A 61,915-nucleotide genomic window follows, 5' to 3' on the forward strand; every position below is an offset into this window, starting at 1 on the left:
CAAAGTGAAAAAATGTGTGTCCCCCCCCCCTGTAACTTCTTAAATAACAGAATGAAAAATCTAAAAAAAATATATGATATACATTGCCATGCAAACTTCCACCGAAAATTGGTTCGAACGAGATCTAGTAAGTAGTTTTTTTTTAATACGTCATAAAAATTAAAAAAAAAAATTTTTTTCATCAAACCCATACGTGTGGGGTATCTATGGATAGGTCTTCAAAAATGATATTTAGGTTTCTAATATCATTTTTTTCTAAACTGAATAGTTTGCGCGAGAGACACTTCCAAAGTGAAAAAATGTGTGTCCCCCCCCCTGTAACTTCTAAAATAACAGAATGAAAAATCTAAAAAAAATATATGATATACATTACCATGCAAACTTCCACCGAAAATTGGTTTGAACGAGATCTAGTGAATAGTTTTTTTTTAATACGTCAATAAATTAAAAAAAATTTTTTTTCATCAAACCCATACGTGTGGGGTATCTATGGATAGGTCTTCAAAAATGATATTTAGGTTCCTAACATATTTTTTTTCTAAACTGAATAGTTTGCGCGAGAGACAGTTCCAAAGTGGTAAAATGTGTGTCCAAAGTGGTAAAATGTTGAACAAGATCTAGCAAGTAGATTTTTTTTTAATACGTCTTAAATGGTACGGAACCCTTCATGCGCGAGTCCGACTCGCACTTGGCCGCTTTTTTTTTTTGAGCAGGGTCTATAGGTAATTAGACCTACGGATTTTATTGTCGATCCAGTATGTTTTTTTTTTTCAAAATAGCAAAGCCATGATGGTTACCGAAGTAGGTACACTCGTACCTGACCTACAGTCCTACATCCTTACAAAGCCACTGTAATGTTAATCCTACAAACGAAAACTATTCTGTCTTCTTATCAAAAATCAATATAACCACAATGCCACAATCCAAAGTTAAATGTAAATGCCGTGCTGCGGTTTAGTTGCCAAGCCGAGACGATTTACGACGACTTAACTAGTCCAGAGACCTGACACAAGTTTCGGATACCTAGCAACTGGATCGCGATCCCGGCTTTACGTAGAAGGGGCGGGTACGTTCCAAAACCAACGCACAGGTTAAGGCAATATTGAGCAATGTGTAGTTACAGTGACAAGTAAAGTAGCCAAATTTATTGCAACACACCTTTGTTACTATAGGGATAAGGACTGTGTTGCGATTCCGGCCACTGCACTGTGGAGATCACAATACTCACAATCTATCTAATGCTGACTGTATATAGATATTGAAATTAGGTTAATCCTCTCTTGTTACTTCGAAAACGGATAAGAAAGTTGCATTTTATCCATATATGTGTGGCAAAAAACGGATAAGAAAGTTGCATTTTATCCACATATGTGTGGCAAAGTAATTTATTGCAAATTATGCATTGTTTACTTATGTTGGTTTATGGAATTGACTTTTAATGATGATTTTGAATGATAAAATTGATAAATATTCACTAACGTTCATTTGGATTTGATTTGGTTTGAAGTTTGTTTTACAGTAAGTTTTTTCCTTGCGTTGGTGTGGTAAACCCTCTGGGTTGGAAGGTCAGATGGCAATCGCTTTTGTAAAAACTAGTACCTACGCCAATTATGGTGATTAGTTGCCAAGTGGACCCCGGGCTCCCATGAGCCGTGGCAAAATGCCGAGACAACGCGAGGAAGAAGAAGTTTGATTGATTGATTGATTGATTTATAACAAAGAAAAAAATTGTCTTCAAAAATTTACTTTTATTTTACATTTCATCTTATTTTTCGAAAACAAGGTCGTTGACCTGTACTTTTTTTATTATAAAATGATAGTACAAGATATCAGCTAAAAGTTGACATCAAAATGATAGACCTAGTTAAAACATTTCACAAGTTACACGAGTCCAAACAAGACCTTCTGTAATGTGCGTCGAACAAAGTTGCTTTAGTTTTAAATTCGGGCGGCGGGCAATTGTTCTTTAGAACTAAGTAGATGCATATTAGAGATCGTTTTCGAAAAAAGAAGATAAAATGTGAAAAATAAGTAAATTTTTTAATACAATTTTTATTTTCGTTATTAATTCCCGAGTGTTTGTGGAAAATTCTCTGTGACATTTATGCTCTGAACGTATGCCCTAATTCATGAGCTATCGAATGATTATTATTTTTTAAATGTACGACAGGTAAATTGACAGATAACGGTACATTAACCAAGTGCAGTAGTGTTTGGTATCACAAAACTGTGAAAGGGTGCATTTTTAAAATTTGAAATGTCTCACACACACACAAACACAATAGAGGCTTTAGTTAAGCTGTTTACCTGTAGGTACCTACTGTTACTATTAGTTTAGGTTCTAAATTGTACTCAAACTTCCACCTCCTTTTTCACTTTTATGGGAAAATTTGAAGGATAAAAACTATCCTATGTTCTTCTCCGGGACTCAAACTATCTCCAGACCAAATTTAATCTAAACCGGTTCAGTGGGTATTTATTCCCCATACAAACTTCCACATCCCTTTTTCACACCTTTAAGGGATGATTTTTAGGATAAAAACTATGCTTATGGTCTTCCCTGGGACTCAAACTACTTCCATACCAAATTTTAACTAAATTAGTTCAGCGGTTTAAACGTAAAAAGAGAGGAGTTTTTTTTTTCATGTTTTATATGGTTGTCTGAAGACTCCGAAGTAAAATGAATGAACGACTGAATTTACGAAACGAATGGTGCCAATACGAGTATGATCCTGTATATGAATTCGGCGTCAACGATTTATACGAAAACGATACCAAACTTGGCCTAGTAGCTTAAACGATATTATAGGTATCAAAATTAAGTTGAAGAGAGAGAGAGTTAGTGACTCCACTTCTTGGGTCCTAAGGACCAATCTTAATAAAAGAAAATCTTTTATTCACTAAACTCCGTATTTCATGAGCTAACTACGACTATTACCTAATGTATGTATTTAAGGATTTCATATCATTGCATTCAAGATTATTGTGTTCATAAATGAAATATATATTTTTTCTTTTATTTATTTTACTTTTGTTTAAAATTTTATTAACTTCATTGATTTTCAACTAAGGCATCGCGTAGTACAGCCACAATCTTATTATTGAACATTTCATAGTGTTACTAAGTATTGAAGAACAGATTTAGCTTCAGATAGACCCTAAGTGGCACCAAAGCTAGTAATGTAGGTACGTATGTACGTAAAAAATTAAACGCTTGTCCAAAATTTGTATATTATAATAACAAGGCATTGAAACATTATACCTCATTTAAAGTTAAGTTAGTAGTAGTTAGTTTAAGTCGATTTCGTCCTTAGTAACTTAACGCTAACTCCGAGCTGTGGTTTGATCAGAGGTCACCAATCCGCCTAATAACAAAGGCATGCCAAACAAATACGAGATCGATAGCTATAATTGCCAAATATATATCAAGTTTGAGTGGGCGGCCTACTCTCAACGCTGGAGACCGATCGTGAGGGAGACAACGTTCGGTGTTCATTGCGCGATGACACGCACTCTCCCCCATGTACGATTAGGCCGCATGAAACGTATGCGAAAATGCAAAAATGAGCGATGTAGAATGGGCTGTGGTATTTCAATAAACACGAGCAGAGTAGCTCTAAGAGGAGGGATGGAGCAAAGAAGCTGGATGCGTGCGCACCCCGAGATTCGAAGCGCGCGGCAGTCGACATGCGGCGAGCGCGGAGTGTGACGGGGCCCTTGCGGAGGGCCCACCCTGCCTCAGGGGCCACCTGGAACGTCCAGGTACACGCAAAACCGTTTCATGTCTCAGTTATCATTTAAATTCACACCACCGCCTAAAAACCTTCCCAAACAACTCCAATGCTGTCTAATGTCGCAAATGCAAACCTACTTTCAGAAAATCCTTTGTTGTCAATTTAATTTTCTTATGTGAGGTGTATTTTCAGTGATTATTAGAATGTTTCTTCAGGAAATGTTAATAATACCCATTTTGTGTGTTCCAAAACACGACTAATTCTCCACTTACGTAGCGTAGAGCTTTATACATATACTACTGATTGAACTAAGCTATTCATACTTTAATTATGGAATTTGCTTGAGTATAGGTACTTAAATAAATAAGGTACTTAGACACACGTGTACACGTATGCAGAAATATTACAATCTGAGTAATTACATGTCAATAATACTACTTTAAGTCTAAAATACTCTCACAGACTAGCTTCTAGCTCACAGACTAGCTCATTAAGTTCTTTGAGTAGCTCATCAGTACACCGACACTGACTCAACAGTTGTCCTAAACTTGTTGCGCACGCAGTTCTTGAATACGTTAGGATATCGTTGAGGATGAATGGAAATGCTGTCGTTTTATGTTCGATTCATAAACAAGGATCTATGTAAGTAAAGCCTATTTGCTTCGTTAAAGGTGTGATTTTTGTATAATCTATTTGTAGTATCTATGACTGGCACATTTTAATAGTAGTTTATGTGACTGCTACATAATAAAAGTGTTTTAATGCCTAATTATGTACAGTTACTCGTACACTATATCATCTACATACATATAGTTATAAACTTTCTATGATATATTCACTAACCCAAATTACAGCCAACGTTGGGGCATCGTTGCTCTCTTGGCGGAACTCGCTGATATGTGGTGGCGTTACCAAAATATTTTTATCGCTCATTTTACACGAAACTTTTGTTATAGTTACTTCAGAGACAAACTGGAGTCGGGGGGCCTATTTTCGTATCATTCGATACAAACCAACATGCGAGATATGTCAAAATTGTATGTAATTGACATTTCATTTCGAACAAAAACGTATCTCGAGTGATAATAGAATAGAGGTCAACCCTAATTGCTTTTTTCAGGGATGTTCCAAATTTGAATGTCATAACCAAATCGATTTCGATGTAGTTATTAAGCAAATGAGTAATTACAACATTAGCACAGATAAGAAATTTGTTGTAACAAAACAGTTTATCGTAATGTTGGCCATTATTTACGGATTTTGAAGGTATCATAGAGGGTTTATGATATGTGTGTAGATAATTAGTACATTACGATACAAGTGCGAAAAATAGGAAATCCGAAACGAGTGGCGATCAATTAAAACACGACCGAAGGGAGTGTTTTAAATCGACACGAGTTGCGAATTACCTATTCGCACATGTATCGTACAACGTTTTACAGTACATAAGGCCCTTTAAATGTTCGACACAGTAACGTAATATGCTAATTTTGGCACTAGTGCGGTAAAGTATTATTATTATATACATTATGATACAAGTGTGCTAAGTTGGTCATTACACACGAGGCGATATTGTGCGCGCGAGCTGTAAACGAGCGCGCAATAAGAAAGCCGATGTGTGTAATGACCAATGCACACGCGTTTCATACGACTTTTTTCAACACACTTGCGAGGAAAAAACAAAACTTATAAATTAGATATTTTTTGCCAAATCAGTAAAAGTACAATTTTCAAAAAGGTGACTTACAGTTTTAACATCGAATACTTGCACCAAAGCGTGCTGGGCTTGTAGGCACTTATTTGCCAGTTCATTGAAGTAACCAACCAACACGTTTTCCAAGAAAGACTGGGCGTTTTTGCTGATTTTCCATTGAATAAAAGTTTCATATGCCGCCAATTATTTTTCACCCAATTTTTATGGTAAAAGGCTATCGTTCTCGGCTCTTGCCTCTATTAGTATTACTGGCAGCGTCAATTTATGTGTTCTTTATTTTCAATGCTTGAAAATGACATTTTCTTCAATATATAAACTATAAACAATATTGTTTACGTTTATCGTATTATATTAATGCATGTTTGTTGAACCAAACTAAAACGTAGTGATTATATGCTCTTTGAACCAAACATTTGTAAAACTTAAATACTTTATCTACGCAATGTATAAATAATAATTATGAATTCTATGTACCTATTCATCAAATTTTATAGAAAAATGTTTCTCATATAAGTGAAATGCAAATTTCTTTTTGAGAAAATAAAAATATTCTTTAACCCGAAAACATGCAAAACTATTCCAATTATATGACAAATACGAAAAATGGCTGGCGCGTTATGTTTTTTACGCACGATTGCAATGCGCGCGCAAGGCAAAGGCGCGAACGAAATCGACAAACAGCCAATTAAAAAAATGTAAAAAAGCTAATATTTTCGTATTTCTATTCGACGGATGGAGATCAAATCGATAAAATGTCATGTTTATTCAATAATGTAATTTACGAGATAATTTAATCTATAAATTATGTTTGGTGTGATAAAATCTCTTTGAACTAACATCTGAAACCTAATAGTTTAAAAAAAAAATACTCGACCAAATTAAGAAGGCTCCGTTTCCATGCATATTATTAGCAATCAGTTACCTTCTTAACTCAGTCGGATAATATATTGAAAAAGCACGAGTGTTATAATATACTGAATAAAACCGGCCAAGAGCATGTCGGGCCACGCTCAGTGTAGGGTTCCGTAGTTACTCTTCCGTCACAATAAGCTGAACTGGAGCTTAAAGTATAGTATATTGTTAACTAAGGGATGAAACGGTACCTTTCACGCGAGTTAAACAAATAGGCAAATTTGCATAATCAGTACCTAATTAAAGGAAGTCTTTTTACTATGAAGGGGAAACTTTTTGCGATAACTCAAAAACAGCTAAACTGATCATGTCCGCTATAGTTTTCATTTAATGTCTTTTTTAAGCTCTACTTCCACGATTTTTTTCATATTTTTTGGACCTATGGTTCAAAAGTTAGAGGGGGGGGGACACATTTTTTTTTCTTTCGGAGCGATTATCTCCGAATATATACTCTTTATCAAAAAAATGTTTTCTGAAGACCCCTATTAATTTTGAAAGACCTTTCCAACGATACCCCACACTGTAGGGTTGAAGCAAAAAAAAAATCACCCCCACTATACGTGTAGGGGAGGTACCCCAAAAAATTTTTTTTTTTATTGTACGACTTTGTCGGCTTTATTGATTTTTATATCCATGCCGAATTTCAGCTTTCTAGCACTAACGACCACGGAGCAAAGCCTCGGACAGACAGACAGACAGACAGACAGACGGACATGGCGAAACTATAAGGGTTCCTAGTTGACTACGGAACCCTAAAAAGCACGCGTGTTTAATATCTACGAGTACGAGTCAAAAATCGGTGGAATAAAAACGTCGTTTTGAGCAAGTGTGTTGAAAATAGATTATTACAAATTACAGTAACACAATACATACAGCGTGGTCCTTGTGAATTCGCTCAAAGAACAAAGAAACCAATCTAACTCGATCGCTACTCGATTAAGTGGACGTAGTTAAAGGAAAAGGATCCAATCCACAAAAATACCAAAACATGAGTTAAGTATACCAGGCAGGCCTTTAATGTGTATATTTTCACTCAGCAAAAAAGCACTGAGCTCACATAGCGTTTTCATATTTTAATCGACATCGGATACCATCCCCCATGTATGAAAGATTAAAAATGATATTCACCAATAAGTATTCAATACTCTTGGTACCTTGTTGTAAAATTATGTTAGTGACAGGACTGGTTTATATAAATTTCAACAAGAAAAATCCAAACTGCTTGGAATCTTTTTGAGAAAATGCAATGAATACTTTTCGTCCTAAATATATATCAACAAAACTGATCCAACCCATTTGGATCGTTTTTGAGAAACTAATTTGACGATGTGTAAATACTTTAGCTAAACAACAAAAACGATTCAGCAAACTTGGATCACATTTGTGGAATTCTTGTTATTCCAGCATTGGTGTGTCAGTAAACAACAAAAACGATTCATGTTAAATATATTAACTTTAGGCTGACTTTTTAAATTTAAACAACTTTTAACCTAAAAGGAAGTTTTACTGCTATGATAGGCTATTTTTGAATTTTTTGCTATATATGTCGACTTGGATCGTAATTCATAAACAAATTAAATAGATGAGGAAAAATAACAGAAATCATTCAAACTGTTTGAATCATTTTTGCAGGTTTAAATTAACTTGTTCTTATATTCAGCGTCAAACATCAAAGTCAATTTAAGTTACTTGGATCTTTTTTGATAATTTACTCCAGGTATAGTTTCAAAGTGGCAAATTAATCAACGGAAAAGATCCAGTTTACATGAATACGTTATAGGGATTTTTTTTATTTAAAATGGCAATACAATGCTAAATTTTAATAACGATCCATGTTAATTATATTGTTCATAAAAAAATTCGCTTTTAGTATTAATTTCGTTTATACGTTGCTGGTATTAATAATGTTATAGTAATTATAATTTTGAAACTTTACCTATCATTTTTGTAACTAAAAAAACTGATTTTGCTATTGCGTCATGCTGTGCATTGTCGCGAAAGACAGGTCTGTGGATTTGTAACGACAAAAATGGTGAGTAAAAGCTATTTTGGTTGAATCCATCAAAACTTCTTCCGATAAGATAAGATAAATTATTAAAATTCTGTTCTAATATGTGTATGTTATTATTTAGCTGAGAATAGCGATCCTAAATTTTTTGCAAGGAAGGCATGCTATGATAAGAATGAAAAAAATTACGAAATTAGGCATAAAAGTAAGTGGTATGGTTATAGTTATATTTCTTTTAATCTACAATTACTTTGGTATTAACTATTAAATATTCATTTTCCATTGGTTTTACAAAAGATTAATATGTGATGAATTTGGTATGTCATGGGAAATATTGTTCAAAAATAGTATTTTGATTTATGTCCTAAAATTTTTTTTATGTAAATGATTAGTGATGCGTTTCAGCGGGACTGGCGGGACCTTGCTCAGCACAGGGAAGATTGGAAAGCTAGAGGGGAGGCCTTTGCCCAGCAGTGGGACACACAAATAGGCTAATAAAAAAAAATAAAAAAACGATTAGTGATTATAAGAGGCTTTTATTATCGTTAAACAGAAGTGATCTCAATTTTGTTAATACTCAATACTTTGATAAGCTATTACATTGTTTTTTTAATAAAGTTTTTTATCTTTTCTTGGTGATTTTCTCGTTTTTTTTCCAATTTATTGGGATGGATCCTTATTGCCTATTTAAAATGAAAAAGGTTACATGGAAAAAGTATTTTCTCAAAATGGATCCAACCCAACATTTAGTTAAATATCTCAAGAAATACGACATTAAACTAAATCGTTTATGTACAGTCGCCATCAGATATATCGGAGCGGCCGAGGTACTCAAATATTTCTGAGCAGCAATAAATTTCAATAAATTCTTTACAGTAAATGAGGTCAATAACATCTGAACATCCAATTCGCCATAAATATATGAGCAGTGGTTTTTCAATTAAATCTGACCACACAACGAGACAATAATATCTGCACAGACAGGGTGATCATAAATATCTGAACATTTAGGGAAAATATAGAGCTCTTATAAAAACCTTTTCCTTTTTTTTAGTCGGTTAAAAGCAAGTTTAACAACTTTTTTTGTAACTTTTTTCCAGGTGGTCCGCGGGAAAATGAGCTCGCAGTGTCTTTGGCACGCGTGCCGCGCCCTGTCCGCGGGGCTGCTGCTGATGCTGCTGGGCGCTGCCATGGCCGTCATAGGTTAGCACAAGTCCACTTTTTAGGGTTCCCTAGCCAAATGGCATAAAACGGAACCCTTATAATTTCGCCATGTCCGTCTGTCTGTCTGTCTGTCTGTCTGTCTGTCTGTCCGAGGCTTTGCTCCGTGGTCGTTAGTGCTAGAAAGCTGAAATTTGGCATGGATATGTAAATCAATAAAGCCGACAAAGTCGTACAATAAAATCTAAAAATTTAATTTTTTTTAGGGTACCTCCCCTACACGTAAAGTGGGGGTGATTTTTTTTTTCTCTTAAACCCTAGAGTGTGGGGTATCGTTGGAAAGGTTTTTCAAAACTAATAGGGGTTTTCAAGAAACATTTTTTGATAAAGTGAATATATCTGGAGATAATCGCTCCGAAAGAAAAAAAAAATGTGTCCCCCCCCCCCCCCCTCTAACTTTTGAACCATAGGTCCAAAAAATATGAAAAAAATCGTGGAAGTAGAGCTTAAGAAAGACATTAAATGAAAACTATAGCAGACATGATCAGTTTAGCTGTTTTTGAGTCATCGCAAAAAGTTTTCCCTTCATAGTAAAAAGACTTACTTTAGTTAGGTACTGATTATGCAAATTTGCCTATTTGTTTAACTCGGGTGAAAGGTACCGTTTCATCCCTTGGTTAACAATTTACTATATTTTAAGCTCCAGTTTAGCTTATTGTGACGGAAGAGTAACTACGGAACCCTACACTGAGCGTGGCCCGACATGCTCTTGGCCGGTTTTTATTTAATAACATCGTGATATGGTAGTCAGGTGAGCATTCCTACGAAAAATGGCGATGTCGCCGACAATGTGCCAAATTTTGCTATATGTAAAGAAAAAGCACGCGAAAAAGTCCCGAATAGAAAATTGATTCGTGTAGGAACATTGGAGCTTATTTCTGGCTGTTACTTATATCGCGCAACACCAAACCCGACGTAGTTTTTGAGAATATAAAAAATAGGTCTTTGTATAAGCTGGTAGGTATATGACGTATGTAAACATTAAATATATATGACTCAAGTATGCCGAGCATGTCACACAATTAGCGATGTCCCTCGTCTCAAGCTGTAAATTTTAAAAATAAACGATCTTGAAAAGAGGCCTAAACGAGACCCTTATTTAATGTGAGACACACTGTTTCTGAACACGATGTGAATAATCTCACTCTCAGTGAGCGTACGCGTGAGGGAGATCGATGTGCGTGCTCGGGGCCGCGGATATCATGTTTTTGAATTTTAATTTGATGTGAGTTAAAAAAAGAAAAATTTAATCGCTGAGTTCCCTTAAAACTAAAACGCATTTTTAGGAGCAATTTTCATATTTTTACTTTTGTACATAAACAAGTTTTTAAAGTGCGTTTTAGACTTATGTTCGTGATTTTTTCTACCGAGCGACAGTCAAAAATATAAACAAATAAATGTCATATACGAAAGAAAAATTTACTGACCACCAGTGCCCAGGGCTGGAGGCCTAGCCAAGCTGATAATAATACATTGACAAATGCCAAACAAAAATAAAAATATGTATCTGGAATCGAACACCTCCTCTGCATTCTCGGCATACCTATATATTTATTTGAATCAACTTTTATTAAACTTTAAGGCACGTAATAAACTATTTCTATAGCGCAGCCTCTGACTATTATTTTTCTTCTATAACAGTTACTTAATTTAAATTTACCATGTTTAAGCAAATAAATCATTAGCAACGTAAGTGGAAAAATATATATTTTTCTTTGTTGAAAAAAAATCGCAAATATTTATTTTGTTGAAAAAAAAAAACACTTTTTTAATACAGTTGCTCAAAAAGTGTTACTTTACGTAGCTGTTTAGCGTGCGGAAAGTTGGATTTCGCGAACTAGTGCTTTTTACGTTTCCACTTGTTCCAGTTCATGACTACTTATTGATGAGTGTTAATGTTAGTTTCCTTTAAACGCCGTAATCAACATGAAAACCTATTATTAATGTAAAAATAATAAATATAAGGGTATTTCATATTTCATTACTTACATATTTATAACATGTTTATTTTTTAATATTGAATATTGAAAAACCGTTATTAATAAGTTGTCTGAATGGAACGGAATAGCTGCCGAAATGCCTGTCAAAGCAGAGGCGTTTTTAGGGTTCCGTAGCCAAATGGCAAAAAACGGAACCCTTATAGATTCGTCATATCCGTCTATCTGTCCGTTTATGTCACAGGCACTTTTTTCCGAAACTATAAGAACCATACTGTTCAAACTTGGTAAGTAGATGTATTCTATTAAGATTTTAACACAAACATAGAAAAAAAAAACAATAAATGAAACTCAAAAATTTTTTTTTATCAAACTCATACGTGTGGGTTATCTATGGATAGGTCTTCTAAAATGATATCGAGGTTTCTAATATTATTTTTTTCTAATCTGAATAGTTTGCGCGAGAGACACTTTCAAAGTGGTAAAATGTGTGCCCCCCCTGTAACTTCTAAAATAAGAAAATAATAAAACTAAAAAAAATATATGATGTACATTACCACGCAAACTTCCACCGACAATTGGTTTGAACGAGATCTAGTAAGTCGTTTTTTTTAATCCGTCATAAATGGTACGGGACCCTTTATGGGCGAGTCCGACTTGCACTTGGCTGCTTTTTTCTTGCTGCAAGAATGATTTAAGTTTCCAAAGGCAACATTCGATATTGTTTTCATACAATTTAAATACTCAAATAATCGTAAATAACGATACTTAGGTAATAATAGTATAATATTTTATATCTACAATTGTTTCTGTCTTATAGAACATGCATAAAAGAAGTACTTGTTGTTTTTCTTATTTTTGGGTGAATATCCCAAGCAATAAAATTTGATGGCAAGACTGATAACGCTGGTGCAGAAAGTCAAAATAGTCATATACTATTTTTTTTGGAAACATCTCTTAATAGCTATCGAGCTCGGGCAATAACTAATATTAAAATATCAAATAATTTAATCATTGAAAAAAAAATAAAGGCCCAATTTTTCATTCAGGTGGGTTGTCCGGAACCCAGTTATTCTTGTTTAATGCCGCATAACTCGAAAACTATACAAGATATCAAATTAGTTTTTAGTTCACTATAATACCATATCAATAAAGAACCCTTTAAAATATTACTTGCTTACTAACTCTTTAATAAACCCCCTTATTATGCGTATAGAAATTTGTCCGGCAAAATAATCCTTATTACCGCGGACAAATTTCATAGACGTTTATTGGCTAAGTTTGACTTCGTACGCCCCCCCGCCTCCTGCGCACTTTGAGAGTCAGTTGTGCCGCGGCTCTCACCGCAAGAAGACGTCGATGTGATGTCGAATAGATCCGCTACACACGTGAGTTATGTCATTTCGATGTACGGGGACAAAAAAAATATCATTCCGGAGTTTGCTATATCTTTTTTGTTTCATATTTGTTATTTTTCAAATATTTACAGATCGTGTATTTTGTACTTGTGAGTTTAAATGTCGCGATAGTTAATGAATGTGGGATTTAGTTATTTTCTTATAGTTTTATTTCACCTCGGTTTATCATTCCTCCAATTTCATTCCGGTGATTTCGGTGTAGTAAAATGGCTTTAATACCCACCAGAATGAAAATAACACCGGAATGATATCAAAAGTAGGTGGAGTTTTATATCATTCCCTTGCATACTTATCATTCACGTGCGAGTCATTTTTTTCATTCCGGTAGAAAAATGTCATTCAGGTGGAGTGTTATATCATTCCTGTGTATACTTATCATTCGCGTGCGAGTCAATTTTTTTAATCTCCGATAATTCTCAAAAGGCTTAAGATATCAAGTGCTCTGTAAGAGGCTTATCAAAGAACAGTCTGAGGTGTCGATTGACATTAAAAGAAACATCGAAGAAACGTAAATAAAGAATTACACCGGAATGACACAAAAAACTAGTACTGTTGAAATTGACCCACTGATAGATCCAGTTTAGCTTGTTGTGACGGAGAGGTAACTACGAAACCCTACACTGAGCATGGCCCGACATGCTCTTGGCCGGTATTTAACCACTTAATTTACCACTTTATTTAAGCATGCATCCCAGAGAAGTGATCGACTGTAATAGATACTCATAAATAAACCTGACACATTCTAGCTATTAACCGCACCGCGTTTACAAATTAGACAGACAACCGGAATCGTAACACTTCGGCGTTGTCCCACAAACGTGACGAGGGGGGCGCTTCCTGCCAGTGAGCAGGATCCGGCGCTGACACTTCCGGCTTGCTGCTTCCGGCCGCCATGCTGATGGTGTACACATATGAGCGTTTTAATTAGTAATGTGTCGTGTGATATGAGGCTAGAGTTATGTTTGCTTCATCTCGGCGCGGATGACGTTTTAATTACGTTGCATATATGATTATTGTAGGTTGACACGATAACCACACTTGGTACAATCAAGGTACATATCTATACGGAGAAAGTGACAAAAATATGTACACACTACTACTAATATATAGGCAATTACACCGTGATCTGGTCCTGGCAGAATATCAGTGCCTCTCCCATAGGGTGAAGCGTAATACTGAGCCAGAACCCTTTTGTTTTGCTGCGACGCACACAACATTTCCTATATGTATGGAACAGTATTATTTAAATGTATTTTTTTTTTCTCTTTCTACTTCTATTTTGTATAAATGTGTATTTCTCTCGTATAATTTTGTATCATCTGTTTTTTTTTGTCATTTTATTAATTGTATTTCCTGTGTGTATTGTGGCAAACAAATAAACGGATTATCTATCTATCTATCTATCAATTAGAACTTGCATACATATTTTTGGCACTTTTCCGTATCGATAATTAATACCTTGACTGTACCAAATCCAAATCACGTGACCTAAATCACAGAATAAATAATAGCACTAGCGTACAGAATAGTACATTACGATACAAGTGCGAAAAATAGGAAATTCGAAACGAGTGGCGATAAATTAAAACACGACCGAAGGGAGTGTTTTAAATCGACACGAGTTGCGAATTACCTATTCGCACATGTATCGTACAACGTTTTACAGTACATATGGCCCTTTAAATGTTCGACACAGTAACGTAATATGCTACTTCTCGCACTAGTGCTATAAAGTAGCCCCATATGTACTGTAAAGGAAATTTCCTACATAGCCGAAGTTTGACAGCGATTCAGGGCCGAACCATGTTGTCCCTTTATAATGTATGGAACCAGAGATGGGCAAAATGTAATCGCGAGCGACGATTAAAAGTGACGATCAATTAGTTTTAGTCGAAGAGTTGCGATTAACATTAGTCGCAATTAATTTAATCGCTGATTAAATACCAGCGATTAACTTTTTTAATCGATTATATTTATTAATTTTAGAACCAAATTTGATCTTTATAGCCGACTTTAAAAAAAGAAGGAGGATCTAAATTAATCGGAATCGTTTATTGTTGATCGAGCGCGCAGGTCTGTGGACGTAGGATGTTCTTCTAGACAGGTCGTAATTCTTAACCAAATCTCGTGAAATTTCCTGATTAGGTTCGGTAGTTAAATATAATTTTTCTGTCGTTTCGTTTATAGGAAAAATTCAAAAAAGGTGGAAATTGGCATAAATGACTTAAGCGCCAGTAGGGTCTCTGGCACTTAAGACCAATGTGAGTTCGCTGTAGTAATGAATCAACGCAGTATTTTTAATTTTTTAAGCTTAACGTGTGGTCTACAGCTCACAGAGACACTAGTATTGCTGTATAACATACCTATAAAAATACTAGTGGCTCTGCACTCGGAGACTATTAGACCGACTTCCAATTTTGTTTTTGTTATAAAAGGTATGTTTTAGAGTTGGTCTCACTATCGTCAATAAATACTTATTAAATACTAAAATTTGAATGTGTCCATACTAATATAATTGATGGAACTATCCCTTTCGGCTATTTACGGTTGTCAAAATTCATGTAGTTATCTTAAATCATAGATTCTAATTTACTGTATGTGATGTCTTTTTTACGCTTTCTATAAAAAGAAGTCTACTTTTTGGAATCTATAAAAATAATTATTCTTTGTTTAGTATGTTAAGATACATTTCGATATTTATATGATACGGTCGCTCGCAATTATTCGCAACACCACACGAGATGTAATAAAACTCGTGTTGACAGTTGCAAGCAGACTAATTTTTATTTCATCCGAAATACACCGTTATCGAGTAACAAGTTTTTACTTAGCACTAACAGATGGCAGCACTGGTATGGAATGCATATTATAAATAATGATTTTGTTACAATTTTAACACCACCACCTAACAAAATCAAAAAACAAACTTATATTTATTATACAGCTGTAACGCCTAATAATTTAACAAATTTATGGTGTTTAACAGAACACAAACTTTTTGTTAAAACATCTGCTGGCATTTCAGCTGTTGGCATATACTTAATTTTAACAAACTTATTTGCCACAGCCTCTCGGACAAAATGACAGCGAATGTCAATATGTTTTGACCGCCTATGAAACATGGGATTTATAGCCAATTTTTGTGCACTCTGATTGTCGTTATATAAAACAATAGTATCACAGCTACCTAATATTTCAGTAATAAGATTTTTTAAGTAGATAGCTTCTTTACATGCTTCTGACATGGCTACAAATTCCGATTCAGTACTAGAAAGTGACACAGTTCTTTGTTTTCTACATTCATAGGATATTACACTATTTGACAATGTAAAACAAAACCCAGAATATGACCGTCGGTCATTGACATCTGACCCCCAGTCAGCATCTACAAAACATTCGAGCGATGAATTGTCCTTTTTATACACAAGACCATAATTTTTTGTTTTGTGTAAGTATTTTAAAATCCTTTTAGCATGTTTCCAATGATTTTCACTGTGACAATTATTAAATTGGCTTAAATAACTCACACTATATGAAATATCAGGTCGGGTCAAAACTGACAGATACATTAAACTACCTAACAATTGTTGATAAGGATATTTCTTATCTTTACATACATTTCCTGATTTTTCACATTGTAGATTAACTTCCATAGGAGTTTCAGCTAACTTACTGTCAATCATATTAAATCTATGAAGCAATTCAGTTACATACTGTTCCTGATCTACTGTTATCATACCATTTTGGACCTTGACCCTCATGCCTAAACATTGTTTTAATTGACCTAAGTTTTTGATCTTAAAATTAACACTTAGCTCCTGTACTAATTGATTAGTAGCTGATTTACTGTTGGAGAAAACAAAAAAATCATCAACAAACAGAGCTATGATAATTTTAGTATCACCTTCAAACTTAGTGAACAAACATGGCTCGAATTTAGATTTCTTATAGCCAAGACTATGCAAGTACTCCTCTACTCTTTGATACCAAGCCCTAGACGACTGCTTGAGCCCATAGATAGCCCTTTTCAATTTTAAAACTTTATTATTAATTTTATCACTGCAGTCAGGAGTAACAGGCCGATTCATGTACACTGTCTCATCCAAAAACCCATTTAAAAAAGCAGTAGTTACATCCAAGTGACTTACATCTAAATCAAGTTTTACAGCAAGAGCAAATAAGAGTCTTAATGTGGAGTATCTAAGCACTGGAGAAAATGTCTCATGGAAGTCGACACCTTCCTTTTGGGTGAAGCCCTTTGCAACTAAACGCGCACGGTATCTCACTTTATTTTCTAAATCTATTTTCTTTTTGAACACCCACTTACACTGAACCACTGTGCTATTCTCAGGATAGTCTACTAATTCCCACGCACTGTTCTCTTCAAAAGAATTTAATTCTTCCCTCATAGCCTCCTTCCAAAATAAAGATTCAGGGCCATTCAGAGCTTCCTGGAGACTAATACCTCCTTCAATTGAGCTTTGACTTGATTCCACACACATATTTGTGAATCCATATCTCTCTGGTTTCTTTATTTTTCTTTTGGTAGGTGTGGCACTGGATGTAGTTTGAACTGGTGCTTCTTCAGTCACTGAAACGCTTCCCTCTCTGGCGTTAGGCTCATGGTCATCTGGAACCTCAAAAAACTCTGCCTCATCAGATTCAACTGAGGAATTCAGTTCTTGTCCACCATGATCTTGGGTCTGGACAAAATGCTCCTTTTCAGTTTGAACTTCTTCTTCTACAGAATCCACCTTCTTTTCAGGACCTGAAATATCAATCTGCATGCTGTTCTCCTTCTCAATTCCTTCTTCAATTATAATTACATCCCTACTTGTAATTATATTGTTGCTGTTAGGATCATACACTCTATAGCCTTTGACATTATCAGCGTAGCCAACAAGTATACACTGCTTCGCTTTCTTGTCCCACTTTAGACGACGCTCTTTAGGTACATGAACCATAACTTTACTTCCGAAGATACGTAGGTTACTTACATCTGGCTTCTGCCCCGTCCACATCTCATATGGTGTTTTGTTATTCAAACCTGATGCTATAGACCTGTTTTTCAAATACACAGATGTATGAACGGCCTCTGCCCAAAACTTTTTGTCTAAATCTGCATCAAACACCAAACTTTTAGCCTTCTCTGCGATCGAACGATTCTGTCGTTCAACAAGACCATTCTGTTCACTTGTATATGGGTTGCTCTTCTGATGTACTATGCCCGAGTCTTGTAAATATTTTTCAAAGATTTTATTACAAAACTCTAATCCATTGTCTGTCCTTATGGACCGAATTTTCTTTGAAGTTTGGTTTTCAACCAACAATTTAAACTGCTTGAAGTGTTCAAAAGCTTCATCTTTTGTTTTCAAGAAATAAACAAAAGTCATCCTACTATAGTCATCTACTAAAAGCATAAAATATTTTGAGCCTCCTATAGATTTTGCTTCCATAGGCCCACATAGGTCTATATGTACTCTCTGAAGAACCTCTGTGCTTCTGGTACCAATGTGAGAAAACGGTAGCCGAGCTTGCTTAGCCTCACAGCATACCACACAGTTTTCTTTGGTAATATTTATCTTGTCGTTCACTGACATTCCTGTAACTGCACCTTCATTCATTTTTTTAAGGTCGTCACTATTAATATGACCATATCTGCGATGCCAAATTCTTGCCGTCGTTGAAGACAAAAAACAGCTGTTCGATTTAAGAACATTCAGCTTATATACACCTTCGACTAAGTCCGCTGTAGCCACCAACACATTATCTTTGTTGAAGATGCGACATCCGTTTTTCTCGAATGAAACCGTATTGCCCTTGCGCAAGAGCTCGCTCACTGACAATAAGTTTGTTGCCAAACACGGTATATACAATACGTCCTTGACTGGAATCTCGTATTCAAAACCCTCAGCTTCTGTGGTGATGCACAAATCACCACTGCATTCGACTGGTATTACGGTTTTGTCGGCAACCACGATCTCATTGACTCGAGGATTGTTTGACACATTTGTCAACCATTCTTTATTCGGACTCATATTACAACTCGCTCCCGAATCCACGTAGAAAAGCATAAAATATTTTGAGCCTCCTATAGATTTTGCTTCCATAGGCCCACATAGGTCTATATGTACTCTCTGAAGAACCTCTGTGCTTCTGGTACCAATGTGAGAAAACGGTAGCCGAGCTTGCTTAGCCTCACAGCATACCACACAGTTTTCTTTGGTAATATTTATCTTGTCGTTCACTGACATTCCTGTAACTGCACCTTCATTCATTTTTTTAAGGTCGTCACTATTAATATGACCATATCTGCGATGCCAAATTCTTGCCGTCGTTGAAGACAAAAAACAGCTGTTCGATTTAAGAACATTCAGCTTATATACACCTTCGACTAAGTCCGCTGTAGCCACCAACACATTATCTTTGTTGAAGATGCGACATCCGTTTTTCTCGAATGAAACCGTATTGCCCTTGCGCAAGAGCTCGCTCACTGACAATAAGTTTGTTGCCAAACACGGTATATACAATACGTCCTTGACTGGAATCTCGTATTCAAAACCCTCAGCTTCTGTGGTGATGCACAAATCACCACTGCATTCGACTGGTATTACGGTTTTGTCGGCAACCACGATCTCATTGACTCGAGGATTGTTTGACACATTTGTCAACCATTCTTTATTCGGACTCATATTACAACTCGCTCCCGAATCCACGTAGAAATCTGACGCGCTGAATTTTGCACTCAAAAATACTGCACTAAATGCGTTTGATTGCTTTCGTTTTTCAGTTTTGTCGATCATTTTACATTGATTTCTGTAGTGGCCCGGCTGATGACATGAGTAACAGGTTATATTTTTCTTGTTCGACGACTTGACATTGACATTTCTAGCCATAGACTCATTTTTAGTGTTGCCAGGTTTCTGCTTCTGAAAACCTTTTACGGCAAACGCTCCGCTAGACTGCGGTTCACTCGATTCCATATCGAGCAGTTTCGACTTAATAACATCTGCGTCAATAGGAATTCCCGAGTGCTCGATCGCCATTATCATTGGCGAAAACTTGTCCGGCAATCCTGCCAACAGTAACGATCCAATCCATTGTTCGTTTATGTCAAATCCCGTACCTCTCAACCGCTGGGATGTTTCAACAACCTGAGTTACGTATGACGTCATTGAATCACAATTCTCCAGCCTAATTGATATTAAATTACGAAGAAGGGTAATTTTTCTGGAAAAACCTCGATCATCAAACATTGATCTTAACTTGTCCCATAATTCCTTTGTGGTCTTCGTACTTTTAATATGGACGTACAAGGTCGGGTCTATTGTTAAAACTAGCTTCGCTCTGGCTTTTGCATCCAACGTCTCAGCCGCCGCAGCCGCCGCTGCCGTAGTCGGTTTATTCTCCTCGTCCGCTTTTTTGCTTAGAATGACATCAGTCATTCCTTCCAAGACAAGCAAGTTCTCAGCCGCAAACGCCCACTCATCGTAGTTTTCACGGCCCTTCAACTTTGGCACATTCGCGATAAAATTTGAAGCCATATTTTAACAAAATTAACACTGCACAACTGAACAATAATTCTGGACTAATCTGATCGCTTTTACGTTACTTTTAGTGAAAAAATGCACTGGGACACATAACCTAATAAAACTCGTGTTGACAGTTGCAAGCAGACTAATTTTTATTTCATCCGAAATACACCGTTATCGAGTAACAAGTTTTTACTTAGCACTAACAGATGGCAGCACTGGTATGGAATGCATATTATAAATAATGATTTTGTTACAATTTTAACAAGATGTATTGCGAGTCATCACTATTTACAATCTGAATGATTTTTCTGAATTGTGCAAGAAGCGATTATGAACATAATGAAATAAGCATGGATATTATTTGTTACAGGATACTACGCTGACACACTGTCCGTGGACCAGGAGGTGCGAGGGAACGCCACCATCTCCGTCAAGGACGAGGCGAGGGGCTTCCACCTCAACAACCTCTCGTACGCCGGGCCCATCGTCATGGGCTTCGGAGGTCAGTATCATGTCACAGGGTACGTACGGTCACGTCTGAAAATATCGATACGAAAAAAGTGGCAAAAATATGTATACACGACTTTATTGCCCATATATTAAGGTAGTGTATACATATTTTTGGCACATTTATCGTACCGATATTTTCAGACGTGCGCCGCGGTGATTGCGCGGCAATACCACCATTTTAGTCAAGGGCGAGGTGAGGGGCTTCCATCTCAACAATCTCTCGTACGCTGAGCCCAAACCTAATTTATTTATTTTTATTAATGAAAAGATATCATATTAAAAAAAAGTTTGCTGATACATGACAGCTAATTACTTAACAATCTATACTTTACCTATATTATTTAAAACTTTAAGTTTATTTAAAATGGGATGATATATGAAATGCGATTTCATTACTGACAAGCCCGCTCGAGCGACAGGTTGTCTCTCTCGCACCCAGAGACATGTCAAACGCTTCGCTTGACAGACAGATGAAGTGTGCGAAAGGGAAGCCATCACGTATATGAACAAGCCATGAGTGCGAAAGAGGCAGACTACATATGACAAAACGTAACCATTTTTGAGTTCGAAGTCGGCCGAGTCGGCCAAGATCATATTTTTGCAAGATCAAGGCCGTATTTTTTGACGTGAAAAATATAAGAGAATCAAAAAGAAAAATCTATATAAGTAATTTAGTGAAGATGGTGTCATGTTGTGTGCCGGATTGTAGTGTTTCAGGGCCAAATAACCCAGGAAAATACTCATTTCACAGGTAATTATGGTATTCCTAGCGAAATTTTCGTAACGATATTTTATCAAATTAACAGCATAAAAAGTGTAAAAAGCCAATTTATACAGTTCATTACAAGTTTTTCTTCAATTGTGTGTTAACATTTCATCATATTAGTCAATAATTTAGAATATTTTGTGTAAAAACCTAAACTGTTACATTACGCTAGGGCTTGACAAAATGTTCATATGACTGTATCGATAACTTGTCGGTATATTTGTAGGTATGGAATTAGTTGTGCACAAGACATTATTAAGATATTAACCTTTATAACCGACTTAAAATAATAAAGATTCTTATATTACCTTTTTTGAAGGTGCACATGTCTAGCGATAAATTTAAACTTCACTTTCCAACACAGTACTTACATTATAACCACTACTCCACGGCTTTGCCGCCAATACAAGGAAACACAAGACAGCGTATACATACCCAACCCAGTTGGGTTGGGTACGTATACGCTGTCTGGTCCTTTTCCCACTGACAAGTTTGTCAGTGGGAAAAGGAGCGAAATTCAATTTTTCTTTGGTAAGTTAACTCTTTGCGCCTACTGTTAACACTAAGCATGCGTTTGTGTTAACGACATTGCACATGTTACACCACTCACACCTGCATACGACAGAAACCTGCTTTATCAACGCGAGTTACCTGATTTACCGACAGGGCCGCGTTCCTTAATGCTTGTTCGGACTACGTTAGTAATTTAGTCAAGTAGCGAGTATTTTAGTTACTAAACGTCCCAGAACACCAAACCAGGTGCGAAAAATAAAAAAATCGCAATGAGTGGCGATACGATTTAAAGGCGACACGAGTTGCGAATTACCTATTCGCAAATGTATCGTAGAACGTTTTACAATACATATGGCCCTCTAAATTTACGACATAGTTAGTGCGGTAAAGTAGCTCCACATTTACTGTAAAATAATATATATATACAAGGTGCTAACAAATTAGTCACGGATATTTTTACAGCTGATAGTACTCGGTTCTCGGAGTACATTTAAGTATGAAACAGCATTGGTTATGTTATGTTTTTTTGGAGAAAACTAGGAAACAAATTTGCTACGTTAAAACACCCTGTTAATAAGATAATTAAATGAGACCTCTTTAGACATTCTAGAACCTCTTTAAACTATCATTCAAGTGGCCTCTTAAAGTTGATAAATAAAATACTTGGATGTCAGTGTCATGCAATTTGCTGTCTGATTGTGTCGGTTGCAAAGAAATTTAATTAATTTACCATTATGCCTTACCGCTACACACTTAACGAGTACTTAAACATGGTAACATGTTATCGCGACTCAAACTACAGTGCGGCGGGAGCTTCAAGACTTTATGCACAAAGATACAATACGATTGTGAATCCTCAGACTATCTACCGGGCACATCAAAGATTTCATGCCGGAAACCTCATGCCAATAGGTGAAGCCGGTAGGCCTAGGTACCCAGTTCGTCTAGAAGTAGCAATTTTGGATTTTTTTGACCGCCATCCCATGAGCAGTACCCGGGACGCAGCGAATGTATTTAATGTCAGTGACGTCTACGTATGGAAAATTCTAAAACGTGAGGGAAGGCATCCTTACCATTTCACACGTGTTCAAGAACTGCAACTACAGGATTATGAACCACGTGTATTTTTCAGTCAGTGGCTTATTAGAAACGCAAGACGTAACATACTGTGGACCGACGAATGTACATTTGCGAGGGTAGGATTATTTAATATTCACAATGCACACTTTTGGTCGGAACAGAATCCCCATTTAGCACGTCCTGACCACTTTCAGACTCGCTTCAGCGTTAACGTGTGGGCAGGATTACTTGGCGATTATTTGTTGGGCCCTGTTTTTCTCAACCGCCTCAATGGTAGGACGTATCTTCAATTCCTACAAGAAACCCTACCAGAATTGCTAGACGAAGTACCAGTCGATCTCCGTAGGAGAATGTACTTTCAACATGATGGTGCCCCAGCCCATTACGATCGTAACGTAAGAAGGTATTTAACGGAGCGATTCCAATTACGATGGATTGGCCGGGGTGGGGTTCAAGCAGGTGCAGTGAACTGGCCAGCCCGCTCACCAGATTTAACACCGCTTGATTTCCACGTATGGGGACGAGCCAAAGACTTGGTTTATGGAAACGACGGGCACACAATCAGAACATCAGAAGAATTACAAACACGGATTACCGACGCCTTTGAGGTTATGAAAAGGGAAAGAGAGATCTTAATGCGTGTTAATGAAAATATCCGAAAGCGAGCACTATTGTGCATTGAAAACCATGGTCACCATTTTCAACAATTTTTATAAACAGTTTATGTTAATAAAAGTTTTCTTATGTCCGTGCTTGCTTTTTAAATTACTTAGACTAGTTAATTAGGTAGGTTAGCATTCGTTAAATATCTAACCTAATTATTATTCAATGGGAAAGTTTTTATGGGTAGATGGATGTTTGTTACATCAGGATGAAATTAGGCACAGAGATAGGTTATTAGTATGGAATAGCATACTACTTTTTTCACACTACTTGTTCGCATGGGACAGTTTTTTTTTCCACGCGGGCAGAGCCGTGAGCAGACGCTAGTATTTAATAACCTACAGTTTTCCCGCCGAATCATAATGACATTGAAGGAAAACAACTTTTGACGTGACATGACAGACAATGTTAAACATCTTGACAGGTACATAATAGGGTGATTATTTTACAAAATAATTATAATATCTTTTTTTGTTCGGTAAATGAAAACAAAAAAATGATATACAAAGGTTCCATAATTACAGTTAAAAGTTAATTGTTTTAATGTAATGTATTATCTCTTAAAATATCCGTGACTAATTCGTTAGCACCTTATATACACACACGGGTATATATTTGACCATTATTTACTATGCGTCTGCTGTAAAAGAAAATTTAAGGTACTGTAGGCGCTAGTAGGGTCTACTAGTAGTAATAATACTCATACCTATAACATTTTTTTATAAAAACAGCAAATTTGAAAAAGTAGTATAAAGCAGTTAAACATCGATAGATTATTAATATGTTGTAACATGACACCACTATTTTTGTTCGCACATAGACAATTTACGCACACACTTTTGAAGTTTGACAGTCGTTCTATACTATCCCCTTTCTATGCTCGCACCACTTAACTTAAACAAGTATCATACTCATAGAATGTGAACACGCCAAAATTTTTGACTAATTATGCATTTTTTGAGATGGGTAGTAAGTAAATAGTCACGAGTAAATACTAGTTAATACTGAGTATTTACCCAATTTAGCGGGATTTACTCGTGTATACCCAAATTGGTAGGTATAAACTATTTAGAGTGCGGAAAGGGGCATATCAATTTGAAATATTGGTATATTTTGTAAGCCGCTACTGGATGTATACTCAAAATGAAGTTATCTAAAAGATCGATAGAACTTAAGTATTTTTAAAGTAAATACCTTCTTATTCAATACAAAATTGTTAACTAAACACCTCTCATTGATTATTAGTCTTTTTTTCAAAAACTAAGCGTCCTATATGCTTTTTATTATGTAAATATACGTTAACACTCTTCAATAAAAAAACAATTTAGTTCTTAAATCTTACTTTTTTTTAAATATTTAATTAGCAATCGTTTTACTCACCTAAATGAGTAAATACGTGTATTTATCGGGTGCTTTGAATAAATACTCAGTATTTACTCGCCCTTACCCATTTCTATGCAATTTACATTTGAATGTATGCGTCTTTCTATTTCGTTACTTAACACATTCAGTGGCAGCGCGTGCTACGCGCTACGAGCGTAGCTGATAACATGGGAAAATGCGTATGTAGCGAAAAGCGACTACGGACTGAGCGCCCGCCTGGCGGGTTGCTCGGCCCGATACGATGAATGATTAAGACACGTTTTAAGACCTTGGAAAGATCTTTAAAAGATCGATAACTAAACGACATGTCAAACTTGACGTTTATTCCGATTCCGCTGTAATCCCAATAAGATCTATCTACGATATTTCTAACGTGAAACGGCCCGATTCGAAGAATGAAATCGATAACGATAAGTTCTGGTTTAGATAAGTTATCAACTTATAATTTAGATATCGTTTGTGTGTCGTATAATTAACAGAAGCAGCTCAATTCGGGCAACCAATGTCACTTTGACGTTAGAAATATCGTAGATAGATCTTATTGGGATCACAGCGGAATTTAAATAAACGTCAATTTTGACATATCGTTTAGTTATCGATCTTTTCATCATTCTTCAATAATTCTTCGAATCGGACCGAAAGTGACATTAGTTGCCCGAATCGAGCTGCTTCCGTCAATTATACAACGTACAAACGATATCTAAATGAGAACTTATATAAACCAGCCCGCATAGCCAACGTGCCTATCGTTCACGCTCCGTGGCGAACGAAACGCAACTGTCACAGTCGCACTAATATGGAAGAGTGACAGAGAGAGATAGCTACGATACGCTACGGAGCGTGAACGATTGTAACGTTGGCTACGCGGCCTGAACTTATCGTTATCGTATCGAATCGGGCCGAGTGAATGCGCTAACCCTCACTATAACCGTAGCTTGACTAAGATTGCTGCGCCGTAGCTCGTATGAGTCGTATTACGAGTATACTAAATGATTATAGGTGACGTAAAATTTCTATCGCAAATTCCGAAAGCACACCTGTGTTCACTGAATTCGTAGAAGTGATAAATAGAAACGTTACGTTACTGGATGAAACACGTTTAATATTGTGTTTGAAAAAGTTAGTTCACTTAAATATGTGGTAGTACCGTAATATATGGGCAATAAAGTCGTGTATACATATTTTTGGCACTTTTTCCGCATTGATATTTTCAGACGTGACCGTACATACCTATGCAATATATACATTTATATGACATGTTTACAGAGTATGAATCAGACAATGGAAACACTAGTAAAATCTTAGGTATTGTTTGCAAAGATGCTCGTCACTTGTATTGTGTTGTTATTTTTGTAACTAGGTCATCGTACGGTGGAAGTAGGGAGGATACGTACGTAGGTTTCGAGTGGCTAAGACCAAATAAAACTAGGTCGAAGCATAGGGTCGTTGTGGCAAGTGGATCACCTTTTTTAGAGACGCATAGGTCGAAAACTATACAAGATGTTAATGTAAAACTCAAATGAAATAAAGATATTTACTTAGCTGCATTTTATGCTTTAAGCCATTTAACCCATTCAGCGTTAGTCACTACACGTTGTCATTTTGCCTCTACGAAGCATTTCCTTTACGTACCGGGAAACCTATGTTATCGGCTACGGCGTAGCGCTACGACCGTACAACACGAGCGTAGAACAGGCCAAAGGGGGGCATTACAAGCATAAGGGACTAAGGGAGTACCTTCGCAGTGCTTTGTACGTCTTTTTACTAAGAGAAGATTTTTTTGAAATAACTCAAAAATGGCTGGAACGATTATGTTCGCTATAGTTTTCATTGAAAGTATTTATTCTTCTTTTGTTTCACGGCTTCTCTCATATTTTTAGACTCATTGTTCAAAGTTTAAAGGGGGGAGACACATATACTTTTTCTTTAGGAGCGATTATTTCTGAAAATATTAACTCTATCAAAAAATAGTTTTTGGAGACCCTTCTTCGTATGTGATATACGTTGGTCGGCTCACTCTGCCCGACCCATTGTGTATCCCCCACGCCATTTTCTAATACGGTCTAATACGGCCGACCGTTCTAGACAGCTCAGTCAGTTGTCGGGTGTCAGACCGTCAACATCTCCAGCATCTCCTGAGGATGCCTCGTAGAGAGGCGAAGCACGTGTCGAGTTTTGTATTTTTGGTGGTGGGTTGTTATATTTATTTGCGTATTTATTTTTGCGGTGGGAGGGTGGGAACATTAATTGCATGTAAAAATACGCAAGTAAGTATAACGGGTTAGCACTGATTGACTAACACGTTATTTTCTCGCGGATTAGCAAAGTAATATTTCTTGCTTTAATTAGCATGGATTTCCGCAAAGTAACGCCTGATTCTATTAATTATTTTTAAATTCGGAAAAGTTTTTTGTTAATCAGAAAAAAATCCAAGATAAGGTCTAATTAAATTTTTTTCCTGTAAAATTTATAGTAATGTTAATATTATGTAAAAATTTCATAATTTTTTGTCGTCAAATTTCGGAGATAAGGGGGAAGGAACGGTTTTTTTTTTACATGTTCCTTCATATATATTATTTCTGTGTGAAAAAAAAAAAGAAAAAATAGACTTTGAAATTCTGCCCCCTCTTCATATTGGGAATTTCCAATAATTAATTTAAAAAATACTTTCCATGTGTCTGGGTTAGCGTTGTTCATAACTATTCCAAATTTCAAATCGATAGCTTAAGTGTTTCTCAAGATATTTAGCGATGTGACAGACAGACAGACAGACAGACGGACGGACGGACGGGCGGACAGAGTCGCACCATAAAGGTTCCTTTTGTACCTTTTTGGTACGGAACCCTAATGACGCAATAACTAACGAAGTGCATGGTGGGGGTGATTAAAGCGATCCCAGCGCATAAGGTGGTAAAAATGAGAACTAACTGCGGATAGCATCTTTAACATTTCGTGCAAGTTATATGGCTCGAAATGGAACTTTAATATACGATTTCTCCTGAAATATGCATTTTTGTAAGGGACCATTGTAATCTGTATGAAATGCTTAATGTAACTAACGTATTTCATTTGATAATTATTAATAATGTATCCATGTGAATAGCTTTTGTAAATGCCTATGCTTTTGCATATTACGTGACCTTTTTCTAGAAGTTAAGAATGGTATAGTAAGTTATCCTTAAATGTTAAATGTCTACCTGCATTTAACATCGCGGACTTTTTTGTAGACCTATGAATGAGAGACAACCCCACCATACATTGTGTTCAAACGGATTAGGCAGCATTTTCAATTAAAAAAGCTCCTAGCCAGCGTGATTTTTTCCGACAACATCGTTATATTTCGACCAATTTACACAAAACCTTAACAAGTTATATACCTAAACCTTCCTCAAGAATCACTCTATTGATAGATGAACGTCGTATGAAAATCGTTGAGTAGTTTTAAGTTTTGGAATAGTTTTATAACATGTGTGTGAATTGACGTTTTCCCCAAGACTTGCGGACGCTAGGTTTCGTAGTACTTATTTTATAGAAACAATAACTACAAAAAATATTAATAGTTACAGAAAAAGTAAACAATAAAACATATGTTTTTTGCACCGTCAAAACATAAACATACTTCCGTATCCGTAACATCATATGTAGCGGCTCCGAGCGGGGCACTGTGCGAGCGCGCTTATAATGTGAGAGAGATGCAGCTATTGCCTTATTCTTTCTGTTCAATATTATGCTGACTCGGTATGCCCTTTTCACCTATTCTATCTTAGGCATGCTGATACAGGTCGATTCACATGAACTGGCACGAATGAGTAAATGAAAATATCTATGATTGTATCACATTAACCAATAAAATGGTGGCTCTGACTGTATAGTTAGATTGTAGCTGGCCCCTAACGGCTTATCCTTTGTCTATTGTTAACTAAAATCGCGCGTGCCACTACCTGTTGTAAATGTAATAAATGCAACTTACACTGTAATAAAATACATATACACATACACACACAAATTATGTTTAGTATTTTATATTGCCTACCATACAAGGTGAACCGTTTTACTGATCAGAATATTTTAGAATCACTTCAACAATTACACATAAAGAAATAAAAACATTGATTGGCAACAATTGGTTCTATTTATAAATATACTCAAATACTACTGTGTTGGCCCTGTCTACAACTATAGAATATAGTAGATACTTTGAAAAATGTCTTGTTTGCCACTTTAATACTCAAAATTGATGGTTTATCCTTATAAATTGAATTGTAAAATACAGATTCCATGTGGGCGCCAATTATGTAACCTGTAAATCTATGAAATGTACCCGGCTGGTTACATAATACCTAGGGATGTAGTAAAGGAAAGAAAACACAAGAGTTCACTTGATAGTTGTTTTATTTCTTCTTTCAAAACTCCTACATACCCTAAAAATTCAACTTCTAGCTCAGACTGCTAACGGTAGAGCTGTTGGTTCATTCATATCTGTATTCTTACACTATAGGATAAATCACCAACAAACTAGTTGTTTAATTAAATTTTATTCTGGTAATTATTATATGAAAAGTTACACCTAAGCATTAAATTTGGCAAGCAACACTGTCCATCAGACCTCAGTAAACCTTGATTATGATATTAAAATTATTCATTATAAATGTGACAAAAGCAAAAGGTTACCGATCTATGACAATGACAAAACTTGTTCTACAAGTAAACTATGAGCTTCTTAAGGGCTACCTAAGGGTTTTCTAAGGGTTTCAAAAGGATTTCCTAAGGTTTTCAAAGGTTTTCAAAGGGCCAACACATACCTGCTGCCACAGACGATGTTTATTCCTCCGAATTAACTCCTCTGCATTCCGCCTGACGAACAAGTCAGACGACAGAAAAAGTCTGCTGCAGTCAAAATTAGCATTTGGGTTGGAACTGGTAACAATGGCCGTGAAGGCGTCCCAAACCGGACGAAGAGAAGACCCGTCTCTTACATCAACCTGCCACGCTCAAGGGCACGCTCCTCTTTCCTCAGCAACTTGGCAAAGGAAAGCAACATTTGCCTCGACCTATTAAAATCCAGAAACCAAAATCTGAATCTCCGGAACTATATACTCGTATGGCGACAATAAATTTCCACGCTGAGTTTTATAAATATCTATTTTAATCATAATTTTGTAACCAATCAGTATTCTGACACTAACCAATCCCGTCTTTTCTTCTCCTTCTTTTTTTCCCTACATTTCAAATTTAGTGCTCTTTTCAGCCAGAACTGTGTGTTGTCAGTCAAATTGTGCTACCTTTTAAAACATGTAGGTTTCATTACCTAACGACACAATATCCAGAAAAAAATGCTGAAATACAACTATTTATATTTGTAACTAAACTAATTAAATTAAATCATGTTTCATATTTCTAAAAAAAAAAACACTAAGAGAAATAAAAAGAAACAACGAAGTTACGCTAACACCACTAGATGGCGCTATGTGACAATACCCCATACCTACAATACACTGTAATAAATGCAACTTACTGACATTGTTGGCAGGCTTCATAGTGGTGGCAGCGTGCGTGATGACGTTTGAGGCGCGCGACAGCGCAGCGAAGGTGACACCGGCGCGGCCTCAGGCGCTGCCGCGGCCCGTGCCGCGCCGAGGCCCGTGCGCGCCCGCGCGCCTTGACCAGCTCGGCGTCTACCGCCTGCCGCACGTGCTGCCGCTGCCGCACTCGCTGCCGCTCGCACCGGTCTTCAGGCATCGCCCGCCGCATTCCACTAGGTACATTCACGTGTTGATCATACTTACCGAGGTACTCATTACTTCTATAGAACAAGTTTATTCTACTGATTTTAATTAAGCTTTTCAGTTCTATCCGATAAAATGGGAATTACTCATCAAATTAAGGTATTCGCTTCTTTCTCAACGGATATGTATGAATTGCGTAGAACATGCATAGTAAAATTTTGCAAAAATAATATAGCATCACAAGGTTTAAATGTGTCATATTACAAAAACACGCAGATTCCAAAAAAAATGTACACCAACGAACTGCGCAATTTGTACATAACCCTACAAAGCAAATTTGCTACAGTCCTTAATCATGACGATACCCAAATTTTTGTTGCTCATTCGTATTGAAGCCAGCAGTAAGCTCATGCCTGTCCAACGATCTCAATGTATTCCACTATTTTCGTAATATTGATATGTTTTTAAGTGGCTTAGATAGCTAAATAGATAATTTTAAAACTTAAGCGGGACATAATCAAGTGTTTAGTTGGCCTGACGTTTCGAACGTTACGTGACGTGACCAAGTGGTCACGGCAGACTGGCAAAGAATTGTAGAATTGTAGTGCTAGAGGTAAGGTAGTGTAGAGCAAAAGGTAAGGTAAGGGGAGCAAAAGAAATCAGAAAATATCGAAATTTCAAATAGAATGAGGGACAGGGGATTTCTTCTTCGTGTAATCCAGTGATAAGCAAATGTACACGTGAAAAAACATCCATCCACATACCACATTGGATATCGTGAATATTGAACAAATAAGTGAATAATCAAGTTTAAGTGACCAAAGATACCCTATGTTGATACAATGTCTCGCCAGTCTGCTTGTGACCAGGAACGTCACGTTCAAACATTCAGTCCAAATAATAATCGTAAGTGTACTCGATTAATTACTCGTTTAAGTTTTAAAATTATGGAATAGATAGAATAAGCGAAGCCAGTATCTAAATATTTTGAGATTCAAGAAAGCTCACTCTCTGAGCTTAAACATTTTAGGGGATGGTACGTCAATGCTGGTAATACATACAGATCTTTGTTCCTTTCCTGCTCCGTACCACGTAGAGCATAAAACCCGTCATAGTAGGTAGAGTGTATGTGGCACAGAACCGCTGAGAAAAAGAGCCGAACCCGGTTTGGTTCGGCGCCGGACTTGCGCGGCGGCGGCGCGCGCGCCGTGCCGATCTCGGCGTTGCGCCGTCCGCTGCGCCGCTACGCGCTGTCCGTCGACGAACCGCCACAGTCCGCCGTCAGGTACCTCGCCATTTCATTTAAGTCTATGCCACATGATTGAGTCCACACCGTGGTGACTTGGTGAAAGTTGTCTAACTTGAAAGTTTAAATGAAATTCGACTGCACATATCGTATCCTTACTCAATCTACATATAAAGTCCTTATTGCAGAGAGCCTACCACCAACATCGAAAAATCGAACATCGTTATCTACATTTCTGTTGCTCGAATATGCGAGAGCAATAATTTTTTCGATTTTTCGATGTTGGTGGTAGGCCCTTTCTTTCACAATCCTGTAACACAAGCTATTCGAACCTTTGATACAGTCAAGTCTGAAACTATTGATATGGACAAAGTGCCAAAAACATGTATACACTAACTTAATTTATGGGCAATAAGGTCGTGTATACATATTTTTGGCAATTTTTTGTATCGATATTTTCAGACGTGACTGTACAATGATACTAATGACCTACTAGCATTTTATTGTCTTGTAATAATGAATAGTATAATATCTGCATGGACTCTTCTCCTACCCTCCACTTCATTAACCAGGGCTTTATGAAATGTAGGTAAGCAATTCACTCGGTGACACCGCGATCTGCCGAAAGAGACAAATTTCACAACAAGTACTTACTTACTTACTCCTCTGGCGCAGCGACCCAAAGTGTGTCTTGGCCTCCAACACGACTGCTCGCCACTGATCCCGGTCCTGTGCAGTTTCTCACCAGTCTTCAACCTGGAGCTCGCGCAGATCCGTGTCCACCACATCCGCCCATCGATACCTAGGTCGACCGGCCGGGCGGCGTGCTGTCGGTTTTCTCTCAGGTTAACGCTCTTTTCACCGCCCGATCGGCTCCCATTCGCTCTAGATGACCGAGCCACCGCAGCCTTTGCGCCTATGTAACACCCATGATATTTAGCTCAGCTACTATCTGTTCGACTTCGACGTTTTTGCGGATTCTCCAGCTACCATCGGGTCGCTGCGTTGGGCCGAGGATTTTGCGAAGAATCTTCCTCTCAGCCACCAGAAGCTTGCTTTCCTCCTTCAAAGTTAGTGTCCAACTGTCCAGGCCTCACAACCGTACGTTAAGATAGGCCGTATTACGGTCTTGTAAATTCGGATCTTAGTTTTTCTGCTGAGAAGCCTGGACACCAAGACTTTGTGCAGAGCTGCACCGCACCGTAAGGCATTCTGAATACGAATGTCAATTTCTTCGTCACGGGTATTGTTGTCGTTGATCGTACAGCCTAGGTATTTAAATTTGGCCACCCCTTTAAACACAGTATCTCCGACATGTAGATCTGCAGATTTATACCTAGCACAAAGCACAACAAGTACTTAGTTATAAATACGATATGTTTTTGCACACCTCACACCATGGACCCGTCCCTTCCCTCCTTCCCAGAAAAATGACTTAGTCATTTATCGATTTCCCTTTGAATTGCTTACCCGTTCATTTGACTTAGCTCTAGGAAGGGGTTTTCCTTTCAGAAATACCGCGAAAATGAAACCGCCGCAAAAAAATAAGACATCTGTGCTGTCAACGCGCTAGACACCTAGTCCTTCACTTTAAAGATAACTAAACAATATTTGATTTTATTTTATTAAAAATTAAGTTGAAAATGGCATAAGCGTTAAAATTTAAAATCGATACCGCTTAATAAGGTTAGCGCTTAGGAACGGCTATCAGCTTACCCGTATTATGAAGCGCTTAAAAAGCCAAACGAAATGGTTTTAGTTAGCAACGGCTTTGGTAAGCAAAGTTATAGGTGCTTTTTAGGGTTCCGTAGCCAAAATGGCAAATGATGATGATGACAGTTTTGTCTTGTCCGTCCGTCCATCTGTGCGTATATCACAACCATTTTACTCAAAAACTATTAGGTATATTTTAATAAAATATAGATATAGTCGATAGTGACCCTGCCTACGAAGCAGGAGGTCCTGGGTTCGAATTGCAATGCTCAAGATTCCATTTTTCGAATTTGGAATCTTTCGCTTGCTCGAGTATCAATATTGGCACGAGCGGTTAAACAACAACTTTGCCGCCTTGTAAAACAAATAAGTATTACTACATTTTAGTACCGAGTTGTCTAAGGTCTTTATTGCAATTCGTCTCTCCAGCGGTACCTAGGGCGTCCAGACGGTCTTCAGCCATTTGGAACTCCAAAGTACGCCCCCCAGACTGAACTTAAAGACGCGACGGCGCGCGGGATAATTGACATCACTATGCTTATATAGGTACTGTGGTATATCGCCGTGTCAGGATGTGAACGCCATAAATGCATGAAAGTTTCCATGTGTTTTGTTGCTAATAGCTTGCATTAGATGCCACCCAAGTATGAACAAATAATGTGCTAGGCAAATTTGTATTTAAAACTTTCCGATTTAAAAAATAATTTTACTAAAATTTCGAATTAAGTATACAAAGCGCATGTTAATAAGTGTTATAACAGTTTTGAATGAGACAGTTTCACTAGACTTACTCGTAAATAGACCGGGATATAAATCGTGATTAACTTTTATATTGTTTTTGAGCTCCCGATATTTCGACGCAGTTACATGCATCTTGTTCGCGGGTAACTGGAGATGTGTAACTGGTAATGGGTGGGTGACAAAAGTTGTGTAGACCGAGCTTCGTGCGCGTCGCCTGCGTTCGCTTTCAAGGTTACAACTGGTGAGTGGTGGCGTCCATACTTGTTAGTCTATCTATAAGCACACCACACTCACAGTGTCACTACGCGTGTTTGATTCGGATATCAATGGTTTTTTACACAAACAAATCACAGGATTCCACACATTTGACAATGAAAACCCATCTTCACGAGTGACATTTCTGTTTTTATTAATTTCAATGGCTTCTCTTCCCAATCTTGGTATATACTCGTAATACCAGGAGCTCAAAAACAATTTAAAGGTACCTAATCACGGCTTATATCCCAGTCGATTTAAGTCTAATAAGTGCAAGTCGAAATATAATTCAACACGCGAATTTCTGAAAAAGTTTGTGAACATTGGGTGTAATGGTGGTCCCCACACTGGACAACATGATAGTATTGATAACGTTTTATTATGTGGTAGGGACCACATAATAAAACGCTATCATTGCTATCAAACACAATGTTATATAATATTTTTTAACAGCCAGTGTGGGAGTACTATTAATAAGTAATAAAAGTTCCTGTTTGGTTGCCAATTATATAGAGGTAATGATAATAATTATGAATTAAACTAGTTTATTTCACAATTATTAGAGATATTTTGTAAAGAAAAAAAAGGATTGTATTTATATCAGTACAAAGACCATGCAAGACGTTACTGTAGATGCAAATGAATCAAATTTATAATATATATATATATATATATATATATTACAATAAGTTCGTCTTCTGTAGTTACCAGTAGCTCCTAATGTCTGTTATGTGATCCCTATTACCTAGTGCGAGCGCAGCGGAGTCAGAGTACGGGTCGCAGTCGTCGCTGGCGCTAGATCTGCACGCAAGCGGAGCGTGCGCCGGCGTGACGCTGCGCGTGCGCGACAACACGCGCCGCCGCCCGCTCGCGCGCCAGCAGCGCTTGCGGGACGACGCCGGCCACAGTGAGTCTACAAATTTCCCCTTTAGAATCAATCATACAAGTATAATGCAGGCTCAGCTGAGACCCGCAGGTCTCGGTCATTGTTGTTTCAACACCTTAGAGAATAATAAAATAATGAAGCAAAATATTCAAGGTGAATGAAGTGTGCAAAATTTTAAGTACCTCTTCAGAAAAAAATAATTATAATTTTGTTACAGCTCCAGGGGAAAGTGCTCTAAACGTCAACGTAATAGATGATCCACTAACAAAGTAAGATCTTTGAGTAAGAGTAGTTAAATCCTAGCTGTATACTTTTTACAATTATTTTAGACATTTTTATATTCTTAATTATTTTGACAGAGTTTTCTATTTATAGAAAGTGTTTTGATACATATATGATTCATTACTGTTTTATTTTCTTTATATTATGTATTAAGTGGTCTCATTCTTTTTATTTTTAGATTATTATTCTTTATTCATTCCGATTCTTAGTTATTATTATTGACATTATTGTTGTTATTGTGTTGTCTTATCTTTTTGTGAATGCATTCTAGTTTGACATGAAAAATATAATGTACATTTTCAATAAGAATTTAATGAATCTAATCTAAATTATTTGGCAAGTACCCGAAAACGTTTAATTGGTCACATTTGTTTCAGAATGAATGAATCGGAGGAAATCAGCAAACCTGACGATACGCGCCTGTCAGTGGAAGTTGAGACCCGGGCGAGTAGCGCCCCGCTGCCGACGCAGCCATCGCCACCGCCGTCACCGCGGCTCGTGGTGACGCCGTGCCCGCTGTCGCCCTCCGTCGAGGAAACGCGCATCACTATCGAGCCCGAGGCTGAGCCCCCGCCCAAGCAATGAGATCTAACACCGTCTCGGAGCTCCGAGACCGTCGACACCTATGACACTTCCGCGCCCAGCGAACCTTGTTGATATTTTTTTAAGAGTTATACAATGATTTAAGCTTTATTGTACTTACATAATTTACACGGTTTTCGATGTGCCCCCAAGAAATCAAGGCAGATTTTCTATTGTATAGAGGTGTGTTTGTGGCTGTTTACGACTGTTAAATGTTGGCTGCAGCGGGAGGACTGCGGCGCTGGTGCGTCGCCGCTGCCTATGTACCTAGTAATGTGTGTTAGTTTATTAGAAACCTACAGTAGAAACCCTTATTTCGGCTGCTTTACGAAATTAAGACTACTTGGTAATATCTTGAAAATAGTAACACGGCCCTGGTGTGAAATTCATAACTTTGATATTATGCATAACATAATATAACATACATCTACTTCATACGTTTCACACCTGTAAACATTTTTTTTCGACTCAAAGTTTGATTTGCAAGATTAGTAACAGCAGAGGACTTAGTGTGGCTATCTAATTAATACATAAATTGTTTTAATATTTACTAAGATAAAGTATTCTTAAATGTATATTATAAAAGACTGATAAGCGAATTTCATAAATATCAAAGCTAATAAAATTCATAATTAAAATGATAATAACAACATAAACAAAATAATAATATTAAACTAAACTAATTCAAATTAAAACTGAATATAATGAAATATTCGCGAGGTCAAGGTATAATATAGATTCTTTTTTTAAGTTTAAGGACCTGGGTACTGGGTCAACTGCTTTAATTTTGCTGAAACACACTTATTAAAATGTGATAATACGATTGTTGATCGTAGATAGGAGTGGTTATATTGTAGTAACTTGATTTGAAATTTTATATAAATATTTATTATAATATTTACACGTAGAACGTGGTCAATTGATCTTACACGGAGAGACCTTGTTTATTGGCTGACACAGTAGTAATCTAAGAATAATATAGTAACACTAGTAATATACTAAGTTAACCCCGCGTTTATCCCGTCAAGGGTTATATTTCAGAGTTTTTCTTTTGTGGATATTTTTTATCACAATCACTAATGTGGTGAACAATCTGAACATACTTTAGACATTTTAAGTTGTTTTTTTATATCACGTCGTTCGCAAACAAACATACAGCCCGCCTGATGGTAAGCGGGCATCGTAACTTGTGGACGCCTGCAAATCCAGGTGTGTTACATGTGCGTTGCCGACCATTCAACAACCTGTACACTTATTTTTTGAAGAACCCCATACTGTAGCGTCACGAGAAAACCTCGGCGTCCACGGGAGGAAATTCCTCTTAAACCAAACAGTGTGGGACTATTTAGGTTCTAGGCTAAAGGATGTGAGGATTAACACCCTGCCGACGGCGAGCAGTGTGGTGATAGAAAGCGGCCTTTGACATTACGTCGATTAGACTTAAATCGACCGGGAGGACCGTGATTACCTTTTATATTGTTTTTGAGCTCCCGATATTTCGACGCAGTTACAAGCATCTTGTTCCCGGGTAACTGGAGATAGCGGGTGGGTGTCAAAGTCGTGTAGACCGCGCTCGGTCTACACTCATTCGTGCGCGTTCGCTTTCAACGTTGCCACTGGTCGCGCCCACACTTGTTGATTTATCCACTACGCGTGTTTGATTCGGATATCAATGGGATATCAATCCGAATCAAACACGTGTAGTGACACTATGAGTGTAGTGTGCTTGGATAGACGTTATCTCCAGTTACCCGTGAACAAGATGCATGTAACTGCGTCGAAATTTCGGGAGCTCAAAACAATATAAAAAGTAACCACGGTCCATATTCCGGTCGATTTAAGTCTAGTAAAACTAACCGTGAATCATTTAAAACTGTTATTATGTCGATTCTTCGAGCAAAACCCATTCATTGTACGAGCGGTAGAATACACACAAAGAGCTGAAGTATCTCCTTAGACTAAAAGGTTTAATATCGCTTGAGTTTGGGATCGTCGACAATTCGACAGCACAACTTTGGACTGAGTCAAAGGGTCCAAGCACTACTCCATAAAGGGTCTGACTTGCGACTTATACATCGTGGGAACGAGTAACCCGACAGATTTTAAAGGTGTGTAGCATTTAGAGACCTAAACGGTTTTATTTTAGAGATAATAAATGACGATTCTTGTTAAAATTTGTTTGAAAATAACTATTTGAAAAACGTCTTTTTGTCTGCGATGCTGCCAATATGTGGCTTGGTAGACATTAAAGTTTTAAAGGAAACTCGCAAATTAATCTTTAAATAAAAAACGTTAATTATCGTTGTAATGTTTTTTTTCACCAAGTTGTAAACATAAATAACGTGTTGTGTGCATAAAATTCACGCACACACCATTTCTTGCCGACTTTGACCAATAGTCATATAATTTTTTTTTGTTCGTTATGTCCTTAGGAACTCGTCGTAAAAATCTGTCTTACTCGTTCCCACAGTGTATGGTAGCAGTTTATGCCCCGGAGGCAAATATCGCCTCGTTTTATTTATTAAAAATTTGATTCGGTCAACCTAAATACCGTATGGACCAACATAATACATTTTATAAAATTAAAACTAAACACTATTTAGGCGACAAAATGGCGCGACTCGGTTGAATCGGCTGCTCTTGTGTCGGATTCGGCAGTTTGCCCCGGAACCACCGAAACACGACACCCTTTGACCAGAAGTTGGCGCATTCGATGGTCCCCTGCAGCGGTCGCGGCACGCGCACCACAAAAGAGTTGAAGTGCACGTAGTGGCGCAATCGGAGCTGTAACACCCTCAGCGTGTAGCTTTATGGAGCATATCGAGTTTTTTGGTTACCAGCGCAGCCTTACTTTCCAGTGGCTACAAAATTGGACGTCACTGGAGATGTTGACACCGAGTATCCCAATACTCCCTGACATGGTTTGGGCTGTGCCTTGAAACTGTGGGACCACAGTGGGACTGGATCTAACAAAATTGTCGCAACCCTTCGCCGAAACTTTACCGCTGAAACCACAGAACAAGGAATTTTGGCACTGCCTTTATGATAGGCATCCCAGTACTGTCGTCTGCATAACAATGAATGTCGTCGATAGACAACATGTCATTGATATGCAGCAAAAACAGGGTTGAATATAGCACGAAATCTTGCGGAGAGCCAGCGCTAATGTTCATGCTATCGGAGCAGCTTCCGTCTACTACGGCTCGTATGTATGCCGAACAAAAAGCTAGCGATTCATTTGCATAATCCCTCGGGCAGTCCATAAGTAGTTCTGATTATCTGTTATTTTATTGTTATTTTTAACAATGAGCTGACAATTAGAGCTGTTGGCACTTAGAAAAAATAATCTTCATGTTGCTTTGGTGACAATTTGTAGGTATGTGATGTGTCTAGAATCTAAACAGTGACGCTCAATCCACATGTAAAACAACGACAATCACAATATGATCTATTTTTACAAATATAATTATATTTATCCAATTACCTAAACCAAGAACAGATTAGCAATTTATATATTTATTTGACGTCTCTAATTTACTTCCTGGCTGTACCTGACTGACGTGTACTAATTATCAGACACAGTTATAGTCTAATAAACATAATATAATATGTGTGCACCTACCCTACATCTTTCACACCCTTTCAGTACACATGACTGTAGCTATAACGCCCTATAAGAGTAGTTGCCATTTTGTGTAGCAAACTCTTTTGAGCGCTGAGAGGGAGAGCAAGCTATTTCCGATGTCTTTTCCAAAAAATCTTTCGTCCAGTATTTTTAAATTAAGCTAGAGGAAAGTATAATCTGTGTGGTAGTTGTTATATAAAACAATATTTATTCACCTAAACTAAACTAAAACTCAAAGAAATTCGGATACTATTGTTACCCGAGACTTCGCATATGGCCTATGAAATTGATGTTATGGGATTGACATGGGATGATATTAAATATTCTGTATGCCGAGTATATGCAATAAATAAAATCTTAATCTTCGGAGTTTTTACAAAGTATACTGGATGGTACTGGTTAGAAAGCTAGTATATGAAAACGTAATTAGAGGTAGTTAAATAATTCTGTGTTAATTAAATGTTGTCTACCCTAACGACGGAGGTCGTTATCTGACTGATCAGCCAATTCGTAAATTGGTCACTTTTATACAACTTAGAATGTTTTGTATCGATGGTAATTGTACAAAATTCTTACATATAGGAAACTGTAATATGTACTCAATCCAAATGGTTGTTGTGATGTCTATTAAAGTTGTTGAATATATTTATTTGGTTTAATTTTTCCATTTTATTAATTTGTAACGTATAATTTAAAAGGTAGGCAATTATTAAAGTGTAGGTAACTATTTTATGAAATAAACATATCAAAAATACAAAGAATATCATAGCGCCAGTATTCATAAAAACTTTTAAACGAGTAATGAGTAATTTTTATCTGAATTTTTAATATATTCAATATTCAAGTCTAAGTAACAGATTTCAGTCACCATTTTGGGACTCTTTTATCACATAATCCAATTTTTTTATAAAAAAAGAAATGTGTATGAACACGTGGTGCCGGCATCAGAATACAAAAAAAAAAGCGGCCAAGTGCGAGTCGGACTCGCCCATGAAGGGTTCCTTTATGACGTATTAAAAAAAAACTACTTAAACTACTAGATCTCGTTCAACATTTACCACTTTGGACACACATTTTACCACTTTGGTAATGTCTCTCGCGCAAACTATTCACTTTAGAAAAAAATTATATTAGGAACCTAAATATCATTTTTGAAGACCTATCCATAGATACCCCACACGTATGGGTTTGACGAAAAAAAATTTTTTTTTAATTTTATGACGTATTAAAAAAAACTACTCACTAGATCTCGTTCAAACCAATTTTCGTTAGAAGTTTGCATCGTAATGTATATCATATATTTTTTTTAGATTTTTCATTCTGTTATTTTAGAAGTTACAGGGGGGGGGGGGACACTTTTTTTTACTTTGGGAGGTTCTCTCGCGCAAACTATTCAGTTTAGAAAAAAATGATATTAGAAACCTTAATATCATTTTTGAAGACCTATCCATAGATACCCCACATGTATGGGTATGTTAAAAAAAATATTTTTTTTTAATTTCATGACGTATTAAAAAAAAACTACTTACTAGATCTCGTTCAAACCAATTTTCAGTGGAAGTTTACATGGCAATGTATATCATATATTTTTTTTAGATTTTTCATTCTGTTATTTTAGAAGTTACGGGGGGGGGACACACATTTTACCACTTTGGAAGTGTCTCTCGCGCAAACTATTCATTTTAGAAAAAAATGATATTAGAAACCTCAATATCATTTTTGAAGACCTATCCATAGATACCCCACACGTATGGGTTTGATGAAAAAAGATTTTTTGAGTTTCAGTTCTAAGTATGGGGAACCCCCAAAATTTTTTTTTTTTTTTTCTATTTTTGTGTAAAAATCTTAATGCGGTTCATAGAATACATCCACTTACTAAGTTTGAACAGTACAGCTCTTATAGTTTCGGAAAAAAGTGGCTGTGACAGAATCGGACGGACAGACGGACATGACGAATCTATAAGGGTTCCGTTTTTTGCCATTTGGCTACGGAACCCTAAAAACAGTATTCTTTTTCGATGATAAAGTAAGTCAAATTTACTCACGCCTCTGATGCCTTTATATGATTCACTGTAGTTGATTTGTACTAAATACGGCTTCAGTTCACGGAAGCTCTAATCACCTTTGATTTCGTTCAAATTGTCGCCTTTTCAGCACAAATCTGTGTCAGTGTCACCGCGCAAAACCTCAGTTAAGCCCGTTGCGTGGATAATCTGTGAATCCGTTGCAATCCTATTAGTTGTTGATATAAAAGTTAAATGCGCATTAGATCGGTAGCAGTCAGTCAGTGGGGTCAGAGTAGGACTACCGAGGGCTGCTCACAGGATGATTGCAACACAAATCATGGACAACCAGACGGAAAGAAGTGAATACGGCGCATACTTCGCGCCGCTCAGGTAATAGACATCAACGATCCACTCATAAATCATCATGATTTGTATAGGTCATATTTATCATCATTCAATGCCAAGAATTATACATTTACAATACAGGATAGGTACTCAAAAACCCAAGACAATGAACATTAATTGTCCAGAACGTTTATGTGATAAAAAAAATGTTTAAATGATTTTATTCAGTAACAAGGTATTTTTAACAAAATACAGGTACATATGATTTGTGTAAAATTACATATGAATATAATATTTACACGATTATGGTTGTATCTCCACCACATCTAGAAGGCCAAACCTTGACAAATATGACTAACACTTATATGACCATATATATACTTATATGAGCATATATCTGTAATAGTTACCGACAGTTTTTTTTTATTACATTACGTTTCCAACGCTTATGCAGTTTTTTATAAAAATAAATTCACTCATGTTTCAAAGGTAAATAATATGTCCATCACTGTTTTCATAAAAACGCCCTGAACGTCCCTGATATCCAGATCAAACGGCATCGACGGCGTAGAGATGCTGGGCGCGGGGTTGACGGGCGTCGACCTGGCCGCGGTGCCCGAGCACTGGCTCTCGTACCCCGCGCCCCCCGCCGCCGCACACACCGCGCTCGCCCTACTCTACATTTTCTTCACTGCCGCTGCCCTCATTGGTAACGGGCTCGTCATCTTCATATTCTCCACGTAAGTAAACCTCCAACGAAAATTGCTTGTTTTACGTTACTCTACAATTGCATCGCTACATTTCTTCAAAGGCGCTGTTGCTACGGAGAATGGATTTGTCATATTGATATTCATTATTCTGATGTCCACCGGAACATGATCTTTAGTCCATCTTTCGTTTACAACACCGCATTAAAAAAAATTAACCCTTTTCCAGGCCGCACCAAAAAATTCAAATATATTCAAAACAATCCAGCTTTGATGGTTCATTTGAAGACAAGTGTCAAGTGCAAATTGTCATGCCATCGGTCACTTTCTATCACCGCACCGCTCGCCGTCGGCAGGGTGTTCATCCTCATACCCTAGGGCCTAAATGGTCGCGCACTGTGCGGTTTAAGAGGAATTTCCTCCCGTGGACGCAGTATGGGGTTCTACAAAAAAGGAGTGTACAGGTTTTTAAAGGGTCGGCAACGCGCATGTTGCTAGAGTTGCAGGCGTTCATAGGCTACGGGGACTGCTTACCATCAGGCGGGCCGTATGCGTATTTGCCAACGACATGACATAAAAAGAAACAGACCAGTCTCCACAAACAGCACCCGTTCACGAGTATATATGACGCGTATGTCAGCTATCGCCTCCCTCAACCTAAAGCGGGAGAGTCACAACCCGATCAACGACGCCACCATAAGCAAGGACTTTTAAGCGAGCATATTGGCGCGTATGTGCTCGATAAATCATACTATGCCTGGAAAAGTATGGATTATAAGTTGGTTTCATAAGCACTGTATGTGAACCCTAAAAACTTAGCCAATCTTTCTTACATACTCTCTAGGTCCAGGTCGTAACGAATTTTCTTGTTATTTACAGAACGAAAAGTCTTCGCACGCCAAGCAATCTTTTGATATTGCAACTGTCGATATTCGACTTCATAATGATGGCGAAAGCACCGATATTCATTTACAACAGTGCCATGAGAGGATTCGCACTGGGCGACTTCGGGTGCAAGATATTCGCACTGATGGGTGCCTACAGTGGTATTGGGGCTTCAATGACCAACGCTGTCATTGCCTTCGATAGGTAAAGAAATGTGTTTATTATGCTGTTGTCCGCGTTGAGGCTGAGGTGAGGCCTTTTGTGTTGACATAGGTAGTGCGGTGATTTGATTTAAACGAGTACGTTAATTTGTAACCAACATATAATTAAGTAATAATAAATATTTAATGATATAATAAATTTGAGTGACAATGGCCACAAAGAAAAATTTGCAAAATAAAGATATTTTATTATTTAAGTAGGCATATTACAATGCGCTTATGAACGTTAAATAAAGCTACACCGGCTCTAACCCTACACCCGTGACCCGAGAAGATTTAAATCCCCCCTCAATTGGAGGAGGGTATCCCAATAAGGACCGGCAAAAAACGGCGAACTCAGCGAACGATCTTGTGTTTAGATATAGGTATGAGATATTGACGACCAATCTGTCCTAGTGGGTAGTGTGGTGTAGTGATAGTGACTCTACCTAAGAAGCCGAGGGTCCCGGGTTTGGAATCTCGGTAAGGGCATTTGTGTGATGATGATTAACAATTGAACACAGATATTTGTTCCTGAGTCATGGGTGTTTTCTATGTATATACTTACACATCGTCGCCTAGTACCCAAAGTAGCATAGTAGCTTTGCTTAATAGTTTGGGACTAGGTCAATTTGTGTAAGATTGTCCCCAAATTATTTATTTATGTAGTCATCCTTTAGTCACCTGCATGATATGATGAATTAGTGCGAAAATAATAGGTACATTCTCTTGCAGACATTCAACCATCACACGGCCATTAGACGGTCGCCTGTCGAGAGGGAAGGTATTGCTACTGATGGCGTTGGTTTGGATTTACTGCACGCCATGGGCCCTATTGCCGCTGTTTAAAATTTGGGGCCGATATGTGCCAGGTATCATTTATGTAGCTGCTAAATAAACCAAGACCAAAATAATTTTGTATTAAGCAGAGAAGTCTGCAAACGATAAAACAAAGCTTAAATTGTAGATTGTTTACCAAGGGATGAAAGGCAGCCATTTCGACGAGGTAGTTTAGTCCGAGGGTGAAATGATGCCTTTCATCCGAGTTAAACACTCTACTTTCTATTTTGAATACGAGTAAAGTAAAATACATGTGTTTAAAAAAACATGAAACATGAGAAATGAAAAATAATGTATTTTTTTAGTTTGGGGTCGCGCATCGTTACTGGTGATTTTCCAATATGACTTGTAACTCCGGTGGTCGTTTAAGAAGTGTAAAGCTCTTAAGGTAGATGTCGCTAGGCGTCTCCCTAAGGCACCCGCATATTAGTGATATGGTGGAAATATTCCCTGTCATCGAGTGAAGTCTCGGTAGCTCAGTCGGCAGAGCGATTGGCTAGTGATCCAGACTCTGGAATTCACGACTCTGGATTCCAGAGTCGTGAATTCAAGCCTCACCAGAAAATCAGCTACCTGGTCTCCTATTTGAAAATCACTGTGAAAATTTTAACAAATCGTCTCAGATAACCGGTAGACCGATCGTAGCAATTTCACGAAGACATTGTGTATTCCAACTTGTTTGCAGAGGGTTACCTGACGTCCTGCACATTCGACTACCTGACCAACACGTTCGACACGAAGCTCTTCGTAGCGTGCATCTTTACGTGCAGCTACGTGTTCCCCATGTCCGCCATCGTCTACTTCTACAGCGGCATCGTTAAGCAAGTGTTCGCGCATGAAGCTGCTTTGAGGTATGTGACCTGTGTACCGATTCTCAAAGCACAATTTTTCTTCTTTTGTGAGCACTGGTATGTATATTTTCACTACACAAACTGGTAAAGGCCCTCTTGATTGTTCAAAGACTAATGAGAAAGTTGCATTTTACCCACATGTGGAGCAAAAGAATCAGATGCAAAATTTGAGTTGTTTCCTTATGTTAGCTGGTGGAATTGACTTTCAAATGATGATTTTGAATGATATATTTTTTATTACGTTTATTTGGATTTGATTTGGTTCGATTTTTTTCTATTTCATAGTTAGTATTTTCCTCGCATTGGTGTGGTGAAAATTTTTGTATATCACTCGTAGGCAAAGTTTGTTTAACCCTCGTGCCTTGAAACCCTCGCAACTCTCAAGATTCTACTTCTCGAACCACACGTTACGCTCGTGGTTCAATTTTGGAATCTTTCGCTTGCTCGGGTACCAAATTACCAATATTTGTACCAATTTATACCTTGTAAAACAAATAACTGCGATCCCTTGTTTTCAGAGCACAAGCCAAGAAGATGAACGTAGAATCCCTGCGGTCCAACCAACAGGCTAACGCTGAGTCGGCCGAAATTCGGATAGCGAAAGCCGCGCTCACGGTGTGTTTCCTCTTCGTGTCCTCGTGGACCCCGTACGGCATCATGTCGCTTATCGGCGCGTTCGGCAATCAAGAGTTGCTGACACCTGGGGTAAGAAATGCAAAAGTGCGTAGGCTAAGGTCTGTTTAGCCAAAGTGGCGCTTACGGTTTTCTAAATTCATGACTTCCGGCATCATTTCGTTCATTTAATGATTCAGAAATATAGAGCTGCTGTCACTTGGTGCTCATGCAAGAGCTGGTGTCAGCTCGGTAAAGTCTGAAGCTAAAAATTCGATAATTGGGGCAAGATCTCTAATAAGGTCTATTAAGTATGTAGATACGAAGTTACCTGTGGGCTATAAGGCCTGTTGGGTAATAAGGCCTAACTTGCTATAATCGTTTTTAGGGTTCCGTAGTCAACTAGGAACCCTTATAGTTTCGCCATGTTCGTCTGTCTGTCTGTCTGTCTGTCTGTCTGTCCGAGGCTTTGCTCCGTGGTCGTTAGTGCTAGAAAGCTGAAATTTGGCATGGATATATAAATCAATAAAACCGACAAAGTCGTACAATAAAATCTAAAAAATAATTTTTTTTAGGGTACCTCCCCTACACGTAAAGTGGGGGTGAATTATTTTTTTCGCTTCAACCCTAGAGTGTGGGGTATCGTTGGAAAGGTCTTTCAAAACTAATAGGGGTTTTCAAGAAACATTTTTTGATAAAGCGAATATATTCGGAGATAATCGCTCCGAAAGAAAAAAAAATGTGTCCCCCCCCCTCTAACTTTTGAACCATAGGTCCAAAAAATATAAAAAAAAATGGTGGAAGTAGAGCTTAAGAAAGACATGAAATGAAACTATAGCGGATATGATCAGTTTAGCTGTTTTTGAGTTATCGCAAAAAGTTTCCCCTTCATAGTAAAAAGACTTACTTTAATTAGGTACTGAATGTACTGATTATGCAAATTTGCCTATTTGTTCAACTCGCGTGAAAGGTACCGTTTCATCCCTTGGTTAACAATTTACTATACTTTGAGCTCCAGTTTAGCTTATTGTGACGGAAGAGTAACTACGGAACCCTACACTTAGCGTGGCCCGACATGCTCTTGGCCGGTTTTATTAAAATGTGCGGACACGTCCATGATGGCCTTGTTAGGTAACACTTAGTGGAAGATCAAGGAACCAAAAGGTTTTTCTTTCTCGCTAGTAGTGAAAAGTTACCACATGGCAATATTAACAAATATATTGGCCCGAAAAATATGTTTGTATTTTTTGTAATATTAATCATCAAAGGGAATTTACGATCATTTATACTTTCTTATTTATCTCTTATATTGTGTTAAACGTGTTATAATCCCATTAATTTTTATGCTTTTTAGGGTTCCGTAGCCAAATGGCAAAAAACGGAACCCTTATAGATTCGTCATGTCCGTCTGTCTGTCCGATTATATCACAGCCACTTTTTTCCGAAACTATAAGAGCTATACTGTTCAAACTTGGTAAGTTGATGTATTCTATGAACCGCATTAAGATTTTCACACAAAAATAGAAAAAAAAAACAATAAATTTTGGGGGTTCCCCATACTTAGAACTGAAACTCAAAAAATCTTTTTTCATCAAACCCATACGTGTGGGGTATCTATGGATAGGTCTTCAAAAATGATATAGAGGTTTCTAATATAATTTTTTTCTAAAATAAATAGTTTGCGCGAGAGACACTTCCAAAGTGGTAAAATGTGTAGTGTGTACCCCCCCCCCCCCCCCATACGTGTGGGGTATCTATGGATAGGTCTTCAAAAATGATATTGAGGTTTCTAATATCATTTTTTTCTAAACTGAATAGTTTGTGCGAGAGATACTTCCAAAGTGGTAAAATGTGTGTCCAAAGTGGTAAAATGTTGAACAAGATCTAGTAAGTAGTTTTTTTTAATACGTCATAAATGGTACGGAACCCTTCATGGGCGATTCCGACTCGCACTTGGCCGCTTTTTTGTATACATACATTGTTTGTGAGTAATAAGGGCTACAGCAACTACCTTTAAGCCTTATTTTCCTATATGGGGAATAACAGGCCTACATGAGTCATGGAAAAATATATATGTGTGTTGTTTATTTACCAAAATGTGCTATAAGTATTTCGATTCTAATCTATGTAACTATATCTCTAAGGCTCATTATTAGGTATTATGCAGATTGACAGTTCACTTATCAAATTGTACTGATCAATTTGGGTGTTAATTTGGGATTATCTCACCCAATTTTCATCAGAAATTAGAGCAGCGTGCTGTGATTAAATACCTGCATAAAAAAGGATTGACGCCGAAGCAAATTTATGATGATATGCAAAGTACATTAGGGCAATCCTGTCCATCATATACGATGGTGAAAAAATGGGCAGCTGAATTCAAGCGTGGACGAGATAGTATCGCAGATGACCCTCGTCCCGGGAGGCCAATAACGGTGACTAACACGGACAATGTGGCAATTATATGCAATATGATAATGGAAGACCGGCGATTAAAGGTGCGGGAAATAGCTGACATCGTAGGCATCTCTTACGAAAGAACTCAAAATATTATAGTCAACGAATTAGGTTTTTCCAAGGCGTCGGCGAGATGGGTCCCGAGGCTTCTTTCAGTGGAACAAAAAATCGCTCGCCGTACTAATTCACGTATATGTCTAGACCTGTATGAAGCCGATACTCAAGACTTTTTGGACAGATTTGTAACTATGGACAAGACGTGGGTCCACCACTATACAAACAGCAATCGAAGCAGTGGGTTCGTCCTGGAGATCCAGCCTCCCAAAAAAGCCAAAGCAATTTTGTCGGCCAATAAAGTCATGGCATCTGTTTTCTGGGATGCAAAGGGAATAATAATGGTTGACTATCTCCAGAGAGGTAAAACTATAATTCCGACTATTATTGCGAGTTATTACGCAGATTACGCGAGGCTCTGAAGATAAAGAGACCTGGAATGTTGACAAAGAAAGTTATCTTCCACCAGGACAATGCACGTGTTCACACGTCACTAAAATCGATGGCGGTGATAGCCAAATGTGGGTTTGAATTATTTCCCCACCCACCCTATTCACCCGATTTAGCACCATCGGACTTTCATCTGTTCCCCAATTTAAAAAAAAGCGGCCAAGTGCGAGTCGGACTCGCGCATGAAGGGTTCCGTACCATTTAAGACGTATTAAAAAAAAATCTACTTGCTAGATCTTGTTCAACATTTTACCACTTTGGACACACATTTTACCACTTTGGAACTGTCTCTCGCGCAAACTATTCAGTTTAGAAAAAAATGATGTTAGGAACCTAAATATCATTTTTGAAGACCTATCCATAGATACCCCACACGTATGGGTTTGATGAAAAAAAATTTTTTTTAATTTATTGACGTATTAAAAAAAAACTATTCACTAGATCTCGTTCAAACCAATTTTCGGTGGAAGTTTGCATGGTAATGTATATCATATATTTTTTTTAGATTTTTCATTTTGTTATTTTAGAAGTTACAGGGGGGGGGACACACATTTTTTCACTTTGGAAGTGTCTCTCGCGCAAACTATTCAGTTTAGAAAAAAATGATATTAGAAACCTAAATATCATTTTTGAAGACCTATCCATAGATACCCCACACGTATGGGTTTGATGAAAAAAAAATTTTTTTTAAATTTTTATGACGTATTAAAAAAAAACTACTTACTAGATCTCGTTCGAACCAATTTTTGGTGGAAGTTTGCATGGCAATGTATATCATATATTTTTTTTAGATTTTTCATTCTGTTATTTTAGAAGTTACAGGGGGGGGGACACACATTTTTTCACTTTGGAAGTGTCTCTCGCGCAAACTATTCAGTTTAGAAAAAAATGATATTAGAAACCTAAATATCATTTTTGAAGACCTATCCATAGATACCCCACACGTATGGGTTTGATGAAAAAAATTTTTTTTTTAATTTTTATGACGTATTAAAAAAAAACTACTTACTAGATCTCGTTCGAACCAATTTTCGGTGGAAGTTTGCATGGCAATGTATATCATATATTTTTTTTAGATTTTTCATTCTGTTATTTTAGAAGTTACGGGGGGGGGGACACACTTTTTACCACTTTGGAAGTGTCTCTCGCGCAAACTTTTCAGTTTAGAAAAAAATGATAGTAGAAACCTCAATATCATTTTTAAAGACCTATCCATAGATACCCCACACGTATGAGTTTGATGAAAAAAGATTTTTTGAGTTTCAGTTCTAAGTATGGGGAACCCCCAAAATTTATTGTTTTTTTTTTTTCTATTTTTGTGTGAACATCATAATGCGGTTCATAGAATACATCTACTTACCAAGTTTGAACAGTATAGCTTTTATAGTTTCGGAAAAAAGTGGCTGTGACAGAATCGGACAGACAGACGGACATGACGAATCTATAAGGGTTCCGTTTTTTGCCATTTGGCTACGGAACCCTAAAAACATATGGGTGGTATGAAATTTTCAAGCAGCGCCGAGGTCCAAGCTGAGGTGGATGCCTATTTTGAAGGTCTCGAGGAAAGCTTCTTCAAAAGTGGTGTAATGGCTCTGGAATCCAGATGGAACAAGTGCATTCAACTCGACGGGTACTATGTAGAAAAATAAAAATAAATTAAAAATCCACCCACGTATATCATATATTTTTTTTAGATTTTTCATTCTGTTATTTTAGAAGTTACAGGGGGGGGAGGACACATTTTACCAGTTTGGAAGTGTCTCTCGCGCAAACTTTTGAGTTTCAGTTCTAAGTATGGGGAACCCCCAAAATTTATTGTTTCGTTTTTCTATTTTTGTGTAAAAATCTTAATGCGGTTCATAGAATACATCTACATACCAAGTTTGAACAGTATAGCTCTTATAGTTTCGGAAAAAAGTGGCTGTGACATAAACGGACAGACAGACGGACATGACGAATCTATAAGGGTTCCGTTTTTTGCCATTTGGCTACGGAACCCTAATAATGTATTTCTCTTACAGGTAACAATGATTCCCGCTGTGGCGTGTAAAGCTGTAGCGTGCATAGATCCCTGGGTTTACGCCATCAGCCATCCAAAATACAGGTCTGTATCATCTGTATGCTTTCTGACACTATGCTTGGTTTATAAACACATAGTTCTATATTTTTTTTAGTGTATCTACTTTTTATTGCTTTGCTTGCTTTGGAATATTAACCCTTTGAACGCTTTACGTTATAAACAATGGTATTATATTACTAAGTTCTACTCATACATAAGGAGCACAAAAAATACTTCCATATTCATTTCTATACCTACGAAGAAATCTGTTTTTCCCATTCCATTCATCTTTGTCGAACTCGTTGTTAAACTTGAGCTTGGCTCTTTCTTTTTTGGTGAGTGGGCGGGAGCTCGTTTAGCACGTGCACATCTCTCGCTTGCCCAAATGCGACTAAAGGCAACTTGTATAATTTGTCACATGGTGACAATGGTAAGCGCTACAGTTTTGGGACGCCTATAACCTATCTTGAGTAATAAATCATTGATTTTAAATACAAACATCACTGGCACGCCAAGGAAAAAATAAAAAATGACATAATGTGGTGCATTTGTGAGCTATAATTATATACCACCCATAACGCTTATCTCGTCGTATCTATAATAAATTGGGGCCTAAAAGAGAATCGTATCGCAGTAATTGCGTTGCACAAATGTGGGCACCCGCCAACTATGATTTTGAAGTTGCTTGAAAACCTAAAAATCAATAAACAATTTGTTTATCGCACAATTAATAGATACAATAGTACTCAGAGCTTCGATGACCGCAAGAGGTCTGGAAGACCACGCACCGTTCGGACCCCAGCTCTAATAAAGGCAGTGAAGGCGAGAATTGCAAGAAACCCCGTCCGGAAGCAAAAGTTGTTGGCAATACAGATGTCTGTTTAAAGAAGCTCCCTAAAAAAGTTATCAATGAAGACCTTGGACTACACGCTTACCGCAGACAAAAAGGTCATTTACTTAATGGACGATTAAAGACTATGAGGCTAGAGAGAAGTCGTATGCTATTGAAGCGGTACGCACAAAATGGCCACCGATAATTTTTAAGAAAAATAAACCGACTTTAATGAGGAAGACCGGTGAAAGAACGATTATTGTTGATTTTAGATTTCATTCATACTCTTCCTACGTCTAATTATGTAGAAAAGGAGGTAACATCTTTTTTTTTTGCCACAGCACCCGCCTTGACACATTTCAGATTTACCCTATGGTTGACTGGTAAGATATCCGCAATAGGGTATTCGACTGTATTTAAGATAAATTATTTCACACCATGCATGAAATAAAGCACCAGATAATTATAAAAAAAACTAAATAGGATAGAAATATAAAAATGTGCCTTGAAAACCTAACTACTTGGCAAAGAGAACAAATTGCCAAACGTGAACTAGCATCATTGAAGAGTTCCGTTCTGTTCATCATCAGCAGTTACACTTCATCTAATGTCACTTCTACAAATGTAAATACTTGATTTGTTAATGAAAATACTAAGATCACTATATATATGCCTTTAACATTTGAGGAGTTCCCTCGATTCCTCATGGACCCCATCGTCAGAACTCGAACTGGACAAAGATTTGTCTTGAAAATCTAATTTACTTAACAAACACAGCGAAGAGGAAAAATCGCCAAACGTGTACTATGCGTCGTCGAAGAGTTCCATTCTGATCATCATCAGCAGTTCCACTTCATCAAATCTAAATGTTTGATTTGTTGCAAAAACGGGACCAATCTGTATAAATATAAATTCAAACAAAAAAAATATTTTCAAAATCGGTTCAGAAATGACGGAGTTATGGAGTAACAAATATTTAAAAAAACATACCGAATTGATAACCTCCTCTTTTGAAATCTTGAAGTCGGTTAAAAAATACTATATACAGACGAAAAAAATTTTTCCATTGAAGAATGTTGTAACCGCCAGAATGACAGAGTGTATGCAAAAAAAAGTCAAGATGCGATTGCGGCTGTTCCGAAAGTGCAACGAGGCCATCATCCCTCTTATGTGATGATTTGGCTTTGTGTGTCATACTCAGGGCTAACACAGGTTGATTTCAGAGAAAAAGGTGTGAAAACTGGGGCCAAAGTTTACCAGGAAACCGTTCTCGAACCAATAGTGAAGCCCTTAAGCCACACCCTATTTCAAAATCAGCCATGCCACTCAGCTCCTGCACATAAGGCAAAAACAACTCAAGCCTGGTTTCGAAGGAACAAAATTGACTTTATTGCCCACGAAGACTGGCCGTCCTCCAGCCCGGACATTAACCCCCTGGATTATGCCATATGGCAGGTTATTGAGGAGAAAACCTGTGCTAAACCCCACCCAAATCTTGACTCCCTCAAGCGGGCCATAGGTAAGCCAGTGACGGAATTAGACATGACAATCGTGCGTGCCGCTATTAATGACTGGCCCCGTCGTTTGAGGGCCTGTGTCAAGGCCAGAGGAGGCCATTTTGAATCATATTGTCATATATAATTCCTGATTTTGTGTACTTTATTTTAATATATAGATTTAGTAACCAACTAGGTAGTAACAACTTGGCGTTCTAAAGGATAAGCAAAATGTTTGTTTTCGTACATAGGCAAGAACTGCAGCGTCGCATGCCTTGGCTACAAATCAACGAGCCTGACGACACTGCTTCCACGGCCACCACCAACACTTCCGCGCCACCTCCTGCTTCTGCCTAACTACCTCCTCACTGAGGAAGCTTACTTGATAACAATGTGATAAAACTTTATCGTTTAACGTCCTACTATGATAGCGCAAAAAAAGTTTATAAAGCATAGTTCGATTTTGTACGTAAGTGAATTATGACGATTCTCTACACACACACAATTTGAAAAAAATTAACCACCGCCCATTTATAGGAATATTTAAAACCTTCTGCTGTTTTGCGAAGCGCCACGAATTACATAATTAATAATAATTTTCTTCTGAATGGTAGAGCATTGTTAAGTGAACACTGGCTGACACCAGAAATGTATACCTAATTATAAGGACTATAGCGAGTTTACAAGGACTTCGAGAGTAAAACGTATGTGCCTAGTTAATAATGCATGTATATCCATATTTTAGAATTTGCAAATTTGCCACAATTCGTGCCAGTAATCTAAGTTTATTAAATATATTCAAGGTACAATGTGGTAATAATGTGGTTTTATTTCTATTGAAATATGTAACCTTAAATTTATCACATAAGTAGTTCATTTGATTCGAGTTATTTAAGCAATTCATCGAGCCTTAGCGAAAGTCTACGTTTCAGCTAGGACAAAAATGGTTTCGTATGTCTGGATGTTCTCCTCTAGTCACGATTCTCGTAAAATTTTGTGAGCAGCTTATAATAACTTTATAACTAGGAATTTTTTTCCCATCAGCAAACAGTAGTAAATAAAACCCGCATGGCTCAGCCATTTTGAATTTATTCCAAAAATTTAATTTACAAGCATTTTTTATATAATTGCGTACTTGCTCACAAAGTTCTACAAAAATCGGTTGAGATGCCATTTCCGTCAGTAGAAAAAAAGCGGCCAAGTGCGAGTCGGACTCGCCCATGAAGGGTTCCGTACATTTATGACGTATTTAAAAAAATACTTACTAGATCTCGTTCAAACCAATTTTCGGTGGAAGTTTGCATGGTAATGTATATCATATATTTTTTTTAGATTTTTCATTCTGTTATTTTAGAAGTTACAGGGGGGGGACACATTTTTCCACTTTGGAAGCATCTCTCGCGCAAACTATTCAGTTTAGAAAAAAATGGTATTAGAAACCTAAATATCATTTTTGATGACCTATCCATAGATACCCCACACGTAGGGGTTTGATGAAAAAAATTTTTTTTTTAATTTTATGACGTTTTAAAAAAAAAACTACTTACTAGATCTCGTTCAAACCAATTTTCGGTGGTAGTTTGCATGGCAATGTATATGATATATTTTTTTTAGATTTTTCATTCTGTTATTTTAGAAGTTACAGGGGGGGGGGGGCACACATTTTTTCACTTTGGAAGCGTCTCTCGCGCAAACTATTCAGTTTAGAAAAAAATGATATTAGGAACCTAAATATGATTTTTGAAGTCCTATCCATAGATATCCCACACGTATGGGTTTGATGAAAGAAAAATTTTTTTTTTAATTATATGACGTATTAAAAAAAAACTACTCACTAGATCTCGTTTAAACCAATTTTTGGTGGAAGTTTGCATGGTAATGTATATCATATATTTTTTTTAGATTTTTCATTCTGTTATTTTAGAAGTTACAGGGGCGGGGACACATTTTTTCACTTTGGAAGCATCTCTCGCGCAAACTATTCAGTTTAGAAAAAAATGGTATTAGAAACCTAAATATCATTTTTGAAGACCTATCCATAGATACCCCACACGTATGGGTTTGATGAAAAAAAATTTTTTTTTTAATTTTATGACGTTTTAAAAAAAAACTACTTACTAGATCTCGTTCAAACCAATTTTCGGTGGTAGTTTGCATGGCAATTTATATGATATATTTTTTTAGATTTTTCATTCTGTTATTTTAGAAGTTACGGAGGGGGGGGGGGGGGGACACACATTTTATCACTTTGGAAGTGTCTCTCGCGCAAACTATTCAGTTTAGAAAAAAATGATATTAGAATCCTCAATATCATTTTTGAAGACCTATCCATAGATACCCCACACGTATGGGTTTGATGAAAAAAGATTTTTTGAGTTTCAGTTCTAAGTATGGGGAACGGACAGACAGACGGACATGACGAATCTATAAGGGTTCCGTTTTTTGCCATTTGGCTACGGAACCCTAAAAATGGCAAATTCAAAAAATGTAGGTGTGAAGGCTTAATTATCGTCGCATAGAAAATTTGAAATTCGCGCCTTTTTCTACCGACAAAGTTGTTTGACCGTATATACATATAGTCTGTCAAGCCGTTTTCGTCTGTAGAAAAAGGCGGAAAATTAAAAAACATGTAGTCGCGAAGGGTTGACGTCCCATATATTTTTTTAATATAAAGTCCTACATAAATCGGAAGTGTTCAAGCAAGACGGAAGTGGCATGTTTTCACCTTACAACCGGTCTGCCAACTACCAGTCGGCTGTATTTTTCAATGGAAATCTGTTGAAGCACAACCCGTATCCGAAGTACCTTGATAAGATAAGATAAGATAAGATAATCTTTATTGGTAGCGTACTGGTACAAGTCAAAAAAACAATTTTGTACAACAAACATACAAATTGCACATTACAGGATACTAGAATGCCGAAATCGAGGAGTTAGTGGCCGAACCCAATATCATCGGCGAAACGAAATGCCACAGACTTCGCTGGTTCGGCCATTTACTGAGGATGGGTGAGGATCGAGGTGTTAAGAGAGCTTATTTGGGACAACCGACTGGTAGCCGTCCAGTGGGTCGGCCCAGATACCGCTGGAGCGACAGTGTACAGGCGGATCTGTGCCAGCTCAAAGCCGATAACTGGCAGGAAGTGGTACAGGATCGGGACAGGTGGCGTTCTCTCGTTTTGGAGGCCAAGACCCTCTTTGGATCACTGCGCCACAATAGTTAGCTAGTTGGTTAGTTAGGATACTTATTTCGTACGAAATATTAGTAATGTCAGTTATCCTTAATAAAATAAAATAACAATATTATATAGTCAGTGGCAATTCCATCATTTCATTAAAAGTATAACAGTTTTTTGTGAGTAGCCACGATTCCAAATTTCTTTTAAAAGATTGGTGAGATGTTGCATCTGCATCTCTTATATTTTCTGGGAGGCGGTTGTATATCGCGGGGCCTGTGACGTACACCGACTGTTCTGACCTTGTGAGTTTGTGAAGCGGTGCAACTAGGCGGTCTCGATGTGCATTGCTTCGTAAGTTATGTGAGGTCACTATGCCTGGTAGCGTATAGGTATAGGTAGCAATTTGAAAGATTACCATGCTTGGTAGTGTTAGAATGCGTAGGTTTTTGAAGTGGTCGCGGACTGATTCATCACTGCGGATACCTATGATGCTCCGCACCAGAGGCGTAGCGAGGGGGGGGCTAGGGGGGCCATGGCCCCGGGCGGCACATAAGAGGGGGCGGCAAAAACGGTATTTAAAAAAATATAAAATTAAGAAATCAATATTTCATATATCAATATTCATATAATCAAGCCACGAAACGAACTAACGCACCGCGGAAGCGAACAGCGCGGGGCGGCTGTGCGGGGGCGGCTGTGCGGGGGCGGCCAATCGCTACCGGAGTGCGTTCCAAATCACCGACGAGCTTACACGCTTGTCCGCTGGTTATAGGTATAACCTATAACACGCCTATAACCCTATATGACGTCACATCAAATTTAACACAGCGCCCTCTGCGAGCGATCTACAGCCGGGCGCCCTCGGTGCCATCATTCGTTCAAAAATAGTTGGGCGTAGCCCGATATACGTGGCGCGATACGCGCGATTCAATGCCGGGCGCCTTCGGTGCGCTCATATTTATTTATTTATTTATTTTTATTTCCACACTTACAACTATCTTTACAGGTACTAAACCTAAGGCAATAGTGTAACTATTAACAAAAAATATTTTAAAATTATTTAAAAATTATATTGAAAGTGTCGGGCGTAGCTCGACGTACGTGTCGCGCTGCGGGCGCTTTCGGCGCCCTCATGCAAAAGCATCGGGCGTAACCTGATGCATTGGGCGCTTTGCTGCTGTACAGAAGGCGCCCTGCCACAAAAATAATGTAAAATGACTTTAATAGTTATTTTCTGCCCTCCGGGCGGAAAGCGTCAAATTTGCTCCCGCTGCGCTAAACAAAGTTGCCGCTTTCCGCCTCCGTCGAGCAGAAAAATAGTATGCGCACCACGGGAGGATGCTCCCTTGGGACACAAATAAATTTGTCTATTTTTTGCTGAAGGCGAGAAGCGGCCAGCCGGCCACTTCGTTTAGCGCAGCGAGAGAAAAGTTGACGCTTTCCGCCCGGAGGGCAGAAAATAATTAAATACGAAATTATAACCCCATAATTAATAATTCAATGTAAGGCAGACTACTGAAAATCGCGCTCTAAAACGTATGTAATAAGAAAATATTCTCACCTGAAGAATAGCTTTGCGATCCTAGCGAAATAACGGTATTTTTTCTATGAAATTACATTTCGGGAGAAAACGTTTTCCACTAACTAAATCTTAACAAATCACTTTGATTTTGATGTCCATCGCTTCAGCATAATTTATTATAGGTTTATAGGTATCGTTTTTTTTTAAGAATTATTTATTTATTGTTATCAAATTTTGAAAAAAAGGAAAACCTATAAACTTAGTTTTTTCATTGTCTCAATAACATACTACAAAATCCTGGAGAATGGAAAATATTTAGAAGTGGAAAAACGTTTTATCTTTTTGTATGGACGATCATGACTGTGCTTTATACTTCCCGCTTAAAGCTTATGACCGTAGCAATCGACCACGGCTATCCTTTGAATATTTTTGTGAATATTGAATATACACAATGGGAATCCGACCGATGTTAAAAGTGTATTCTTGACCGCATGTTTAGAAACTAAAATGTCATAAGTACAAAGTTTTCTAAAATCGGTCTTGTCGCATGTTTAGAAACTAAAATGTCATACAAAGTTTTCTAAAATCGGTCTTGTTAAAGATAATGACAATTCTTGTGAAAATTCGTTTTTGTAATAAATCAGTAAAAAACGCCTTTATGGCTGCGACAACGCCAGCACTATGAGGCCTTACTAAGACACAATAAAGTTTTAAAGGAAACTCGCAAAATTTTTGTGCAAATAAAAAAAAACTACTATTTATTCGGTGTAAAGTTTTTTTTGCCAACATGTAAAAATAAATAACGTGTCGTGTGCAGAAAACACATACACACACTTTTTTTTTGCCGAATTTGATCAAAATACAAAAAATTTTTTTTGCTCCTTAAGACAGGAATACGTGGTTAAAATCTGACGGGTTTCTCGTTCATACAGTGTAATTGTATACACTGTTTTAGTTTTTGAAGATATTTTTTGTACTTTTCCAACTAACTTCTTTATACTACTAACACTAACAACTAACGTATTCTTTTTACCAACTGAACATTTTAAACAGTTATATTTTTAATAATCTGTAGATATAAGTCCTATTGGGGTACCTATGTGGTAAAAATTCAATCAATTGTCAATCATATTTTATTTATTTTATTTTATTTTATTTATTACAAAATATATAAACATTACAGTCAACAAAAACCAAGGCGCTTATATACTAGAACAATTATATATATATACATTTAGATATTAACAATACACACAAATAATACTACTGTCATAACTAAAATTAAATTAAGTACAATGTCACCAAATACATTACATTACAAATTCATGCATTCGTTGTAAATTAAATTAAAATAAAAAGTTGCGAAAACTACATACAATTATTATTTAAATAAATTAAAAGTTTTCGACCAAATCCACCAACACTGTCCGCAAACACGTCTATATGTGGGGCGTCGATGGACATGGCATTGAGCATAGCCAGGGCCCTCGCGGTAGGCGCGTTCCTGGCGCGGCGGGTGCGCACTAAGCTCGACGCGAAGAGCCGCTGCGGGCGCCTCGCCGGCAGCGCGCTCAGCCCCGCAGGACAAGGGCGCGCATTCGGCACAAATATACCCAATCTCTCTAGCACATATGAGTTATTTACTGTACCATTGAGAATTCCATAATAATGGATCAACAGCAGCAGTTTGCGTCTCAGGTTAAGAGTCCTGAGTCCCACCATACCCAGCACGAAAAGAGAGGGATACATATAAGGGTAGTAGCCGTAAATTCTCTTGTACATGTATCGCGCGAAACGTCTTTGAACCCTCTCGATCATTAACCTATACTTCTCCTCACTAGGGTCCCAAGTAATGGCTCCAAATTCCAGCTTGCTCCGGACATAAGCATTGTAAAGCATCATGGCCACAGTGGTATTTTTAAATTCCGCTGATACCCTCATTATAAACCCTAAGGTTTTGGTTGCCGCTTTGCACGTGCTAGTTACATGCTCTCGAAAGTCTAGCTCCACATCCAGAGCAAGCCCCAAATCCCTTACCTGGTGCACTCTTTCAAGTGAGTTATTCCCGAGATGATACGCAGAATGAATTGGAGAGCGAGCCCTAGTAAAAGTTATTATTTCGCATTTAGAGATGTTGAATGGCAACTTATTAGTTTCGCTCCATTCATTCATTATATTACAATGTATGTGTGAGTTTTCTTGAATATACATTCGGTCAATATGAAATATATATTTTTATTTTTTAACTGACGTGAGCCTGACATCTTTGTCTTATTATAGGAAACCATGTAAAAATTATTAAATTATCATTTGTATAATGATCCGCCAATAATAAATGTACTAAAAGGATCGGTCGAGTTCAGTAGGTAGATTAGATATAACAGAAGTCAAACAAAGGCTCAAAATTGACAATATTTACTAAAATTATTTACTTAATTCCATCGAATATCTTGTAGGTCTCACTCTCATCATAGAAAAATGCATTTTAGTGTGGTGCGGCTACAAAACAATGGGATACATTTACTTTAATTTTTGCCGCTGCATCTGTTACAATTTTTATATATGCAGACATGTTTACCTTATTACAAGGACATAAAGCTCATAATTGGTTGTGACAGTTCTGATAACTGTTTGGGAACCTATTTGTTTTGGCGATATCGTACAATAGGGTCTTCGAAAAACAATACGTTCTAAGAATCTAGTGAATGGAACGCCACCGGGCGGCAAACTGTGAAAGTGTCCCAAGTGAATATGAATGATTGCCAATTTTGAGATCTATCTTAATGTATTAAACAATATAATCGAAAAGTAAGAAAGGTAGCATGAGTCTTTAAGGTTATCGCGTGAAATTTTTCGTTTTGAATGCCGCTTGTGTGAGTATTTTTTTTGCATCATTGGCAGATTTGTTGTTTTCGCATAGCAGTAAATTGATAAAAATAACCAGAAAGTAATTAATAATTATTTTCTTAA

At 37.4% G+C, this 61,915-nt stretch overlaps 2 protein-coding genes across 2 annotated transcripts; both read left to right on the forward strand.

Moving 5' to 3' along the window:
* The first annotated feature begins 3,090 nt into the window (after positions 1–3,090).
* LOC133523515 (uncharacterized) lies at positions 3,091–41,095 on the forward strand. The gene is made up of 8 exons (XM_061859159.1): positions 3,091–3,762; positions 9,469–9,571; positions 20,850–20,981; positions 30,925–31,153; positions 32,259–32,405; positions 35,825–35,982; positions 36,179–36,230; positions 36,621–41,095. The coding sequence occupies exons 1-8, from the start codon at positions 3,688–3,690 to the stop codon at positions 36,826–36,828; spliced, it is 1,104 nt and encodes a 367-aa protein (XP_061715143.1). The 5' UTR covers positions 3,091–3,687; the 3' UTR covers positions 36,829–41,095.
* Positions 41,096–42,706: 1,611 nt separating this feature from the next.
* On the forward strand, positions 42,707–55,064 carry LOC133523514 (opsin-2-like). Its single transcript, XM_061859158.1, has 8 exons — positions 42,707–42,846; positions 43,350–43,541; positions 44,388–44,597; positions 45,329–45,465; positions 46,119–46,284; positions 46,803–46,989; positions 51,879–51,961; positions 54,496–55,064. The coding sequence occupies exons 1-8, from the start codon at positions 42,776–42,778 to the stop codon at positions 54,599–54,601; spliced, it is 1,152 nt and encodes a 383-aa protein (XP_061715142.1). The 5' UTR covers positions 42,707–42,775; the 3' UTR covers positions 54,602–55,064.
* The last annotated feature ends 6,851 nt before the right edge of the window (positions 55,065–61,915 follow it).

This window comes from Cydia pomonella, chromosome 12 (genome assembly GCF_033807575.1).
Source record: "Cydia pomonella isolate Wapato2018A chromosome 12, ilCydPomo1, whole genome shotgun sequence".
Lineage (NCBI taxonomy): Eukaryota > Metazoa > Arthropoda > Insecta > Lepidoptera > Tortricidae > Cydia > Cydia pomonella.

Bases quoted from the DNA above. Each gene is read 5' to 3' on its own strand.
- LOC133523515 (XM_061859159.1), top strand. From the start codon at position 3,688: ATGCGGCGAGCGCGGAGTGTGACGGGGCCCTTGCGGAGGGCCCACCCT. The intron at 31,154-32,258 runs GTACATTCACGT...TATGTGGCACAG, and splicing joins CGCCCGCCGCATTCCACTAG to AACCGCTGAGAAAAAGAGCC. The intron at 35,983-36,178 runs GTGAGTCTACAA...ATTTTGTTACAG, and splicing joins GCGGGACGACGCCGGCCACA to CTCCAGGGGAAAGTGCTCTA.
- LOC133523514 (XM_061859158.1), top strand. From the start codon at position 42,776: ATGATTGCAACACAAATCATGGACAACCAGACGGAAAGAAGTGAATAC. The intron at 46,990-51,878 runs GTAAGAAATGCA...TTTCTCTTACAG, and splicing joins AAGAGTTGCTGACACCTGGG to GTAACAATGATTCCCGCTGT. The intron at 51,962-54,495 runs GTCTGTATCATC...TTTCGTACATAG, and splicing joins ATCAGCCATCCAAAATACAG to GCAAGAACTGCAGCGTCGCA.